The 57,134-nt window shown below is 56.5% G+C and overlaps 2 protein-coding genes across 2 annotated transcripts; one reads left to right on the top strand and one right to left on the bottom strand.

The window, feature by feature from the left end:
- Positions 1–9,264: 9,264 nt before the first annotated feature.
- On the top strand, positions 9,265–26,807 carry ADGRD2 (adhesion G protein-coupled receptor D2; the record flags this gene model as incomplete). Its single annotated transcript, XM_084219756.1, has 25 exons — positions 9,265–9,312; positions 9,400–9,460; positions 10,048–10,278; positions 10,415–11,068; positions 11,214–11,312; positions 11,799–11,884; positions 12,249–12,530; positions 12,738–12,849; positions 13,235–13,369; positions 13,644–13,755; positions 14,302–14,407; positions 14,615–14,670; positions 15,719–15,845; positions 15,945–16,048; positions 16,689–16,791; positions 17,013–17,166; positions 17,937–18,070; positions 18,645–18,760; positions 19,673–19,793; positions 22,540–22,581; positions 22,780–22,833; positions 23,154–23,295; positions 23,620–23,678; positions 25,645–25,675; positions 26,692–26,807. 25 exons carry the CDS (start codon positions 9,265–9,267, stop codon positions 26,805–26,807), a joined length of 3,285 nt encoding a protein of 1,094 aa, XP_084075882.1.
- Positions 26,808–30,007: 3,200 nt separating this feature from the next.
- Positions 30,008–47,213, bottom strand: NR5A1 (nuclear receptor subfamily 5 group A member 1; the record flags this gene model as incomplete). Its single annotated transcript, XM_084219754.1, has 6 exons — positions 30,008–31,855; positions 34,949–35,096; positions 35,603–35,722; positions 42,445–43,085; positions 46,584–46,725; positions 47,112–47,213. 6 exons carry the CDS (start codon positions 47,211–47,213, stop codon positions 31,608–31,610), a joined length of 1,401 nt encoding a protein of 466 aa, XP_084075880.1. The 3' UTR covers positions 30,008–31,607.
- Positions 47,214–57,134: the final 9,921 nt, after the last annotated feature.

Below are 57,134 nucleotides of genomic sequence, written 5' to 3' on the forward strand. Positions count from 1 at the left end.
TAATTATTGAAATTAGCTGTTCTCCATCAGGGTGTTCTTCAGATGAACAACAAAAACAGGATGGGTGGACAAAGCTACTGAGCAATGTCTACTTTTTCCTCCGATGCTCAAAAATACTTGCCAGTGGGAGAGAACAAACATGGGGAAGATCCAAACACCAGCCTCTCTCTTGGTTGTGCCAGACTTTCAGAAAAAAGCCACCAGACCAGGCAAGACCATCCTTGAAGTAAACACCCAGAGAACCTGCACTCTGCACGTTCTTCTCCCCTTCTTTCAGCCCTTGGGAAACTGAAATCCCACGTTCTTGTGCATCAGTAAAGCTGGGAAAGTGTCTGAGACAGAATATCCTGCTGCCAGATGCTCTTTTTTCATTCTAACACAGTTGTTTTTCTCTTCACTTGATAAAGTTAAAATAAACAGTCTCTGGGGTGAATTACAGGCATCAAAATTGGATTGGCATGTAAACCGTGGAGCAGTTGGTGGTGGGGAGTCTGGGGAAAAGGAAACAGCCAGTTTTAGCTAGAGGGGACAACAGCTTTATTTCCCTTTTGGTCCTTGACAACTAAGCAGATGTCCTACAATTATTGTTTTACCTTCCAGAAACAGAGTGCCTTCTCCCCCCTCCCAGGTGCGCAGGACTGGCCCTCTGCAGACGTGCAGGTGCCTCTCCTCCCTGTGCAGAGCCACCTTGGTGCACCACCAGCTCCAGCTCCATCCATCGCTGGGAAACGCCTGGCTGCGGGTCAGACACAGCCCTGTCTGCCCTCAGCTCCCTGGGGTGCCCATTTCCAGTGCCATTAGTGGAGATACAGCTGATGGGCTAAGGGATGAACTCTTCCCTGGTCATCTGCCGTGGGTTTTGCCACACCTGCTGTGTTTATGTGTTTATACACAGCAATGCTGGGGTGCACTGCAGACACAGTGGCCTCGAGAGCCCTCAGGTGTCCCTGAGCCCAGTGCTGCGTGACAGGAGGCGTCCCTGGGCACCCACTGTGCAGGGCTGGAGGATGGTGCTGTTCTGACGAGCTGGGGAAGTCAAAAAGTCCAAAAGAAGAATAAACACTGGGGAGGAGAGTGCCGGGTTCAGTTAATTGTCAAAGCTCTGGTCCCAGCTCTAAAGGAGTGCTTGCTGTACATCTGGGAGCACCTCAGAGGGCTGCACACCTCAGAGCTCACCTCACCTTGCTACAATGAACCGCACTCAAGCCTGAAAAACACAAACTTTCCTCTTTATTTTTTTTTTAAGCAGTCCTGAAATCTGCTTCGAGCCTTAACCAAGCTGCAATCCAGGTCTGTCATCCTACAAGACATCTGACAGGGAAGTTAAATAGCACTCCAGACACGTTTTTTAAAACTTGCTTGGGATGGGAGGAATGTTTGGTGCCATCTCAGCAGGTGGGCACAGGAGCTGAGCTCTGTCTTCACTGCGTGTGCCATGTGCAAACTCCCAGGTATTTTGGTGTCTGCACTGACACCTGCCTGCTTTCCCAGTTTTGTGTTTAGTGCTTTCTCAAAGTGTGAATGACAAATGACACCTTGAATTCTTGGGCCTTCTGAAGACACATTGGGTAACTTGGAATGTTTAACAGAGTTCTCAGTACGCACCTGCTCTTGCAGTGTGAGAGGCAAACATGCTGTTGCAGGGTAACTAGAGGAAATCACCAGGCAATTTTTTGCTCTCTGGAATGAAGGAGTTAGAAAAAGGCAAGTCTCACAGGGTGAGGCTGGCCTCTGCACCACCACCCAGCCCTGCCCAGGACGGGTTTTCATTCGAGCTGGTCAGAGGCGATGCAAACTGGCCGGGAGGGAAAGCACTGATGGTGCTCCTGACCCCTCCCCACGGCTGTGTCTGGGGCACATTCCAGCACACTCCTGCTTGGTGTGAATTCCCAGCTCCCAGACAGCATCTCCTGTGATGTCCCAAGGTGAACCTGTGTCAGGAGTGGAGCCAGGCAGGGAGATAATGGCTGAACTGGAGAATAAACGCACCATGTGTCTCTCCTGTTCCAAACCACTCTAATCTCAAATATCTCGCCTCAACAACGATCTGTTAACGAGCTGCAAGCCAAGAATCTGTCAGAAGAATTTCAATACAATTCTGACAGGATCAGAACTAGATAGACTCAAACTTTACCAACCTGTGGCTCAACCAAAGCTAATGGAGTAAGTGTTTGCCAGGCAGGACAGAAGGTGAGCTTACTGGGATCTTCTGCATTGCAACTGAAACTCCCAAAAGCAGACTGATCTGACATATCTAAATTCACTAGAGGCAATGGAGTGTTGATTTGAGTCCAAGAGGATCCCTCATTACTCTGAAACTGAAAGCAGAGGTTGAAGCTGGAGCAGCCAGGCAGGGCAGGCAGGGGGATGAGGTGAGACGTGAGGAAGTTCCACAGAGCTCCTGAAAGAGCCATTTTCTGAATGGGAACAGCTCTGGCAGAGGTGCAGCTGTGAGAACAGACTGTCTCCCTCCATGGGACAGGGTGTCAGCAAAAGGGATGTGAGGGGGGATTCCTGGTCCAGGCTGGGAATTGCTCACTTGAGTTACCTGAACTGCAGAACTGTGGAGAGCCCCGGGCTCGGCTGGACACGACGCGTTTCCTCCTCCTCAGCGTCTGTGCTCCTGTAAGCTGATGTGGAACTGCTTTTGCCAGTTGTTTGTAGACCCTCCTGTCTTGTGGCTGGCGTGATTGAAGCCAGCAAAGAGCTGGTTTCTCTCTGCCAGGCTCCTGCAGAGGAGGCTTGGGCCATCTGCTGAATGGTCTGTCGTGTTCCTGGCCGCCGGTGGCTGCAGCTCTGCTGCCGTGCAACAGCCACGTATGGAAAGCTTTAGCCTTTCATGTGAAAAACGGGAAAGACAGATGCAATCTGGGGCTAATATTGCTCTTGTATGTTTTCTCTCATCTCTCAGGAGCTCTCTGGCTGCTGCCATTCCTCACTCTGAGCACCAGGGCTCCTGTTTTTACTCGATAAAGCAGGCACAGTCACTGTCCCCCAAGTCCAGGTCCCTGCTGAGGGTGTTCCTCAGGGCCTCCAGAGGATTGGAACCATCTCCCCACGATGGCTCTGACCTCAGCCTGTGCATGTTGACGCCTCACAGAAATGTCTGTTTGCAGAGGTTTTCCTAGCTGTGGTTCCAGGTTCAAGCAGATGCACAGTGGGTGTGTGGTTAAACCAGCAAAACCCCTTCATTAGGAAGGTATGGAAAAAAGGTATCAGAAAGATTTAGTGTTTCACAGAGGATCAGACCCAAATGCCCTGTCTTGCTGGTAGGAGGATGGGAGATTTAGGAGTAGTTAGCTTGAGAAAAAAAAAAAAAAACCACCAAAAAGACGAGTAATACAGGCAGCTCCTGTTTTTTCTATTAAGTTTCTGGGCTACACAGATTTGTAAATGATGGCACTAAATAAGCAGCCGTGCCCAAGCTCCCTGAAAGGCTCTGGAATATCAGCAGCTGATGTCCCACAGAGCAGGGACACAATTGGGTCTGTTCCTCCAGACAATACACCTGTCACTGCAAACAGAAAGCTGGCAATTAACGGGAGGCTCTGAGCTGGGCTTTCATCCCACACAATGAGAAGGGCCTGGAAGAGTGAGATTAAGGCTGGCATGTCCACATGAGATTGCTGAAACAAACCTCACTGAGACTTGGGGGCATTTAAAAGCAAAAACAAGAAAATAAAACCCTGGTTAAATCTAACTCTACAAACAAGTTGGAAAGCAAAATAGCACTGGAACAGGATCCTTTGCATTAGACATGTGAGTCTGGGGTTGCAGAGGAAACTTTCTTCTCAGCTGAGCTGTCTCGTAGCTGTCAGTGTACACAGGAAATTAAATCAAAGGAGCTTCTGCACTCAAGGGCTGCAGAGTTCTGGGAGCTCTTCACTGCTCAGCCAGGACCAGGACTAAGCAGCAACCTCCACAGTCAAGATTTCTTTACCTAACTAATGTAAGTTCCACACCTGGGGGCTCCATACCTTGCACTCTCCCAAATGACTGGCCCTACAAAGGCCCTGAAAGCCAAGCAGCAGCAGAGCACTGACACAAGCAGTGTGTGACACCAGCAGTGTGTGACACCAGCAGTGTGTGACACCAGCAGTGTGTGACACAAGCAGTGTGTGACACCAGCAGTGTGTGACACCAGCAGTGGCAGTGCCTGCTCCTGACCAGCCCTGAGCCTGGAAGGGAGCAGCTGTTAGAAAGGAACTCATTTGGTCAGCAAGTCTCAAACATTTTTTTCTCCTGGTGCAGGTGTTCTTCCAACACTCAGGAATCAGGAAAGCCAGAGGAAAATTAGGAAAATCTTTTCCTTGGCATCAGCTCCACGTCCCCAGGATGTAAGTTAGGACTGCTGAGAGCTGTACATTTTCTGTGTGAGGAGGGGGTTGGTACAGGCAGGCTCTTGAGACCTCCATGGGTCACTCTGTCCCCTTGGGGAGGTGTTGCTCTGCCTGTGACCTTGTGCCCTCTCCCCTCAGCTTCCTGAGGATCTATCCATCACCTACCAGGCTCTTGATGGGAAGCCTGTAGCATCAGGAAGTTTGGGCAACCCTGATGTGACAGACTTGAAAGGAGAAGGGGAGGGGAAATGAAGAGAAATAGACAAATAATGGCATTGCAAAAGATGTGCGTGCCTGGCCATAAAATCACATCAGTGCAGACCTTCAGTGTGCAGGGTGAGGAACTTGTTTGGATACCTGAAGAAATAGCTTGAGCACGTGTCCTGTCTGTCCCTGCCCTGCTGGGCTGAGGATGGAGATGGCAGCTGCCACCCCAGGTCCCAGCTGTGCCCCTGATGCTGCTCCCTGGCCAGGCAGAGGTGGCTGTGCAGGTACAGAGCTGTTTTCTAGGCTAGGGGAGTGTGGGGGCCAGGTGCTGACCCTGTGCCTGTGTCCAGGGGGGCTGGGAGAGCTGTCTGGGTTTTCCCAGGCACTGCTGCTTCTGCCAGCTCGATCCATGTGAGAGTGGCAGCGTGTGTAAGAGCCTGCTTGGGGTGTCAGAGATGGGATGCCCGCCCTGAGGGCTCCCTGCAGCAGGAGCAGGAGCTGTGCCATGGCCTGAGCACGGCAGTGCAGGGTTAATTGCTTCCTGAGTGCTGGTGGCTCCTTTGGGGAGAGCTGGCGTGGAGAACCTGCAGCAGCACGAGCCAGCAGCAGCTTGTGGAACATTCAGATGTGTGAAAGGGTAAAATAACTGTGATATGCAGCAGTGTGGCACACTTTCACAGCCCCAGTGCTGGGGAGGGAGGTAAGTCTGCACCTCTTCTAGTGGCGCCTCCTGAGTCAGACCTTGGGAAACCCTGCCTCGGGTCAAAACTGATTCTGATGAAAGTTTGGGTGGCACTAAACCAGGTGAGGAGGAGTTGGGTTAGAGAGAGTGTCAGTTCTGAGCAGTAAACAGCAGGACAAAAAAACCTGGAGGAGAATAATATGTACAACTGGGTGAGGGGAATGCTGTTTTGAAGGATAACTCTGCAAGGGACAGACTGAGTGATCTCTGACACTCTCTGTGCTTCCTTCCATTTCTCAGTGCATCTTGCTCAGTCACATGGCTTCTACTCCATTTGGCAAATATTTGATTTATAAAGATTAACATGTTGCTCACCCATGTGCTGGGAAGGGTTGTGTGAAAGATGTGACTTGAGGGTGGCAGCTCAGGGTTTAGTCACTGCTAAGGGAACGTTCCTTAAAATGCACCTGAGCTGATTTTTTAAATTGGCTGAGTGTAAACAGAACTGCAACCTATCCCAAACCAAGCTAACCCAGAGTGACAGCATCACCCAAATGGCACAAAACAACTTGCCCTTTGCTCAGCTGCTTGTTAGAGAGATTTACCAGCATTAAAAGTGCTTTGGAATTTTGCCATCCAACCATCCCAAGGTCGTATGTCTGCTTGCCAAGGCCTTCATGAGCTGGACAGACACCTCTTAACTCCAGGAACTCTGTCACTTCTGATTTATGTTAAGATGTATGAATGAAGGTGATTCCAGAAGCTGCAGTTGCCCTAAGGAGACAGCTGACTGGCTTTGTGGGAATTAGTGCTGATACACTGAGGAACTGCCAGCACTGATGGCAACGAATCTGCTCCATGGCAGGGGGCAAACAGCTGGCAGTGCCCATGTGTGCACAGAAATCATCTGGAGAGCCAGGAGGTCCAAAGGAACCACACTTCCTGGGCCATGCTCTTTGGGGCCTTTTCAGTGGGATTTTAGGTGAAGCCAATGAGATGCCAGCTGTTGGATTCCACTTGCTGGCTGTGACCTTTCCTTTGAAATGCCTGTGATGCTTTCTTGCCAGGGTCTCTAGAGCCATCCTTGATGCCAGCCAAAGCATCAAGTCTTATTTGAAAGTCCAGGGTATATTTATGGAAATTAGTTCATGTTTAAATCCAGAAAACTCATGTAGGTGAGGTTGGAAACCTGGGTGGCACTCAGTGATCACAGGAAACTTCCCTTTACCTCCCTGCATGTGCACCAAAGAAGGTTTATTTGAATATACAGAGAAGAGTGATGCTGAGGGCTAGATCCCTTTTTTAATGCTACCAAAAAACTGTACTTTGTGCTCTTACAAAAGGTGATTCATTCTCTCTAGGACACAGACACAAAGACCACAGTTTTGCTGTCTGCTGGGAAACTCTAACTCTCATTAAACCTAATCCAGCCCTAAATTTGAAACAATTTTGCAGTTTCCCTCTGAATTTCTTTGGAGTAAATCTGGGCTCTGCCTCATGCCCTTTGCTCCCTCCATTCCCAAGGGAAGCAGGATCCAGTGCTGGCCAAACCTCGGTGGGCAGCAGAGCCTCCTGCAGGGCTGCCATGCTGTTGGCAGGCCCTTGGCGCTCCGTGCCGCGCTGCCAGCAGTGCCAGGCCACTTCCAACTGGCACCTAAGCTCCAGAGCAGCTGCCTCCAAGGTCCATTCTTCTGTGGGAGATTTATTGCCAAGAGCAGAGGCGTTGGGATGGGAAAATTGCCTTCATTCCCAGGCAAAGACCCTGAAGAACAAAAGCCAGTTGCTGGTGAATCCATGGTGTGATTCAAGCATTTCCTGGGACGGGTGGAGTGGGAGCTCTGTGCCTGTTGCTGTAGCAAAAGTGAGTGGGCATCAACCAAAGGAGCAGTTCTGGCTGGTGAGGTGGGGAGTGCCACAGCCATGGGGGTGACCTGAACCCTCCAGCCTTGGCATTCCCCCCGGGGCAGCTGCAGGCCCTGGTGGGAGGAAACGCCGGAACGCTGAAGCTGCTGGGTGAGGACATCGCACCAGGAGCCCTCTGGACATCTCTAGAGCTGTCCCTCTTCAGCTGCACTCCTGGGCTGGTTTGGGCTCTCTCTGCTGTGAGGATCCCTAGTCACTCCCCCACTCCCTGCTTTCTTTGCCGTGATCATGCGCCAGGTTTTCCGGGAAGGTTTATTGGACGCTTCTATGGAGCAGTGACTGCCCGGGAAGAAGATCCCGGTGCTGCTGGCGCAGCGGAGCAGGGAGGGCTGTGAGTGCCTTGCCGTCGGCGATGGGGTGGGCTGGAGGGGCGTCCCGGGGGGCCATGTGGGGTGAGGACGCGGGCAGTGGGGTGCGGGAGCCCAGCAGGGCCCCGGGAACTCGGAGCGGCCGTCCCGCTGCCCGGCGGGCCCGGCGCGGGGAGCGGCGGCACCTTCTGCGTGCGGGGCTGCGAGGGGCGGCGGCGGCGTGCGGGGACATGTGCGGAGCGGGGCGCGGAGCGGGGTGCGGAGCTCGTGGTCCCTCGGAGCGGGATGCGGAGCCGTGGTCCCTCGGAGCGGAGTACGGAGCCCTGGTCCCTCGGAGCGGGGTGCGGAGCCGTGGTCCCTCGGAGCGGGGTGTAGAGCGGAGTACTGAGCCGTGGTCCCTCGGAGTGGGATGCTGAGCCGTGGTCCCTCGGGGCGGGGTGCGGAGCCGTGGTCCCTCGGAGCGGGGTGTAGAGCGGAGTACTGAGCCGTGGTCCCTCGGAGTGGGATGCTGAGCCGTGGTCCCTCGGGGCGGGGTGCGGAGCCGTGGTCCCTCGGAGCGGGGTGTAGAGCGGAGTACGGAGCCGTGGTCCCTCGGAGCGGAGCGGACCGGCCGCCGTTCCCGCTCTCCGCCGCTCCGGACGCCGCCGCCGCGCCCCCCGCGCCCGCCGGGCTGTCGCGCTTGTCCCGCCGTGGCCGTGCCGGAGCTCGGCCCTGCCCGGGCTCCCCAGGGCGGCCCCAGCCCCGGGGTGCCCTGAGCCGCTGGGCTCGCCCCACAGGGACACCGGGCTCTCCCGGCTGGGTCACCGGGGGCTCCCCACTGCCCCGTTTTTCTGCCCAAAGCGGGTTCCAGGTTTTGTCCGCACCATCTCCAGGGCCCTCCTTGGAGAAGCGGACACCTGCGGCTACGGGTGCAGGATGAGGAGCAGGACATGGCTCCCTCTCACCCATTTTTCCCTGGAGGGCCCAGAGCCGTGCGGGGTGTTTCCGGAGTCTCTGCTGAACTTTGGAAGGCCGTGAGCACAGAGCCCGGGCTGCAGAGCGGATCTCCTCTAGGTCCCTTAGCAGCAAAGTGCTTAAACGCGCTTTTACAGCGCGCACCGGAGAGCCCGCGGGGAGCAGAGATCGCTCACAGCCGGCGATGCCAGTGCCCAGAGCTCTGGGGCTTGTTTGCATTGGCGTTGCCAGTTTCCATCTTGTGTCTTTACGTGCCCTCATCTATGATTTTACTAGGCTTTTTACTGTCTGCACTCAGAGTTTCTCCCCCTGGGGCAGAGGTGGGGGATCACTGCCAAGCCCTGAGCTCCCCGGGATGGCTCCGTGGTGCTGGGCTCTGTGTTTGGGCTCACGGGGGCTGGATTTGCTGCTCTCCAGGGTCTGCTCTGGTGGTCTGGTCCTGCAGGTTTTAAAGGCAAAGAGAAAAGCTGCCAGTGATGCAACACAGTTTAATGATGCCATTTATGGAGGCTTTTTTATTTAGTTAACGCGGATGAAGAGGCTCTGTGATCTTGCCTGTTCCTTAGTATTGCACATTTCTACGTTTTATGCTTAATTATTTTGTATCCTGCAAACAAATTCTGAACTGAAACCTTAAGGTCTTCAAGAAGATCTGGGAATTCTTTGGATAAGGTACTATTTGGGACAGGTATTTCAGAGGGAGTCATTTTCTCCTTTTTTTCCGAGTCTTTCTGAGGAAGGCAGCGTTGTCAGGGAATGCCATTTCTGCAGAGTGCTCCGTCTCCATGATGCATCTCCAGTAATACTTCATTTATTCTAGCAAAGGGTGAACTCTTCCCAGCTGGTCAGCATGTTTAGGAGAGACTTGAGACTTGATTCTTGCTTCTTCAGCTTTTTGGTGAGTACTACTGGGTTTTTTTTTATTCTGGATATTTGAGATAATATTAATGTTTCTCTGCATGTTACAACACATCCTCTCCACCAGGTTGGTCTGTCCAGGAGTCTCCTTGCCTTTGCAGCACTTGCCAAGAACCAAACTTCCAAAGGTTAGTGTTTTTATCAGCACTCTCTGTGTGTTTCACAAGCAATATCCAGCTCACAGAAACAAAAGGTGTCTGGTGGTTCAAACAGAGGTAAAGAAACTTTTTCTGTTGCCCTGTTTTGTGCCTAAAATGCTGTTTGCAGAGCTGGTATTTACCAGGCTATTTGCTCAGCTGCTGCTCTGTGCCCCCCTGCAAGTGCAAACCAAACAGATTATTTTGTGCCTGAAAATTGCATCTGCAAGTGTAGAAGCTGGGATGAGCTTTTTGGGGATAAAGCAACTAAAGTTGTTTTTGCAAAGCTGCTTTGAACAAGCTTTTCTGAGGGCCATCCCTAGGCATAGAGCTTTTCCTTTGTGCTGAGCTTAGCACGGTCTGTGTGTCCCACAGGAGTGTTCCCATCTCCAGCCCTGGGCCCCTCAGTTCAGGTGCCATGTGGCCTGAGCTCTGTCACCCTGTGCCCACCGACCAGCCCAAGGGCTGCATGGGGACATGAGCTCCTGCAGCAGGTCCCCAAGGGGCAGGAGGCAGCGCTTTTAACCGTGGGCTGGACAGGCTTTCTGCTTCCCCAGGCTATGTGTGTCTTTCTCCAGATTTTGCTCCTGTCACAATTGAGACCCCAAGACACACGTATGAATATGTGGCCACTGCTCTGGACTGGTGGCAAGCTGACAGGTACTGTGAGCAGCACTTTGCTCAGCTGCTCTTTGAACCCCAGGACAGTGAGCAAGGCTCCTTCAGCAAACTGCTGCAGTCCCACCACATCAGAGGCTCTGTCTGGCTAAAGGAAAGGGACAGCGTCCTGCATAAAACAAAGAGGAGACGTGAGTATAAGTGGACATGAGCTATTTAGAGATGCTTTCGTACTGAAAAATATGACTGGAGAAGTTGTCCCTTGTTTTTTGTCACTTTATTGGCCCATGCTTCTTCCTTTCTGCTGACTGAAATTCTTCCTTCTAGGTGGCCACACTGTACCAGTGCTGGTATTCGGGGACAAAACAGACACGAAGTATGTGAAGGTGCTCTCTGACTTCCCGGCCCTGCCTGCTGTCACAGCCTGTGCCCACCTGCAGTGGGACACCAGGAGCCAGGAGATCGCCACCATCTTCTCCTACGCCGTGCCTGCTTTCATCAACGAGTTCCAGCTGCGTGGCTTTGTGGATGAGGAGGGCTTTGTTCGCTTTGCTCTCATTGTGCACGGGCACCATTCCCCCTACCTGCCCGTGTTCCGTGCTGATGGGCAGTGGCATCACTTCTGTGTGACCTGGCAGCAGGAGAACGGGAGCTGGGCCATGTACGCCGACGGGAAAAGGAGGGCAGCAGCCAGCGGTTTGTGCTCGGGGGGGCCCTCTGCCCCCCAGGCCATCTCTGGCCAGGGCACCTTCATCATTGGGCAGGATCAAGATTCCCTGGGGGGCACCTTCAGGGCAAAGGAGTCCTTCAGTGGGAACATCACTGACCTGCACATCTGGCAGAAAGTCCTCAGCACCGAGCACATTGAGAGAGTTCGCTCCTGCTGGGTGCTAGAGCAAGACCTGGTTTTTGGGTGGAGCTCGAATGCCCTGGAAGTGGAGAGCACGGTCCAGGCAGTGGCCACGCAGCTTCTTTGCCCAGGTAAGTCTCAGTGTCCTCACACCACTACCCTGGCTCTTAAGGCACAAACCACAGAGTTTGGTGTGCCAGGGCTTGCAGGAAAGGCGATAGCTGCTGGGGATGGCGTGTCCCTGGGAGACCCTTCTGTCTGTGTGTGTTTCCACAGGGCCTGTGGAGGAATGCAGAGTTTTGGAAGTTGGCAGCAGTGGGTTCAGTTATGCATCTTGTTTGCAGTCTTTGCCTTTCATCTGTCACTACAGCAAGGGTACAGCATCTGTTAGTTATTCATGCATTGCTTCAAACACATACTCCTGGCGGTCCTGCCTGGGCTGCTGGCCAGGGATGGGGAGGCCCCTGCTCTGAAGGGGTCACATTCAAAACCCTCCGGGGCTGGCACTTTGCTCCAGCTGTCTGCACTCTGGCAGGGGGTTTGGCTCTTCCCCAGCTGAGCTGGGCACTGGTGATACACCCTGCATGACTTCTGGGTGCAGTGATGTGAGTGCCTCCCAACCCAGGCATTCCCAGGCTCGTTGGCCAGGGGAGCATGGGGAGAGGCAGAAAAGGAGTATGGAACTGTCTCTCCAGATGGGACCTTGTGCTAAAAATAAAATACAGCCGTAAAGTCTCCTTGTCCTGCCTGTCCTGCAGACTTAGCCACCATATGAGGACCATTACCCAGGCTTTGAACATGGCATTGTTAACCATGCTGTTGGACCCCTCAGCAGTGGTTCTGGTTCTGCTTTGTCCCCAGATGCATACTGGCAACTGAAAAAAGCTCAGCTGGAGTCCAGCCACTCGCTCGCCAGCCGTGTGAACACCCTTGCAGTGAGGACTGTGGTGAGTCCTGCAGCCCCAGCAGTGGCAGCTGGCACCTGGAGCAGGCAGGAGCTGCTGGGTTGGCCGTGCTGGCACCTAGAGCTGTTTGAGGTCACTTTGCCAGCAGTTCTGCCTGGGACCTTTTCTGAGCTGCTGTCGGAGATTATGACCAACACAGCTGTAGTTTCTGCTGTGATCAAGCAAGCAGCTTTGCTTCAGATTGACTCATTGCACAGAGGACAAGAGATCCCTTCCCCCAGGATATTCCTGGTTGGCCAGACAGGTCCTGATGCCAGCAGAGGCATGCAGGGCATTGCCAAGGCACAGCTGAGGATCAGGGGGAGTCAGGGCTCTGCACTGAACTAAACCCTCTTTTCCATGACAGATTCCTGACAGTGTCTTCACAAGTGGTGTGCAAGACATGAACCTCTCTGTGGCTCTTGATGCTCTGGATGTCTTGGCAACTGTTCTGAGAGAAGGAGAAGCGCCCGTGCTTGAGCCATCTGACCTCCTTGCAGTCCTTCAATTACTAAAGCAAGTTTCAGATTTGGAAATCCAGGAGGGAGATGAGCTGGAGATGTTGGAGCAGCTGGGCCAGTATTACATGGAAGTAACTGAGTTAATTCTGGAAGAGCAGAATACTGGGACATGGTCATTGATCAGCCAGGTAAAGGTGTCAGCAGTGTGATGCTGTGTGCCTCACCTGTTCCTCCTTGGCCTGCTGCACCACCACAGGCTGTCGTGTTGTCCTCGAGTCTCAACTTCTCTTTTATTTCTGCCAAGGACCAAACATTTAAGGAAACTCTTGTGAGCTGTGGGAAGGGAGGGCTGACGCTGCACGTGCTGATTGCCATCACTCTCTCTGTCTTTGCAGGTTATCAGGGGGCCCATGGCTGTGGTTGAGCTCTGTGACAGAATGGTGTCACTCTTGGTCCCACTGCTGACCACAGAGAGGACAAAGATCACAATCCAGCATGGGAATATTGGTGAGTGGCACTGGAGGGCATCTCACCAAGACCCAGATCAGTCACTCTGTCTGGTTCCCAGTCCAAATCCACTCCTGGTCCTCTGCTCCTCTGGCTCACCTCTTGCCAGCCCTGCAGCCTGCTCCCCATTTCCTCTGGGCAGAGTGTCACAGTGTGAGGGCACCTCTCAGGCTGTGGATTGCAAGAGCATTGCAAGAACCCTTTGGGCATGGGAGAAGCTGAGCCCAGATGCTCTTGGTTTGCTCAGAAAGGGACCTGTCTGCTGCTGCTGTGGGTCCTGGCAGGCCTTGGCTGGGATTGCAGTGTCCCTGTGGTACTTTGCTGTAGCAGCAGCTCTGGAGGAAGGCTGAACCCCGGTTCAGTGCCTGATGTTACCTGTGCACAGGGATGGAGGTGAGGGAGCTGGAGCTGAGCGAGCAGCAGCTGAGTGGTGAGGCATACATGGTCCAGACCCTTGAGAAAGGCAGGCACGACCTCATCGAAGTTCCCGTGGAAGAAATGCAAAGGCTGAAATCCAGAGGTTTGTTACCACGCCTGAGCTGCCCCTGGCACCTCTGCATGGCCTTCCTCAGTGCCACAAACTCCTTGCCTTGGCCACGTGAGGTCTGGAGGAGCGTGGGGAGGGGACACCCTTGGTGAAAGGGAGATGGGCCATGGGGGAGAGGATCTGTACTGCCCCTCTGGAGACACAGCTCGGAGCTGAGGGGGTTCTGGACCCCCAGCATCACCCCCCAGGGGAGGGCAGGGGTGTCCAGCGCTGCCCTGTGCTCTGTCCCTGTGCCCTGTCCCTGCAGGTCTGCACAGAGTCACAGTGAAGAACATGTGGTTTGGCTACGGCTCCCTGCAGCGCTGCCTGTCCGGCAGTGCTGTGTCCCGGGACACGGCTGCCCCTGATGGGGGACAGAAGTGAGTGAAACAGAGCCCCCCTCGCCCCAAGGCTGCCCCCAGCGCCACGGAAGAGCTCGTTTTCAAATCTGCATTCAGCTGGTGCCTCTGTTTTGGGGTCACCTTCATCCCGATCCATCTCAGCCCTCGCACCGGGGCTGCCCCGTGGGGTCTCCCGTGCGCCTCTGAGTGCCGCGGGTCACCAGCTCTGCCGGGGTGCAGGGCACAGAGCCCCCAGGGGCTGCTGCAGGGGGCACGGTGGCTCTGGATGGTGGCTCCGGGGGCCGGGCTGGCTGCGCTCCCGGAGCTCCCAACGCTAGGTGGGGATGGCCGCCCGCGCATCCCGCGCACGGCTCAGCCGCTCCGCCGGAACCCTCGGGATGCTCCGGCGCCCGCCGCGGTGACGGGCAGCGCTGGGGCTGTGCCCGGTACCCCAAGGTCCGCTCTGCCCCGTGCCCGGCCCTCGGCGGGACCCGCATCCCCGCAGCTGCCCCGTACCCCGGGGGATCCCGATGGTGGGCACGTCCTGCGCTTCCCGCGCCGGTGAGCAGCGTCCTTCCCCGGCAGGTACCGGAGCACCACGGTGGGCACGGCGGTGATCTCAGCCACCCTGCTCAGCGACCACCAGGAGATCAGCGCGTCCGTGCGCTACCGCCTGCAGCACCGCGTCCAGGTACCCCGTGCCAGCGGCCGCACACGGCCCGAGCCGGCTGTCCCCAGGCACGGCTCAGCCCCCGCAGCTTTGGGATGGCGCTGTCCCTGCCCTGACTCCTTGTTTGTCCGGCCCTGACAGACCCTGGCGCAGCCAGGGCAGGGACCTGCAGCCCGTGTCCAGCCGCGTGTGCCTGCGCGACCCCTTCTGTCCCCTCTCTGCCTGCAGGACCTGCCCGATGCTCTGCTGGGGCCCGTCTGCGCCTTCTGGAACTTCAGCCTCAGGTGCCTTGTTTCAGTTCAGGTCCTCAGATTTATGAGCTTTTTATTTCCACTGGAAAACCAAACATCTCAATATAAATGTAATGGTAAGAGTAGAGATCTGGGATTTTTTGCCTCCTTTGCATGCTGACATCCCCTGTCTGCTGGAGCAGAATGCTTTCCTGGGAAGATTTCCTTTGGAGAAGTCACTCACAAGCAAGTGACCTTTAATGAGGTATATACAACTCAAATGGAAAGCCCTAGTTAATTATGGTTGTTGCCTGTGACAAAGAAGAGTTAGCCCAAGATATACACCCCAAAGACATGCAGGATTCCCAGCCTCATAAATCCTGCCTGGCACTGGGGTGTGTTTTTGCTAAGTGTCCCTGTGGTGAGAACACTGAGGCTGTGATATATTATAAATTGGTAATTAAGTCATTCAAGTGAAAAAAAAAACTTCTTAGAGTCCCAGACTTGTAGCAGGCATGAATCAGGTAGGGGAAGGTGGAAGGGTGATTCTGGAAAGAGCTGGTTACTGTCCAGAGGGTGCCAGCAGCCCTGCTCTGACCCTGACCTTCCTGTGGTACTGGGAGGCTCAGGGGGCAGCCGTGGTCCCTGCCCAGGGAATTCAGAGGGGAGCGTTGCTGGATGGCTGGGACAGGCCTGTCCTGGGGACCCAGTGGCACCCTGCTGGGTGTGTGGCAGGCTGAGCTGGTGGGCAGAGTTGGGCACAGCCAGCCCAGGGCTGCTCTCAGTGAAGGGCTGTGCAGGGGGCTCTGCCCAGAGCCATGCAATAGCTGGGCTCTGCTTGAAGCTGTCATGGCTGAACTCCACTCTTTAATGCACACATTGACACCAGATCTGTTTTCACTGTGTGCCTGCTGGATGAGGCAAAGCTGCTGAGACAAAGGGTGAACCAAAGGGAAGTCCCTGTGAAGACCTGTTTCTGATACCCTCATCTTCCTCCTTTAAACTCTGCTTTTTCTGGGACAAGGAAACTCCCATCGTGCCCTGGTTGCTGTGGAAGTGAAAGATAATTCCCTGTGTTTTCTTTGGTTCTGCTGCACGTTAGCCCAGAGGCTGGTGGGATGTGGTCCACAGCTGGCTGCTCTGTGGCCAAGTCTCTCCCAGACTCCACTGCCTGTTTTTGCAACCACACCACCAATTTTGCCATCCTGCTGCAGGTGTACGAGCTGGAGGTACGTGAGGAGCCTGGCTCTGGGGGGTGCTGGCACTGCCAGCTGCTGGGGTTAATTCATGGGGGATTTGAGTCTTCTGTTGTTTCATGTCTGGAGCAGAGGACCACCAAGGAGGAGTTCACCCTGCAGACTTTGACTTTTATTGGATGTGGAGTTTCATTCTGTGCCCTGATGGTCACCTTCATTTTGTTCCTGGTAGTTGGGTAAGAAAAGTCTGGGCACTTGCAGCCTTCTCTTTATTTTCTACTTGATATTTTCCTTCAGAGCCTTTCTCAGAGTGTCCTTTGTCAGTGTGGGGTGGTGCAGGTGCGTGGGCAGAGGTGGGAGCTGCCCTGTGCTCCGTGGCAGAGGGGAGTGCTTGGTGTTGGCTGGAGAGGGGCTCAGCCCTGGTTGTTTCTGTGGAGATGCTCACTGATCTGTGCACACACCTGCGTGTCTGTGGCAAGGTTTCTATCAGTTGCTAATGATATTTACTATAAAAGCTGCTCTGCTAGAATTAATTTTTATAAAATAAATGGAGCAAGGACTATCTCTTTGATTGCCAACCCTTCTGTGTCACTTGGCAAGTGCAGAGATCTGCCTTGTGGGCATGGCAGGGGCTCCTTCCACCTCCCCCCCTGCCTGTGCCCCGGAATCTTGGCCAAAGGCTGAGCAGCTGTACCCAAGAGTGTCCCCAGCACCAAGTGCTTGCCCAGCAGGGCTGTCCTCTGCCCCTCTGACTGTCATCTTTGCAGTGGGTGGCAGAGAGACCACAAGTTGCCCAGGCAGGTCTGCACTGCCTGAGGGGACAGGGAGGACCCTTTTGTGTGGCTGCAGCTTAGCGCTCCCTGTCTCCCTCCCCAGTGTCCCCAAGAGTGAAAGAACCACTGTGCACAAGAACCTGATCCTTGCCTTGGCTGCAGGAGAAGCTCTGCTCATGTTCAGTGAGTTGGCCAAGCCCAACCAGGTGAGCTCAGCAGGAATGGCCCATTCAGCCCACGTGGCCAGGCTCCACCACCTCTGTCAGAGCAACAGAACAGAAGCATTTATTAATTCCCTTAAATTAATTAAAGGGTGATTACCTTACACTTTTATTAATTGCCTGTAACTGGCATTGAGGGTAGAATTGTCTCTCTGTTTGGAGATGCACATATATAGGTTGTGCAGTGTGGTTTCTGTCCCCTCCAGGTGCTGTGTTTCATGGTCACTGCCTTCCTGCACCTCTTCTTCATGGCAGCCTTCTCATGGATGCTGGTGGAGGGGCTTCTCCTCTGGAGCAAAGTGGTGGCAGTCAACATGAGTGAAGGCAGGAGAATGAAGTTCTACTACGTGACAGGCTGGGGTATCTGCACACTCCTCTGCCTTGGCTCCTCAGGAAAATACTCTTTTTCTTTTCCAGTGGAAGTTTTGATAGGAGAGATGCACAATTGTTTGATTCAATTTAATATGAGAACTGAGTGCCAGTGCCGTGCAGAGGCTCTCTTGAATTATTTGTCAAATTGCTAGTCTTAGAATATAAGTTGAGAAGCATTTCTGTTATATTTCTAAATCCAGGAGTTCAGTAAAAAAGATGGGGGAGGAGATTTATGGTAAGTTCTTGTTCTTGGAGAGCATCAGCGTTGTCTGATAGTAATTAAATATAAATGTGTTCCTCACTAAGCACCTTTTATTCTGAGGGAGCCTCTTTAGGGACATAGAATTATTTGGATAAGCTGAGTTTTGTGTCAAAGAGGAGCCTCTTTAGGGATGTGCTTCTCAAAGAGCACACACCTCGTTGGACACTGGGCAACCTCTTCAAGTATTTGGGGTTGGTTTATGTCTTCGATTGTCTATTTTGTTAAAAAAGCAATCTGAGGAATAAATTGCTTTGGTCAGGACTCAGGACTTGGAGTGCTTTATACCTCAGAGAAAGATGCTGACAGCTTGTAAATCTGGCTGTGTTGAGGCAGGACAGATTTCAGCTGCAGAGGATTGATGTTGCTCGTGGGGTTTTGGAGGCTCACGCTGAAGTCTGTCTGGTCAGGGGGGTTTTGAAGCAATTGTCTGGTGCACAGTGCCCTGCATGGGGCATCTCTGCTTTTCCCAGGGTTTAACCTGTGGGTTTTTCTGCAGGCCTTCCAGTCCTTATCGTGGGGGTGACCCTTGCAACTTCCTTTAACAAGTATGTGGCAGCCAACCACTGCTGGCTGAACGTGCAGACCAACGTCATCTGGGCCTTCGTGGGGCCTGTGCTGCTCATCCTGGCTGTAAGTGCCAAACCCTGCTGGGGAGGTGGGAGTCCCTTGGGTCTGCTCCCAGAAAAGCAATGCAGGGTCAGGGGTGCAGCTCATTCTGCCTGCTGCTTTTAGAGGAAAAATGTTGTTTTACTTTATATAGACTACTGCAACACAAGGAAATCTCTTTAATCAAAAAAAGCTTTTTGATAGGAAAAGTGCTTTAAGAAAATTTTGCTGACCAGTTCTTGGTTGGCTGTTCAGCTAGGAATGTGGTGTGTGACATTGCCTTAGCTAAGGGTCTGATTTTAACACAGGAGTATCTACATCCTTGAGATATCATAATACAAAACGCAGCAGCAGAAAAAGGTCCAATGTTTATGGGGTCCAGAATAGACCCTTAACAGGGAAGAAGTTCTGTAGGAGCAGTTTTGGGATAAGTTTCCTAGATTTCATAGCTGTGCAGATAGCTCTGTGAAGTCTTTTGATTGCTTTCCTGGTAGTGCTATTTGTCCCCAAGTTCTGACCCTAGTTTCCAGCAGAGGAGTCTCACCCTGTGGAGCTGAGGCTGCAGGATGTCAGTGAGCCCAGCCCTGTGCCCTGGCAGGTGAACAGCTTGGTGCTGCTCCGGGTGGTGACGGTGACCGTGGCCAGCGCCCGCAGGAGAGCCAAGATGCTGACGCCCAACGGCAGCCTGGAGAGCCAGATCGGGACACAGCTCTGGTGAGGGGCAAGGGCCTGGCCCTCCCAGCTGGGGCTGCCCTGGGTGTGAAACCTGTGAGGCAGGGTTAGATACCTGGAAGAAATCCTTCCCAGTGAAGCTGCTGAGGCACCGGCACAGGCTGGCTGGAGAAGCTCGGCCGAGTGAAAGACAGTGAGTGTGAGAGTCAGAGCAGCAGGGGCAGAAGGGATTCCCTCCCCCAGGGTAGCTGTGTCTCACCCAAAGACAGTCTCTAATCCCAGCTGAGAAGCCCAGCCAGCACCTTCAGCTTAGGGAACAAGTGCTGGTCTCCATCTGCACTCACACTCCTAAATCTCACCCCTTTGGACGGGAGACCCTTGGCAGTGCTGCAGAAATCCAAGCTTGGGACTTGGTGGGTTGAAAGCGAGGCTGGTGGGGGTTACACACACAAGGGGAGAGGCAGTGGGGACTTCTGTAATCAGTCAATACTGAGAGAACTCTAAAAAACTGCTGCCTGAGTCATTACTTTATCATGCTCTGTGAATTTTTATTGTTGTTAGCTGGCGCCGGATACCCCTGCTAGACACGCATTGTTCCCCTGTAGCATAAATAAATTTCCCCAAATTTACAGAAGCACAAAGATAGGGCGTTGCTGGAGGGCAGGGTGACATCCATGTGCAAATAAAACAAATAGAGAAACCCTCCTTGTAGCAGGAATTGGGGGGAAATTGCTGTTTTCTCATGGCTGATGACGTCAAAGAGCTCCCTTCTTGCTAACTTGCAGTGATAAATTAAGAGCAGGGCCGGCACACTGGGGTCTGGGTGGTGAAATATTTGGTTTTTCCTGTCTTAACTTATTTTGTTTTCAGAGGAATTTGTTCCACAGCTCCTGTCTTGGTGGTGTTTCGTGCCTGAAATATGCCCGGGTAACCCTGAGCTCTTCCTCCCACCAGGGCCACGGCCAAGCCCGTGCTGGTGCTGCTGCCCGTGCTGGGGCTCACCTGGCTCTGTGGGCTCCTGGTGCACCTCAGCATCGCCTGGGCCTACGTCTTCATCGTGCTGAACTCCCTCCAGGTGAGTCCTGCCCCCCGTGGGTGCCCAGGGCACGGCCAGGCTGGCACCTGCAGGGCACTCTGCCTGTCCTTGTGGCCAGGGACACTTTAGCTCTGAAGCCAGCCCAGCTCTCCCAAGCCACTGGGCCACTTTGTCTGAGGAAACTCATTTCATCCTTCCAAGATACAAAACATCACTCTGGAGACCCTGCACATCTAACAGCCCTCAGCACCAGTCTCTGGCAGGGTCCTGCTGGTGCCACAGGTTTCCAGTTCAGATCTTGTTTCTTGTGCTAGTTTTTCTCACATCAGTGTGGTTCCAAAATGGCAGTTACAAACTCATTAGGGTTTTTATTTGCTCGTATAATGGGTAATTAAAACGGTACCTGTGCAGTCAAGTGGGGCAGACATCCCTCCTGCTGATTGCCCCTGGGAAATGAGCCTCTGCTGCAGGACAGGGCTGGGGATATCTGGAACTCAGGGACACATGGTGACAAAAGCCCTGGAACATGGGCTTGCCACCTGCCATCCAAAGCATCAACAGAGGCCTGCAGCCCTGGAGAGAAGGCAGCTGTAGATGGAGCTAGAGAAACACTGAACACCCCTGCACATCCCTGCACATCCCTGCACACCCCTGCCCACCCCGGCACACCCCTGCACATCCCTGCACACCCCTGCCCACCCCTGCACACCCCTGCACACCCTTTCACACCCCTGCACACCCCGGCACATCCCTGCACACCCCTGCACATCCCTGCACACCCCTGCACACCCCTGCACACCCCTGCACACCCCTGCACACCACGGCTCCCAGCACAGCCCCGAGGGGAAGGGGGAGTTCTCAGCAGGCAGGTGGGAGCAGGCAGGGGTGAGCATGGGGCAGCCCAGCCCTGGGGCTGTGCCTCACCAGGGGTGCCCACGGGCACTCCCTGGACTGTCCCAGCCCTTGGCACTGCATATTCAGGGTCCCTTGCCCAGTGCTTGAGGACAAATCCCTGAGGGGATCCAAGCCAAGGGAGCAACTGGGCACTGCCCTCCAAAACACTGGGATCAGGGAGTTTTGCAGCCCATCTCCCATTTTGCTTCTGTTTCAATAGAAATTGGCTCCTGCTGTACTCAGGCCTGCAGTGCTTCCCTCGGGCACCCTTGGCTGTTTCCAGCCTGCTCTGACCCCGCTCTCCCGGGTGAACCCTGGCCCTGGCACACGATGGGTGCTGAGGGCTGCTCAGGGATGGGGGGCTGCTCAGGGATGGGGGGCTGCTCAGGGATGGGGGGCTGCTCAGGGATGCTCAGGGATGTGTGCCTGCCCAGGGATGCTCAGGGATGTGTGCCTGCCCAGGGATGTGTGCCTGCCCAGGGATGCTCAGGGATTTGTGCCTGCTCAGGGATGTTCTGTTCTGGCTCTGCTCCAGAGCCGGGTGCTGCTCACACACATCCGTCAGGCCCCGATGGGAGGCTCCAAGGGCTGCCTCTCCACATCTCTGCTCCTGAGGATATCAGGAGGATGGCAGGAGGCCTGTCTTGATCACAATTAAACAACATCAGTTCTCTGTGTCTCCTCATGCCATGCTTGGGTTATTGAGCAGGAGAGAACTGCAGGCTCTGAGCTGTGTGGACAGACAGGGCTGTGCTGCACTCATTTGCCTCTGTCCCTTCATAACCAAGTTCAGGACAGTCTGCAGATTGCCCCAGAGGAGTAAAAAATGCTGGTGAGAAGCTGCAGAGTTGAGAGAAAGCCATCCTGTTTCAGGCCCTTTGCTTACTTCCTATGGATCACTTGGAATTTCCTTTGAGGCCAGAGTGTTCCTTCATGTGTGGGTCCTGCGCAGTTGTTCTCTTGCTGGGGTTGTTTTTTGTTTGACTCTTTTCTGTTTGTCTGCAGCAGCCCAAGCCTGTCTTCAGGGCTGCTCTGCGTGCTGGCAACAAACATGACAGCTCCTTCTGCAGCCAGGCAGTGCAGGAACCTGGATGGTGCCTGAACAGCAGGAGGGAGCCTGTGGTGCTGTGGGGCAGGAGCAGGAGCAGGGCAGGGGCAGGGTGGAAGGGGAGGGGGCAGGAGGGGCTCCCCCAGAGCTGCATCTCTGCTCCCACCCACTGCTGCAGCTGGGCCTCCTCTCCTTCCTCGCCCTCCTCCCAGCCGCCCTCCCCGCTCCCCCTCTCCATGCTCATCCAGAATGATTCTTTCAAGGAAGACCTGCCTTGGAAGCCTGGCCAGAAATCTGGTCTGGGGGAGTGACCAGCATTGCTGGCTGAAGGACAGGTCAGGGCACGGTGCCAGGGCTGCTGCCATTGCCTGCCAAGAGCTCGCAGATGAGAGCAGGGCTCGTTGGAGACAAGATGGATTGCATCTCTCGCTGCAGCTGATTTATCTAGCTGCGATAACAAAACACCCACAGATATAACATAAATCTGGTGGGCCAGATAGGGCTGCCTTAAGGCCAAAACCGTGGGTCTGGAGCTGTAATTAGCCCCAGGCTGTGGCCCCCAGGCCGTGCTGGCTCTGGGCACGTCCCTCACACAGCTGTGCCCAGCGGTGCCCGAGCTGCCGCTGCTCTCTGCTCCTCTCCCGGCGAGTGAGAGCAGCAGCCTCTGGGAACAGCCTGCTCTCAAGGGTGGGAGGTTTTTCCTGCCTGGCTGTCCCTGCTGGGCTGTGCCCACCCTCTGTGCCAGTCTCACCCATCCCAGGGCTCCTCAGCCCCTTTGCTCCGTGCAAAGGAGCACAAACCAGCCGTGCATCTCTGACCCTTCCTCTGCTCTCTCCCCTCCAGGGCCTGTACATATTCCTGGTCTATGCTGTCTACAACAGCGAGGTGAGAGATGGGCTCAGGCCCTGGCCACAGCAGCTCTGTGCTGGCACCAGGGGGAGCTGGGTCCTGGCAGCTGCAGCAGGCAGCACGGCCCCCCTGTGCTGCTGGAGCCCTGGCTGCTTTTCCTGCATGACTTGCTGGAGCATCTCCAGCTGTGCTGGAGCTGCTGTGGCCCTGCCTCATGTCCTTGCTCTGCTCCAGGTGAGGAACGCCATCCAGAGGATGAAGGACAAGAAGAAAGCCCTCTCATTCACAGTAAGTTGGGAGGAACCCCTTCTGCTCCTTCATCCATCAGCCACCCACCAGAGGAGGGTCCCAGCTGTACTGTGGGTCTGCTTTGGGGAGATGATGATGGAAAGAAATCTTATATTTTTATTTTTGTCTGCCTTCTTTGTGGTCTTGGTGGACACCCCAGACCCAAAGATAGCCTACCCCTATTAGGCAGCAGCCTGCTCTGCCAGGGTGGGATGGGAGCCAAAGCAGTGATGATGAAATCCATCTTTGAAGTTGGATCTGGGTGTAGCAAAGACTCATTGCAATTTTCACTGTCCTGCATCTCCTGCCTGTCGTTCCAGAACTGCTCTCATCCCATCAACTATTTATCCAGCCCAAGGAACACGACCTCCTGGGACACAGGGAGGCTGAGTCCTGCAGCTGAGACTGCCCTGCCAAGCCCTGTGCAGAAAGACCCTCCTGTGAAGAACATCACCAACAAAGGTAAGAGGATTGTTGTTGCTGTTAGCCCAGGCTGGGGGCTCTCATCAGCATGTTAGGCAGCATTGCATTCTCCTGAGGCAAAAACCCATCTTTGTGTCTTAAAAATAATTTTCTGGAGAGGCAAAGGTGACAGTAGTAAATAGGGATTTGGGCTTTGGGGCAAAAAGGTTTTGCATTCTCCAACCAGTGTGTGGGTGCAGTGATTCAGAAAACCCATTTGGTCCCTTTGCTTCAAGGGAGGGACACAAAGCACCAAGTTCTTGAGGAAGCATGAATATTTCTGTTCTCTGGTCTATGAACTCATTGTGCTGCTTCACCCTTTAGGAAATTTTGGAGCCAAAATTCCCATGGGCATTTCATCCATTATGTCACCTGAGAGACCGGTATGTAACATCTCCTGTAATTCACCTTCACTCAGGGCACAGCACCTCTGAGCCGGGGCAGGGGGCACAGCAGGGCAGGGCACCTGTCCAAGGGCAGGAGAGGAGTGCTCCCAGAACAGCTGAATTCCAAGGCTCACCCTGAGCCCATGGGGAGCCAGGAGGGTGCTTAGAGCAGGGCCCTACAGGAACACGAGGTGCTGCTGAATTTGGGCCGCAAAGCCCTAGGCTGAGGTTGGTATGGATCAAGCAGGAGACTTTCCCAAGGACAGCAAATCGAATCAGGTGGTGGGGCAGGTGCCATGGGCAAGTCTCACCTCTCCCACGAGGGCTGTGCTGCCTGCATTGGGATGGAGAGCTCAGCAAGGCAGAGCCTAAAACAGGGAACAATTTAAATTTGACTACTCTGCTCCCACTTCCATCTCCTGCTTTTGAAATGATCATCAGTCCTTGTGTACTTGACATACAAGTGCTGTAATTCCCTCAGAATAAAATCCAGCACTACTTTCATGAGTCTCTCACTGAAGGATCTCTCTTTCCCTCTCTAATATTTATCCTTTGAAAACCTATGTCACATAGACAGCTCTTATTTATCCAATAGATAATACTTCTACAGCTGGCATATCGTTCTGAAGGCACTCAGTAAAATCCATATTTCCATCTCTCATGATCACACTGTGGTTAATGCTGCAGCACCAGGCCCCTTGTGCTGTGCAGCACCAGGACTCCCTCGCAGGCAGCCAGGTGCTGGCTGTGTGAGCCAGGGTCAGGGCTGAGCTCCTGGCACCAGACACGGGACGTGGGCCACAGGGATGAGCCCAAGGACCCAAAATCCCTGAGGCAGGGGCATCAGGAGGCAGCAGATCCCCTGAATGCCAAGGCCGTGGCATTCTCTGCAGGCAAAGACAGAAAGTGCTTCCCTCCTGTAAGGGTCACTGAGAGCTCTGCTGTGCATAAACACTGCATTTTAATGGGCTGGCTCCCTTCTTGGGTGCAGCAGGGCTGAGCCTGCTCCCAGTGCCTGCAGCTCCAGGGGCATGGCAGGGCTGGGCATGGCAGGGCTGGGCATGGGACAGGGCTGGGCATGGGACAGGGCTGGGCATGGCAGGGCTGGGCATGGCAGGGCTGGGCATGGGACAGGGCTGGGCATGGGACAGAGCTGGGCATGGGACAGGGCAGGGCTGGGCACAGCACGGTTCTTGGCAGGGCACAGTGCTGAGCACGCAGAGTGCTGGGCACGGCACAGAGCTGGGCACGCCGGTGCCCTCTCGGTGTGCCTGTGCTGTGCTGTGCAGGGGCTGCTGTCAGTGCCCTCAGTTATGTAAGCCAGGCTGTTTTCCTGCTCCCTGGCTGAGTCACGGCGAGCGGCACATTCAGAATGTCACTGGCAGCTGCACAATAGTTTGGATGAAGAGAAGATGCTACTTAAAGGCGTTTGAAAACACTTAAAATGACAAAACACTGAGCGAATGGAGATACGAACACAGACAAGATGTTCTTCGTGTTTCAGCTTTTTAAAATGTTGTTTGGTGATCTTTGTTGTTGTTGGACTGGGAGTAGGAATTTCACATCTCCCCGAGCATTAACATCCTTTGAGGACAGAGTGCAGACCGTGTGGGCTCTGCCCACCGCAGCACAGGGGTGCTCTCATCCTTTCCTGGCTTTTCCTGTGGTCTCCAGCATGGCATCCAGCCTGGTGGGTGCCCACGGGGCTGGAAGGGTCCCCAGAGTGGGCATGAGGAGCAGGGTGTCATCTCCCACTCTGAGAGGTGCAGCTGTGTCCGGGGACCCTCTGCCAGGTGCCCGTCCCTGGGGCTGGATGAAGGCTCTGGCTCCCAGCCCGTGCAGGGACAGTGGGTGGGTGGGCTCTGGGAAGCCCTGCCTGGCCCCAGGGAGTGTGCTGGGGGCAACAAGCAGCAAAGCCATCAGAGCCATGCCCTCTGCTAACACACCTTCTCCCCTCTTTCAGGCCGTGGAGCTGACAGCCTTCAAATGCTCAGGTAACGTTTGCCTGCGTCATGCTCTGTGGTTTTTGTTGCTGTTGGTGCTGGTTCCTGTGGTTGTGTGTTGGAGGGCTGCCCAGAGGGCAGCTGCTTTCTGCTCAGGCTTCAGGATAGTATTATTTCCAAACTGCCCTGATGGGTGCTGCCCTGGCCAGGCTGTGGGAAATGTGTCCTGAACAGGTGAGGGACAGGTGGGGGCTGTGCAGCCCCAGCAGCCCTGCCAGTGGCGCTGCCTCTCCTGGCAGCACTGATGGATCAGCCAAAGGTCCCATCCCAGGGCACCTGCCTGGTTTCTCCCCATGTCTCTGCACCTTTCTTGCTGCCCATCCTTGTCTGCTCCAGCTCCTGGGGCCCTGCTGTGCCAGCAGAGCTGGGGGTCACAGGCAGGGCCAGGTGGCAGAGGAGCCCTGCAGGTTCCTGGTGCTGAGCTCTCTGCCTGCCCCCAGCCCCACTGCTCTGTGCCAGGGCCTGGGCTGCTTGCTCCCAGGGGAGCAGCAGCTCTTTCTGCCCTGGGCTATTTTAAACCAGCAGTTGTGGCAGAAAGCACTGGTGGGTGCAGGGAGTGCCATGATCCCAAAGAAGGGAAGCTGGGGAAGGTGGGAATTCAGACAGGGCTGGATTTATGAGCTTAAAAGCAGCCATTTAGCTTCTTCTGTTTCAGGTTGTAGAAAGGCCAATGTCACCATGGAGGTGGGTAGAATTAAAACCAGAAATCCCTCCTAAGCCCCAGGCCTCTGCTGGATGGCAGCTCCCTGCTACCTCCTCAGCTTCCCAGCCTGGCTTTGGGCAAGTCCCCAGCTCCTCAGAATACAAATGCAGCATATTTAATGTTATTTTCTTTAAAAACCACTGCTGGGTACTCCCACTGCAGCTTCTGGATGGGGACCCTCAGGTGGACAGTGCAGTGAGGACACACCAGGGGTGCAGTGACCATATTTTTTCTGCATTGTGACATTTTCTTTTGTCAAGGCAAGCAGTGCATTAGCAGGTGTCTGATTTTGCTCCACATGAAGTGTCTAAGCAGGGCATCCTCAGACTATTTTCGAGACGATGCCGCCCTGAAGCAGTGCAGGTTTCCTCCCCACACTGGACACATGGGAAAGGCAGAAACGGTGGCATCCAGGAGTAGCTGTGCAGCTGTTGGAATATTACCATGTTGCAGCAGCATTTCGGGCAGAAGGGGGGTCTCAGAGGCAGCAAGACCTGCACCCACCACGGGCATTTGTGCTCTGCCCACCCACCCTCACCTCTTCTGTGTATCTTACAGCCCACGTGTGCTATTAAACTCCAGCTGTGCAAAGAAGTGGGTCGTTTAGTTTGGTTTTGTTTCCTCAGGTGAGCCCTCAGTGTGTTTTTAGAAGCCCAGGTCTGCACAGAGGGTGATGGAACACCAGGCTGGGCTTGGTGCCATGGGGGTGGCCAGGGGTGGAAGGAGTGCTGTGCCCCCCCGAGCCCCCCAGGCTGCCCCCGTGGCTGGGCAATCCTTGAGCCCGGGGGGAATGAGAAGGTCTCGAAGCAGAAGAGCTCTCCTCTCGCTCTTGTGTTCGTGCAGCGCACAGCCCTGGTGCTGCCCCCGCTGCTCCAGGCTCTGCCAGAGAGCCTCCAGCCATGGGAGCAGATAATAAAAGGCTGCAGTGCCCAGCTGCAGGGGTGCTGGGGGACCCAGGGCAGCTCAGCCTCACACAGGGCTGTGCCTTCACATCCTGCTCACAGAGCAAAGCGCTGCGGAGCCCTCGGGTGCCAGGATGGGGACAGATCATTCCAGCACAGACGCTGTCCCCCTTCCGTTTGTTCTGTCCCAAATAGTTTAAAGAGATGTGAAATGAAATGAAAGAGATGTGTTCAGCCCCAGATACCTTTATTTGAAAGCTGCCAGCCAGCCGATGAAAATGGTGCTGCTGCCAGCAGGAGCTGTGGCAGGGACAGGAAAGATGCTCTCTGTTCCACCTGCATCTCCCAGGAAAGCTGTGCTGGATCTGGGGTGGGGTCCAGCACCTCTCTGCTGCAGGGCCTCAGCCACACTCCTGTGAGAACTCTGGGTGCTGCCGTGGCTCCAAATGCAGGAGACAGACAGTGGGTCCATAGGGAGGTGGGAGGTGGGATGGGTGAGGATAAGGGTGGATAAAATCCAGGTGAGTTCCAGGCCAGAACCAGAGAAATGGGGAGTTTTGCAGCGTGGCTGTGGCAAGGGCCAGGCAGGGCCTCCCCCCACAAGAGCTCAGTCCGTGGAGCAGCTCTGCAGTAATGAGCTCCAGCCCAGCTGTAGGAGCTGCTCTGTGCAGCAAGCCCTGCCTGCCTTCATTACACACATTTTGTGAGCAGGGCATGGCTGGGGCGGTTCACATATTTGCACAAACAATAAGTCCCATCTTCCTTGTCTTGACAAACAAGGGCTCCAAGAGGCCTCCACATCCTCCATCTCCTCAAGTGATGGCTGCTTTGTTTCCCCACGATAATTTCATTATTCTGTTTGAATACATTTATATGTTGCTAAGCCACACATAGCAACATGGATCTTGTCTGCACAGCCCAGCCTTCCACTGATCAATACTGAGTAATTCTGCAACTCTCACCATATTGTGTTCCATAAGCTTGGTTTGAAATAATAAGGAATCTGTGAGTCTTTGGGATTCAAAGCCAGAAAAGCACCTGAGCGTCATGGGGAGGAATGCAGACCCGTCCGTGCCAGCCCTGCTGGGCTGACGGTGCTGGGATCAGCACTGGTGCCACGGCCCTTCCTGGGGAGTCCCCTGGGTACCCTGTGCAGGAGATGCAGCCCATGGGGCACTGCTGCTTCCTGCCATGGCAGAGCTGCTGTTTTCCTTCAGTGCCATTTAAAGCTCACTGTTCCATGGGAGAAGAGGTTTGCCTACAGCCGTGGCCCTGTGCATGGAGACTGCTTTGGCTCCCTGTGACAAGGACCATGTTTCAGAGACCCCCAAAGGGACAGGGGGTCTCTGGGGTGGCAGTGCTGTACCACTGGCAGGCAGGGCAGGCTGTGCCAGCCCGTGCCAGCTGCACCCACAGCTCTGTCCTGTGGCAGGTTTGTGCTGTGGGGTCCCTCCTCTTCTCCCCCTGGCCCTGGCAGGGACCCCTGCCTCCCCTGCTGCCAGCAGAGCTGAGACCTTCTCTCTTTTGCTTTAGGTTTCTGAGAAGTTTCTGGGTGATGAGCCTGCAATGCAGAAGGTCCTCCAGCAGTAAGGATGGCAGGTTGGAGGAGCTGGCTTCCCTTGGAGAGCTTCCAGCCTGGGCAGAGCTGCCACCCTGCACTCCTTCCCAGCACCACGTGCCAAACCAAGGCAGGGGCAGTGTGGGGTCTCACGAGGCTTTGTCTGCTGCTGACGACTGCCCTGCTCCTCCCCCGGGTGGGTACTTGTGTTCTGGGGTGCCCACGGCTCCTGCAGCCTCCGGCAGGGCAGCCAGGGCTGGCCTGGGCAGCGCCGCCACTGCTGTCCCCGTCCCTGCTGGCAGCACTGGCGCTGCAGGGTTGTGGCTCTCGTTGCTGCTGCCTGGGGGAGCTGGAACAGTGGGATGGGGACAAGCCCAGCTTTGCCCAGGGCAGCCGTGCCCAGGCAGTGCCCACGCTCCTGTGGCAGTGGGGATGGGAGCACCCTGAGCTGGGGCAGGGCTGGGACGGGCTGGGTATGAAGCACGTGCACCAGGGAAGCCAGCAGCTGGCTTTGAGCTTTTTCTGAACCAGCTGACATCAATAGCATCTTCTGCTGCTTAGGACAAAAATCCTCTCCCTGCTCCTGCTTGGGTTCCTGCCCGGCTGGCCTGGCCCCTCTCCAGCTGGGTGCTGCTTTCCTTCCCTCTTCTCCTATTACCTCTGTAGTGTTTAGAACACAGAAAACGCGGTGGGTTTTGCTGATTATGACAACAGTAAATGCTGATTTTAAAGACAACCTCCTCTCCTTGTTGCAGTGTGTCCAAGGGAAGGGGCTCGTGTCCAGCTCTGTGTGGCTGAGCCCAGAGATGGGGGTTTGGCCATGGTGCAAGGACCAGGGCACTGCCCACTAATTGCCCAGAAATGTTGCTGTTCCTGCACTCGCTTGCAAAACACTTTAGGAGTCACTGTGGCAATTCCAAGCAGTACTTTGAACCAATCTGGGGTTCCCAATGCCCAGAAGCAAAGGCAGCAGCAGCCCCCTGCCACAGCCACGCTGTCCCGGTCCCACAAAGGCAGGTGACACCCCAGGAGTGCACCCAGAAACACCCAGCCCTCCCCATGCCAAGCACCAACCACAAGGGTTAGAAAGACAGCCAAAAAATACAAAGTTTGCCATTTTAAATGAACTGCAAAATTTATTACAGTGGTTTGCTCCTGACAAGAAATTTGGTAACCTTCTGCCTGGGAAGGAAGGGGGAGGAGTGGGGAAGGGCAGGGATGAGAGGGAGGAAAGGATGTAAGAGACAGAGAGAGACACTTAAGGACACTTTTCATTTTCTGAAAATAAAATGTCTTTTACCTCCCAAAACATTTTCTCCAGTTAAGTTCACAAAAAGAAGAAGGTGAAACCAAACCACAGACTTCAGGAGGAAAATGCACAAATGTGTTAAAGCAGAGACAAACATGCTCTTTCTTGTGTGTCTAACAAGCTTCACAAACGGCTCCGGGCGCAGCCCCTGTGGCTCCTCAAGGCACCGGCTCTGCAGAGCCGCAGTGGCCCCTGGGCACCAGGACAGGCCTGCCCTGGGAACAGCCCTGAACAGCCCCAGCCATGCTGCAGGACCCCCAGGGCTGGGGGTCTGTGGGGCAGGGGCTGTGCCAGCCCCAGTGGTGGGGCAGAGGAGAGAGAGCACAGCTGAGACCGAGAGAAAGCAACAGTGAGAGTCCAGCACAGCCCAGTTTGGGGGGGTTGAGACCCCCAGTGCCCCCAGTCCTGTCTGTGAGCCCCAATCCCATGATGGGGGAGGAACAGAGAGCTCTTTGCCTGTGGCTTTGGCACAGCATTTGCTGTCCCCTGGGGACATGGCAGAGCAAAGGAGGGGCCCAGGAGGCCCAGCATGAAGTGCAGGTCAGTCCTTATTCCTCCTTACCCACTCACTCAGCAGATAAGTGCAGGGGGGCACTGCAGAGCTCCCCAAGTTTCCCCAAGATCCTGAGCACATGCTGGAGCTTGCACCTCCCTCCAGCCTGGCTGCTCTGCCACCATAGCTGTGGGCAGGACTGAGCTGTGCTGCCCGTGGGCAGCTCTGGGCACTGTGGCTGGCACAGAGCTCCTGCCTCCAGCACCAGCAGGCGCTAGGAAAGCACACCTCAGCTGAGGATTCAGCACCGCCCAGCCCTGCCTGCCCTGTCTTGGCCAGGGCAGCTTCAGGACAGAGCTGGCAGTGATTGGGACCTGGCATCTGCACCTTGGGGTCCTGGCACTGCTGCATGGGGCCGACATCTCCAGCGCAGCCCCTGCACTCTGTGTGGATTTCCTGCAGAAATCCAGCACCTCTGTGTGTTCCCTGGCGCCTGGAGACACCTCAGCCGCTGTAAAATCACAGCCTGGAGGGGTTTCACCTCCCCTCTCTCCTGCCCTGTGTGCACGAGGGGCCCTGAGACATGGGCAGGGTCGGGGAGGGATGGCATCAGTCAAGAAACAGCTGCTGGGGGCAGCAGGAGGAGCAGAAATAGGAGAAAAACCAGGACAGGCTTTCCCCTTCCTTGGTGCTGCTGAGCCGGGTTGGCAAGCGACGGGTTTGGGCACCAGGTGTGCAGTGGAGCTGGAGGTCAGCACTGCCAACGGGGCAGTGCCAAGCCACGGCCCTGCAGCCTCAACTGTCCTTGCTGCGTACGAAACCTTCTGGGGCATTTGCAATAGCAGAGGTTAAATAGCATCGCTGAGGAAGGCAGGGTGGGAGGCGCCTGCCAGCCCCGGGCACCGGTCCTGCCCCTGCTGGAGGCACTGGGGTGCTGCCGGGTCCTCCCGGTGGCCGCTCAAGTCCGCTTGGCGTGCAGCATCTCGATGAGGAGGTTGTTGCAGGGCACCTCCCCGCTGAGGTGCTTGTGGTACAGGTACTCCTCGGCCTGCAGGCTCAGCGCCCGCACCTCGGCCAGCCAGAGCAGCAGCTGGCGGAACTTGTCCGTGGAGTGGGGGTAGTGGCACACCGTGTACTCCAGCAGCGCCGCGTTGGCCTTCTCCTGAGCATCCTTGGCCAGCGTGTGGTTCTCCAGGTACTTCACGTCTGCAGGGGGGAGGATGGGCATGAAATGGGGCCAAACTCACGGGTCTGCCCCCTCTGTGCCACACTGTGCTGGGTGAGCCAGGAGGGACCCACACTCCTGCATGAAAACACGGTGCAGGAGGGGTCCCACACGCCATCCCTGCCCAGCCATGGGCTCGCCATCCCCTACCCTACTGCCCAGGTCTTCCCTCATGCTGAAGACGGATTCCAAACCCCTTGGCAGTAGGACTGGTGTCTTCCTGCCCCCACTGCTCAGGAAGCTGCACAGAAGGTGCTGCCAGCTGTGCCAACACATTGGGAGTCACTGCTGCCAGCCCTCTTTAATTCCTGAAGGTCGAGGAAGCGACTGAATTAATTCCCTGATAAACCTGGTCTTTCCAATGTGGCAACCAGGCTCACCAGCCTGGAAACCCTAATCCTCCACGCTTCTCCAGGGCCACAGCAGCTTCCCATAATCCTGCTGCCAGCTCTGGTGCCAGCAGGACAGTGACAGCTCAGCAGGCAGCAGCACCGAGGTGCAGGCAGGATCAGTCATCCCTGCACACAGATTTTGGTGGCTTTAGGAAGCAGTGCTGGGCACTGCCCCATCACCACCTGCAGCTGCACACAGCCATAGTCCCACACACCTGCCCAGCAGAGACCTCATGAACCCTGGCACAGTCCATCCAGAACAAGTGGACTTAGTGGATTCACTGTGCAGGACGGGGTACTTGGGAGCACTGCCTCGGTCACAGCCCCTCTGGGTGTGCTGCACACAGACCCTGATGTGCCAAACTCCCACTCGCTGGCTCAGGGGCTGGCCAAGCAGCTGGGAGTTTGGGGTCCCTTGAAGGGGTCGTGGCACCCAAGGCTGCTGCAGCGCAGCCGAGGGTCAGAGCAGGGAGCAGAGGTGTGGCCGGGGGACTGCGGAGCCGCAGGGAGGGGAGGCACAGCGCAGCCGGGGGACCGTGAGCCCCCGGGGAGCCCCAGCCCCCGGCCATGCCCACGGCCACGGGCACTGCGGGGGCAGGCACAAAGGGCACAGGTTGTGCCAATATGCAGTGGATCAGATCGCCCTTCCCTTTTCACTCTGACAGCACATTTGCTCCTATTGTCTCCTGCTACCCGGATTGTTGTTATGAAATCTCTTTATCTGCATAAGGTTATTGTGCATGTCATTAAAAAAAAGAAGTTATATTGATAAATGTCAAATCTATCCCCTGAGTTGGCTCAACAATAGCTAGTTCTACTCGATGAACTCACCTGGTTCTCTGAAAGACCCTATTCACTGTTTAATTGAATATTTGAATAATCTTTTCATTCCTGCAAGGAATAAAGAATGTTGTCCAAATAACATTGACTCACTTCATTTAGAGACACTGCAGCAGTTGCAAAGACTGTCCTGTGACAAAGCCTCCCATCACACATACAGATATGCCTGGGATTATTTCTATGCCCTCAAGTGTTCTTCCTATTCACAGCTCCTTTTGTTTGGGAGAAGCTGCTGATAAATTGCAAACGCTTAAGGGAATGTGGGCTATAAAAGCCTCTCTTCCTCCCCTCCCCAAGAGTAGCTGCTTCATGAATGTAAGTCATGAAATCGAATGATAGGTCAATCCATTAAGGCTCTATTAAGCCCTTCTGTAGAACAAAGCTAACCTGTGCCGTCCTCATAAATATTGCTATTTTGAGAAGCCCTAATTTTAATTAAATCTCTTTACCTGCTCAGGAGAGAAATCTATTTAGAACTCAAATGGCAGCTCTTGTGAACAGGGCTTGGCTTTGACTGTGCTGTGGCAGAGTGGTAAATGTGGAAATTCTCTTGTTAAAGGCAATTACATCCTGCACATAATACACAATCCCGTCCTCTACAGCTGAGCCTACGAAGGGCAAATTACTCCAAGTGAGCTCTGCAATATGGAGAGAAAAAGTTGCATTTGGGGCAAAATGATGTATGGGAAAACACGGCTATTGCATTCCGCGCCCTCCCTGAAAGCCGCTGCTCTGGGGAAGCCATCGCGGGGGACACTGCTCCTGCTCGCTGTGCTGTGCCGTGCCAGGGGCGCAGGGGGACCGGGGCAGCACGGAGGGACCCGGCCCTGCTGGTGCTGAGCCCGCGGGGCGGCAGCCGGGGAAGGTCCTGGCTCGGGGTACGAGCTCCCCCCGGCTCGTTCATTTCCCAGCCTGGGCACTGTTTGTGCCACACCTTATCACTGCTTGAGCAGCGAATTATCGTCTTTCGCCTCTCTGGGTTTCTAAACAGCTCCAGAGGAAAGAAAAGCCGAGGGAGGAGAAGCCGCAGGGAGGAGGCGCAGGACGGGATAGCGGCGCAGCTCCCACCTCCGGTCCCAGGACGGGACCCCGCGGGTGCAGGAGTGCAAGCACAGAGCCAAGGCACTGGAACAGGGACAGGGCGGGCACGGGGACAGGGATGGGGACAGGGATGGGGACAGGTCTGCCACGGACGGCGCTGGGGTCCCCACGCGCACCATGCCCACCAAGCTCACCATGCCAGCACCAGCGCTCGGCTAACACGGGGATCCCAGGGGCAGGAGCGGGCTCTGCCACCCCCGGCTCGTTCCGGGCTCTGCCAGCAGCGCGCACCGCTCCGGAGTTATTTAGTCTGGGTGAGGTGGGAGGTGTGAACGCGCCGGCTGTGCCCGACCGCAGGCTCCAAGCTGAGCCTAATCAGAGCGCGGAGCCGAGCCCAGCGGCTCTGCACGGGCTCTCTGACGCAAATCCCGGCTGATAGGGCCGGCCCGGCCCGGGCGTCTCTGTCAACACGCCTGTTTTCCGCAGCCGTATCAGCGCTTGTTTCCCTGCCCGCTGCGATGGGCGAGCGACCAAAACAGGATCCGCTCGGCCAGCGGGGTGACAACGTCCCCTGCAGCTGGAGCAGAGCCCGGGTCCGCAACGGGAGATGTTTTGGGTCCCGGGAAAGAGAGGGGCACAGGCAGGTGCCAGCTCTCGCTCCCGGCTCCTCTTTAAAAGATCCTTTGTGGCACGGCCGGACCCCGGGCCGTGCGTGCCCCCGCCCCAAGCTCCGCACGCAGCAGCACGGCCGTGACCCCGGAGCGCTGCCCCCCGCCCCAGTGCCCCCCCAGCTGCACTCACCGAGGCTGAAGAGGATGAGGAACTTGAGGCAGACGAATTCGTGCCGGTCCACCTGGAGCGAGTGCAAATGCAGGACGAGCTCCTGTGCCCGCAGCACCAGCGTGTTCAGGATGGAGCCGGCCTGGGCCGCGATGGCCGACATGTCCACCTGCGAGGAGGGGTTGGCATCAGCTTTGGCAGCCCCAGTCCCCCCACAACCTACTGCAGGGCACCTCACCTGGGCCAGAAGCTGGGTCCAGCCCTGAGCACTGACTGAGAATTAGGAGTGTCAAGAAAAAGACTGATGGGTGAAATGGGAACACCATTTAAAACGGGGGCCCTCACAGGATGCTGGAATTGTAGGAACCACATCTCCAAAAGCCACCTCCAGGAAGGGAAGGGGCCCCTCCTCCCATCCCACAGCTGACAATACAGGTGGGGCTGTTGGTCTCTCCTTAAGAAACATTATTCTCGAGAACCAGGAGCTGTGTGGCAGGATGGGACAGGATGGGACCTTCTGCACAAGGTGACCCAAGTGTAACACCACCTGCCTGCCCTATGCTGAGTTGGCCACACTGGGACAAAAGAAAGAAGTCACTCTGTTCCCCCAGCCGCCCCTGCCTGTCCCCACTGCCCCTCCACTGCACCACCACAGTCCCAGAGGCCATTTCTCACCTCCTGGCCAGTGACCAGCAGCACACTGTGCTCCTTGCCGTGCTGCAGCTGCCGGTAGATGTGGTCAAACACCAGCAGCTCACTCCAGCAGTTCTGCAGCAGCTTCATCTGGTCACCCACCTGAAAGAGAGCGGGAGCAGCACGGCTGACACCCACCGTGCTGCAGCGCACAGCACCCACCCTGTGCCTGGCAGGCATCCCATGGGAGGGGGCATCCCCTGGGAGGAGCATAGAGAGCTGGAGCTGCACCCAGAAAGGGGGACCCCAGGCAGGTGGCTTTACAGAGCTGGCTTCAAAGCAGCTCAACATGTTTCAGTGGCGCTTGCTGGCTCTTATCAGCACGGGTCTTCCCCCAGCAGGCACAACCTCCTCAAACTGCACACAAATTTTAACAAAATGACTGCGGGAGGGACACGCGGTGGCTGCACAAAGGGCCTGTGTGTCCAGACAGCCCCTCTGGATACTTTAAAACGAAAGAAGGCAGTGCCCATCCTGAGTCCTGGCCAGGATGGCAGGCTGGGGGGGCAGCAGGGCCGTGGGGGAGCCGCCGGGCGCGGGACATCGCTGTGCCCTGCAGCTGCCAGCCTGGCCCTGCCCACGCACCAACACACGCACTTGTGACCACGTGCGCTGGTGCACATGTGCCACTCCGTGTGCCCAGAGAAACACACGGGACATGAGAGGGGCTGGAGCCGGGACACTGCCTGGAAGGGTCCCCAAAGGTCTCTCAGGGCACCGGGACTGCAGGCAGCAGCACTGACTGGTGGGATGAGCTGCCAGAGCCAGCAGCTGCATTTGGAAGAACGAAAAGCCCCTGGAGCTGTGGCAGGATGCAGGGCACGCTGCCTTCCTCACTGTCCTGCCAAAAACCACCACAGGTCACCAGCTTCATCCCCTCAGCACTGGTCTCCACTGAACCCCAACTCCTTCCCACAAATAGCTGAGCTCCTGCCCTGCCTGAGCTCCCCTCTGCTGAGGGCCAGTGTAGGGAAAGGGTTGGGATTACAGTGCTGCCTCCACCACCGCCCTGAGGAGCAAATCCAGTGCCAGCAGCTGAGCTCTGCAGGGCCATTGTGCTCCCCTGTTAATAGAGGGAAGACAGATGCAGCATCACAGGGCTGGATAATGCTCTCGTTCTGCTGAAGAGGCTGCAATAAACCCGCACTGGGAGATTGCAAAAGGAATAGAAGCCAGATGAGAAAGAGCTTTATGGTCTCAGAGCCGGCGCTCCCCGCAAGCCGACGGGATTTGTCTCTCGAGGGTGGTGGGTGGTCAGCTGGGAGTGGGAAGGCAGTGATGGTGGCTGGGCTGTGGCACCCCTCCTGCCCACCTGTGGGGCCGTGGGCACTGTGACAGGGCTGTGGCACTAGCTCATTGTGCGCTAAACCAAAATGGAGACTTTCTGCAACCCCTGGTGCCCCCTGCCAGAAGGTGAGTGGCTGGCTGTGGCAGTGGCCAGCCCAAGCAGGGAGCTGGGGCCAGCCCGAGCAGGGAGCTGTGGCCAGCCCGAGCAGGGAGCTGTGGCCAGCCCGAGCAGGGAGCTGGGGCCAGCCCGAGCAGGGAGCTGGGGCCAGCCCGAGCAGGGAGCTGGGGCCAGCCCAGCTGCTCAGTCCCGGCCGGTGCTGAGCGCCTCCGCTCTGGCTCAGTCAGGGCGTTGTTTTGGAAGTTCTTTCCTGTGCCTCATTCCTGAGTGGGATGAGCTCCAGAGGAGACAGACAGAAGGTTTTGCCTTGAAAACCATTTTCAAAAGTTAGCTTTCCCAAAGAAAACACTTCAACAATTTTGAAATCTTATTTTCTTCCTTTAAAAATCACTAATCAGATTCTCCCAAACACTGAGGGGTGTTTGGCTGAAGCCTGAAGACCCTCAGCAGCACATTTCACACTTCATGGCTGCTGCAAGGCTGCTCCTTTGCCAGCACGCTCTGACGTGCCACGGTGCTGTTGCAGTGCACCAGAGCCACATGGCCATGGCATGGGGGAATGTGCCTGGGGACATGATGGGGTGGGCTGGGGGCTCCACGGCCAGTCAGAGCTGGCTGGGGTCCGTGGAGTTGTCCCCAGCACCAAGCAGGGTGTGCCCATGCCCAGGCTGGGTGGCAGCAGGCTGCCCCCGTGGCCCCGCTCTGGCACTGAGGCTCTGCTGCATGGGGCTCGGGCTGGGGGTCACCAGGTGCACCCCACCCTGGCCTGGCCTGAAGGAGCAGGGGCTGCTAATGGAGGGCACTCAGAGGCAATCAATCCTCCCAGTGAGGCGGCAGCACACACGCTCCCGTTAAAAGTTAAGCAAAGGATTTTCCTCTTTTAATGTCAAGGCTTTTCCTCAGAGTGCTTTATCAAAGGCCTGATGCAAGCTGTCTTTGAGACATCTTTTTTTGAAGCGAGCATTTAACCCATTCACAAAACACGTGGTGAAACTCTCCCCACCCTGGAAGAGCAATCCCTGATGGGCTGCAACCCACAGAAAATGCAGTTCTCTGTGGGAAAGGTGCTGGGATGGTGCTGGAGGGGAGGCAGGGCATGCAGAGGCAGGGATGGTGCTGCCCAGGAACGGGAATGCAGGACCTGCATGTGGGTGAAGTTTTAAATCCTTTACAGCCTTCCCTGTGGGTTCATAGGTACAAGGTGAGGGAGACCCTGCAAGTGTTGGGGCTCCCAGAATGTGCCCAGGCCATGCAGGGACAGGGAAGCCCTGCAGTGCTCATAGCTCCCTGCCGGCTGTTTCAGGGCAGCCCCACCCCAGGTACCATGGCTTTGGGAAGGAGAGTGACCCACCAGCAGCCCTTCTTTGGCAGGAAGCCCTGAGCTGGTGCCAGGACATCCATCCCCAGCCACAGCCCCAAGCAGCACTCGGATACCCCCGACCTGTCCCCACCACACAGATGCCCTCCAGGCTTCCTCCCAGATCTCAGGTGCAGTATTTGCCCCACAGCCCTCTGGCAGGTGCATGGCATATATCAGCACCCTGAACAGCCCCAGCAATTGCTGAGTGCCAGCAGGACCCATCACCTCGGCTACTGAGAAGTGTGAAAGTGGATTGGTGTCCACCAGCCACCCACAATGGAAAACCCACCCACGTCCAAGATGTTAATGGTCAGTGCAGGTCCCCATTGCCCTGCCCAGATACCACCACGATGTGATCTTAAAACAAATACCCATCAACACTAGTGTGGCTAGGCCAGGATCCCATCTCCCTCCTGGCTCTCAGGCTGCTGCAGCCCTGGCTCTATGGGCACCACGGCTCTGTAGGCAGGGCAGTGTCACATTTCCCCCAGTGCATGGGATGCTAAACATTGCTGCAGCATCCACCACAGAAGGAGATTTTAAATCTGCCAAAAACGCTCTGGCCATTGGCCAGGAGATGGGGTCAAGATGACCCACATGTTAAAGGCAGAAGAGCAATTGACTGCAAATAGGCTTTGTCGTGGCTCTGGGATCTCTGAGCACAGCTGAGGGACGGCAGCCCAGCAGAGAGACCCAGTGACCTCAGAGACCCCTGGGTCTGTGGGAACAGGACTGCCTTCAGCATGCCCCCCATCCTTGGAGCTTGCCTGTGGATGGAGGGTGGTTTGCCCCACAAAAGGGCTGAGGAAGGGGTCGGCACCATCCCACCATCCTGCAGCTGTTCTGTGCCCCTCCAGCACTGCAGGGACCCACTGCACACCCAGCCCAGCCCAGCCTGGCCTTCGGGCTGAAACCGTGGCAATTTGTTTAACATTCCTGGCTGCTCATCCCAATCTAAAGGTCACTGCAACCCTGTGTTCACGATATTGATATGTAGGTATGGCAGTGACACCTATATAAACCAGGCTGTGCAAGACACGTGTGTATAAACCTCACCAAAACCAGACACAATGTGAGTGTGCAAAAGCGCCTGCGTGCGTGCACATCCCTCAGTCTGTCTCTCCATATACATATAAAAAAATTACATCTGAAAGGACAAAGTTGCCTGAGACTCACAACCCAACAAAATATATTTCACCCCCGGCCTATATTTTTCTTCCTGAAAAGATGCTGCAAATCTTCCCTCAGTCCTGACACATCTCATCTAGACTCAGTTAAAGTTCGTATTTATGGGCGTCAGCGCTGACCTCTTCCCCCTCCACCCGCGCGGCCTCGCGCCGCGGCTGCCTGGCTGGCCCTCGATAAACAAGCGGGCCCCCAAATCCCCCTCTGCCCAGCAGCGTTATTAGTCTTGCCTCCGAAGGCCAGCGCAGTCCGTAATTCTCCTCCTGGTGACACGGGATGAGCGCCGCGACATCAGTCTCCCGGCGGATTGGCATGGGGACCCTCGTTTGTCAGTGGCAGACTGACAGAATTACTGGCCCTTAAATGAAACGATATATCTGGGAAGTTAAATCTGTTTTCAATCTGACTGCCCCGCGCCTGCGGGCGGACGTGGCGTGTGAGCCGATGTCAAGAGGCCATTAGCCCGTGGCCCCCCTCCTTCCCCGGGCTCAGCGGTGGAGCCAGGGGGGCTCTCCCCGATGTTGCCCAGCCCAGCCACCATGCCAGGAGTGTGGAGGCAGCAAAGCACCCATTCTGGCCCTCAGCAGATTGCTAGGGTGGGAATGGGAATGGGAACTAGACTGACCAGCTCCAGGGGAAACTGCTCCCACTCTCCCTGGGCAGGCACCAAAGGCTTGTCCTAACCAGGCGTGACCTAGCAGCTCTCCGTGCCCCTGAAGATTTGCTCCTTCCTCTCCAGGCTCCCTGTGAGGCCCCGGGGAGGAGACAGGTCTCTGCTAACAGCCCTGTGGGAAGGAGAACGGCAGTGCTGGGCAAGCTCAGGCAGGGCAATCCATGATGGGGCAATCTGCCCACACCCCCCTTCTCACCTGCCTGCACCTCCTCCCATTTAGTGCCAGCCTGGCACGATGCCCTGGAGTGGCGTCCCAGCACAGTGCCTTTCCAGCCTGGATCCCTGCTCTGGCCTCAGCCAACAGCCCTTCCCTGCTGGGGCTGGGGACCGTCACCTTCACACAGACCTTCCCTGGGGATGGAGAGGGCTGCTGCAGCCCTGCCCTGAGGAGCCCTGAGCCCCCAGCAGGGACTGCCCGTGCCATCGATCCCGGAGATTTTGATGTTCCTCCATGCTGGCTTTAGGGCAGAGCTATAAACCCTGCGCTAGCAGGAGTTCATTTACCGCCCCAGCGGCTGCTGGCTTTTATGTGCCAGGCAGGAGCAGGAATGGGGATTCAAGTTCTCAGACCTGTTCCTTCTTCCCACTGGCTGCTCTCCCATGCCTGAGGAAAAGCCTCCGCCCTGGCCAGGGAGGATGAGCCACGTGGTGTGGGCAGGGGCAGCCCCAGGTGGGGGCACCGAGGATACCGGGCACCCTCGCTCTGTGCTGGGCTCAGAGCTGCCCGGGGCTCTGTGCGCAGGAGGGAGCCACGGATGGCCATGCCTCATTCTCCCTCTGCCACTGGAGCCAGGGTGGGAAATGCTGGGAATGTGCCCCACAATCACCATGTGGATAAGGCAAAAACTTGAGCCCCCAGGATGGCAGTGATGGATGTGAGCACCCACTGAGCACCAAACCCCCTGTCCTGAGCATGGCATGGAACCTGCTCTGCTCCCAGCAGGACGCTGGTAGCTCTGCCCAGGTGAGGCCTGTGGCACTGCCATCCCCCCCAGAGTCCCACAGCAGGAGGAGCGCTCGCCAACAAAGATTCACACAGGAACAGCCTATTTTGGTGGCACAATCACGCTGACAATGGAGTTACAAGGCTACACAGCTATACAGCTGGGAACTGAACTTACACTGTTTACAATATCTCCTGCAAAACAACAACCACCCTGTTGCCAAAATCCAGGCTGGACACTGATATGATTGAAACAAGCCCAACCCACCCCCACAATGCCATTTCCTGACACTGTTCTGAACGATGGGGGCTATTTTGAGCCACGAGGCTTGGCCACACTCAGCCCCATGGCACCCCTGGCACAGGGAAGAACCTGGTCCTGTCCTATGCCATAGTCCCACTGGAAGAAGACGATTTTGGCCAGAGCCAGGCAGCACAATCTCATGCTGGAAACACAAGAAAGCACCTGAGTCCCATCACAGCTGCCCCAGGATGTTGCTCTCTGGGTTTTGGCCATGTTGCAAAATGTTCTCTCCTATTTTTGCACCAGTTTGGGATCTTAGGTCAGTTAAGAACATGAATGGAAAATTTCTGAAAGGTGTGCAGGATGGCAGAAGCTGCTCCAGCCCTACTAACCAACATTCCCCCCCCCCGCCCCCCAGCCACAGTAAATATTCAGGGACATTTGCTAAAGGGGGTGTCTTGGCAGGATGAAAGTCAGCTCCATGTCCCCCAGCGGGCACACTCGTGGGCTGCTGGCAGCAGACGCAGCTCTGGAGCAGGCTTGGGCTGCCCCTGCTGCCTGGTGCTAATAGCACCCACCTGACCACATTGATTTTCCTCCTAAACGCAGGGGAGAGAATTGTCTCAACTATAATTCCTCAACATTACATTTTTCAATTATGTCTTGAGCTTGACACCACAGTCACTCTGCCTGTGATTGCCTCAACAGCTGCCCCCGCCGTGATGAATCTGAAATCATTAGCCCCACACACAGTGGGAATCGCTCCGGCACCGCAGCCCGAGCAGCCCTGCAGGGCATCTCCAGCCTTGCAGGGAGCTGGGAGCAGGACTGGCACGTGTCAACAGATCTGCAGTGATGGCCCCAGGCCTGTGCCCACGGGTGTTTCCCTGTCCCCACAACATTTTACCCTCAATCCCGCCCACAGCCACATCCCATCCCATCACAACAGCCCCATTCCTGCCTGTCCCCCATCATCCCCCCCGGGGCAGCGCCCATCCCACTGACAGGTCCTACCTCCAGCTCCTTGAAGAAGATGCAGCTCCGTGCCCACTCCACGATGGAGAAGAGGGTCTGGTCAGCCATCTTGCACATGAGGCCAAAGGTGCTGAGCTTCTCGTGCCGGCCTTTGCCCTGCTCCTGCTGCAGGCAGGACAGTATCCGTGCCTTCACCTGGGCCTCGTCGGGCTCCAGCTGCAGCAGCTTCAGGATGACCTCGGGGATGTCGGGGGGGGAGCTGCTGGGGTAGGTCTCTGGGTACATGTAGGCAGGCACAGCCTCGTGGGCGTTTGTGTAGTGGTCGGGGTACTCGGACTTGATGGTGCGGTTGGGGAAGGAGGGGTAGTGGTAGCCGGGCAGCGGCGCGTGGCCGGGCACGGCCATGCCCAGGGACGGCGTCCCGTAGGGGCTGCGCTCGTAGTCCACGGGCGTCAGGGCAGCCGGGTTGGGCGGCAGGGTCTTGGACACGGCGTGGATGCTGTGGATGGTGGAGGACAGGCTGTAGTCGCTCTGCGCCGGGGACATGATCTGAGGCACGGTCTCCAGCTTGAAGCCGTTGGCTCGGATCAGAGCTTTCTTCTGCTGCTTTAAGGCACGGTCCCGCTTGTACATGGGTCCAAACTTGTTCCTCCCTCCACGCATCCGGTCTGCACGGACAGCTGGAGACAGAGAGAGGGCAGAGGCTGCAGTGAACCCACATGGAGAGAGAGACCAGGGCTTCCATGGGGGGCACGACTTAGTGGCAAAAAGAGTTTGGGGAGCACTGGGGAAACCTTCCCAGAAAGATTGTGTCACTCCCAGCCCAGCCAATGTCACCCTCAGAGCCTCTGGGGATTGCAGGAAAGGAAGAGACATTGGGCTTTCACTACAAAATGAGCTGGGGGAAAAAACAGCTTTCATTCCCGATGGGTTGAGGGGACAGCCCTTAAAGCCTGAGCAGAGGAGGGGATTTCACACTCTACTTTTAATAACCTGTGTCACTGGACCAGCCCTGGGATTTCTTTGTCTCTGCAGAGCCTGGGACCCCACGGCCCCTCAGGACCCTGGTTCCCTCCATCCAGGCTGCATGTGCTACTTCTCAGCAGATCTCTGCCCCTTTTTCGGGCAGCACGGCTGGCAGGTCCAGTGGATGCACTTCACCCCACCGGCCTCAGGCAGGAGGCTGCCAGCCCTGGGGGTGCCAGCCCTGGCGAGGGCTCTGCTGGAGCATCCCACTGGCAGAGTCCCTCTGTCGGCTGCAGCAAAGCAGGCATTCCCACCAAACCACAAAACCCCAAGGATCTGCCAGCATGCAAGGGAGCAGGTGCTTCTCCGCAGAAGGAGCCTGTCCTGCTGCACTGCTCTGCCGTGCTCCGGGGGCTGCTGCCCGGGCGTTCCTCGGAAGAGCCCCAGACCGTTGGAAGGCAGGAGCGGGGGGCTGGACGGCAGCGGAGGAGTGCGCCGGCGAGAACAGCCCGCAGTGAGCATCAAAGGCAAAACCCCTCCGCTATCTTGTGTTCCTGCTGACAGCCAGCGGGTCTTGCTTTGCCTCTCAGCTGTTACCTCTGCCTTTCTTTCGCCTACTTATCCTGGGGCTCACAGCCAGCCCCCCCCCGGAGAGCTGGAGCACCTCCCCAACGCTCCCAAGGCAGGCTGGAAAGGCGGAGGGTGGCCGGGAGCAGCAGCATTTCCAGGACGAGCAGGAATGCGCTCCCAGGAGAGCCGCCCTGGCTTCCTCCCTCATTCTTTATTCATGAAAACAGCATCTCACTGGGAGCGGGCTGCCAGCGGCAGCCTCTGAAGAGAGGGGTGCTGCGTCCCCGCTCCCGAGAGCCGGCCCACGCCCCTCTGGGCTGCAGAGAGCTGTCCCGGGGCAGCTCCCGGCTCGGATCTGAGGGAGGTGGCCACGCTCAGACGTGCGCACACCCCAGCTGGGGTCCCACAAAGGCAGACAGGCTGGCAGCCCGAGCTGGCACAGGCAGGTCTGGTAGCCCTGGCCACAAACCTCAGAGCACACCAAAAACCAGATCTCACACCCACTTGAAGTTATCCCACCACTGTTCGAGGTCGGCCACAGTGACGCCCAGGGATCATGTCCCAACCCTGGGCAAGGGTGCACAGGCAGAGACCCTCCTAGGGCTGCTGGCACTCCCACACACAGCGAGAGGTGCTCACAGCCTGGTCTCACAAGCCCTCCAGAGGCAACTGCATACACCTCCTCCCCTCTCCCAGCAAGAACACAAAGGGAGAAAAGGCCTTCTAATTCCCTCCTGCTCTGCTTTTCCTGCCATTTGTGCTACACTTGGGATTGGGAACAACTTGCCATTTGCTGTGTCCCAGCTGACAGCCGAGAGGAAGATGATGCATCCTGACCTCCAGGCAAGGGGGCTCAAGTGGAGCCACCCACGAAGCGCCTGCACCCCCAGAAACAACCCCAAAACCATCTGCAGATGACCCCCAAGCCACACACGCAGGCGGTGGCAGGAGGGGTCTCCAGCACCCTGCAGCCCCCCTTCCCACTCGCACTGCCTTGCCGGCTCTCATCCCAGTGCAGAGCCCTGGCTGGGGCAGGCTGCTGGCCAGGCTCTGTCTCCCCTTGGCCACCTTTCTTTGCCTGGGCAGAGACATGGAAGGTGCCATGGGTAGCGTCCCCAGGGCTGTGGGCAGCCTTCGGCCAGGGCTATGCTCCTCCTCCTGGCAAGACCCACTGCCACCTCCCTTCAGGCACTTTGAGGGGTGCCTGTGTCAACACTGTGTTCCCAAAATCGGTGATCGGTGTTGCTCTTGTTGTGTGGACCTGTAGACTCGCCTCCAAAGCATCACCTCAGATGCCTTGTCCAAAAATACTTGGAGCTGAAAAAGGTGGTCTCTTTTTTACTACAAAAGAGACGGTTCCATGGAATATTTCCTCGGCTGGGTGATTGCCTCGTCTGCTCAGCTCTGCTAAGGAGCCAGCAGCAAGAAAACACACACAAAAAGGCTGTTGGGACAGCTCTGGGACTAAAGCATCTCCACACGTACACGACAGAAACTGCTGGAAAGGGACAAATTGAGACCATGCCTTTTTTCCCCAGGCACCCCAAGCACTGTCCCTGCCTGTCTGTCGTAGGGTCTCCAGCCCCTGCCCAGCGCTCAAATCCCCTTGCGACATCGATCAAAACAGCCAGAGCATGCACCGAGGGATTTAGGGCACCAGTAACCCCAGCCCAGGGAGGAGAGTGGAACTGGGATCTGTTTTGGAAGCCAGCCCACGCCGGGAGTTTGCAGGGGCTGAATCTGCAGCTCGATGTTGTGTCTTACTCCTGCGCTTCTGCTCGCAGGCTCCCGGAGAGAGCGGCCGCCCTGCCAGAACACGAAGGACTTTCCGATTAACCGCGCTGCATCCCGAGCAGCGAGCCCGGCGGGCGAGGGGCTCAGCCCCGCCAGGGTCAGGCGGGAGGGCTCAGCCCACTCCCACCCGCCGCAAAACGCAAACGATTTCAAGGGAGATGTGGGGAGGGGACGGCTGACTCGGGGTTGGGGGGCTCCTCTGCCTCTGCTTTTGCTCTGCCATCCCGTGCCAATGACCTGTCCCCTCAAATACATTTCGTTGCCGGATGCTGAACATTGCAGAACCCGCAGCACGGGCTGTCGGGGCCCGACTCTGATGTCGGGATCCTCTGCGCCGACATCAGAGAGAGGAGGCGGCGGTGGGGCTGGAATCGCCCCCCGGGGGTCAGAAATCCGTTATACTAAATGTCACCGAGAGGAAAAATATAATTCGTGGTGGGTCTGCGGCAGTTTTATTGCGATCCCCATAATTTGTAACGTTTTTCCTTAAGTCTCGGCTTCTGGAATTATGCGCTTAAGGAAAACAGTAATTTATTTGCTATTTCCCAACCTTCCTGCCAGCAAAAAAAAAAATCCTGGAAAGTTGAAGCCGTAGCAGCAGGAACCCCGGGAAAACAAACAAAATGAAACAAGGAAAAGAAGGAGACGACGCGAAAAAACGACTTTTTTCGTAACTTGAGAGGGAAAAACGGAATCGAAGCGGCGGCGGGACTGACCGGCCCGGGGAGGTGGCGGCGGCGGGGACAGCGCGACCGGTCCCGGCAACCGCACAGTCCCTGCACAGTCCCGACCCAGTCCCCGGCCCCCGCCGCCCCCCGCCCCGCCGTGCCGTGCCGTGCCGTCCCTACCTTCCAGACGCATCCCCACGGTGAGGCACTTCTGGAAGCGGCAGTAGGGGCAGCGCTTGCGCTGGGTCTTGTCGATCTTGCAGCTCTGGCTCTCGGTGCAGGTGTAGTGCTTGTTGTTCTGCACCGTGCGCTTGAAGAAGCCCTGCGGCGGCGGGCGGCGGCGATGCGGTGGTCACCGACACCGGCATCCCGGCACCGGCACCCCGTCCCCGCCACCCGCCTTCGGTAGAGGTTCCCGCCGTGCTCGGGGCTCCCGTCGCGGCCGCGCTCCCCTCCCGCCACCGGGCGCAAATCCGCCGCTAACGAAAACGGGCGAGAGAAGCCCCGCGGCCGGTCCCGCTGCGCCGGCCCCTGCAGAGCCCCCTCCCCGCTCCCTACATAGCCCCGGACCCCTCTTCCCCGTGCAGCGCTCCCCTCACAGCCCCGGCCCCACAAGGCGCCGGTCACGGGGAGCCCCGGCCCCGCTTCCCCGGCCCCGCACGGCTCCGGCTCCGCAGCCCCGACCCCGCGCGCCCCGGCCGGTCCTACCTTGCAGCTCTCGCAGGTGAGCAGCCCGTAGTGGTACCCGGAGACCTTGTCCCCGCAGACCGGACACAGCTCGTCCAGGTCCTCATCATAGGAATAGTCCATCCCCTCCAGCGGCCCTGCTGCGGGACGAGCCGCGGTCAGCGGGACGGGATGGGACGGGGAAGGGGACGGACGGCGGCCCCAGCCCCGGCGCTGGGTGCGGACCGGGAGTGGGCGCGGTGGAGACCGAGCGGCAGGTGCGGGAGCCGGAGCTCTTTATAGCGCCTGGAAGAGCATCTCCATGTTGGTGCGGGCTCACGGCCAGCCCCCCGGGGCTGGGGAACCTCCTCTGGGAGAGCGGGCGGCTCGCGGCGGCAGGGACGGGGCGGGGGCGGAGGGACCCGCCGGCCCGGAGAGTGGGGACACCGCGGCCGGGCTGGGGAGCGGCTCGGCCTGGCCTCGGAAGCATCAGGGATCCCCCCAGGGACTCCCCCAGGGATAGGCAAGGGGCACCGCTCTGCGGGAAGGGGTGCAAGACCCTCCTTGCTCCCCCACACCATCTCTGGGGAACAACAAGTCCCCCAGCCTTTCTGGAGGGGCCGGCCTGAGAGCAGCAGGACCTGCTGAGAACCAGGAGTCTCTGGGCTGGAGCAAAATTCACCATGTCTGGGCAAGACCCTGCTCTGCTCGGTGCACAGCCCTGGACCACCAGCTTTGTGAGAAAAAAATCATCCCTCACCAGCTGTCCCTGCCAGCCCAGGGAGAGCTGCATGGGGAACACTGGGGCATGCAGCGGCTCCTGAAATCTCCTCTGGGGCCACCACTGAGGAGATGAGTTTGGACCTAGCACTGGCCACCCCATCAGGAGCACCCAATGGTGTCCTGGTCTGCCTGTCAGACAGCAGGCATTGAATGCATGCTTCACAATTAGAGTTTCTTGATGCAATGTTCCATGACGGCAGCAGATCTGCACAGGAGCACCCCGGCTCCCGGCATGTCCTGTCTATCAGGATGCCCCCGGGCCACACACCTCACATGGGACTTGGCTATGGGGAGCTCGAGGCTCCAGCTCTGAGCCAAGCACTGGAGCTGAGCCCGTCCTGCAGGGCTGACCCACTGAGTCAGGGACCCTTCGTGGCTGGTGCAGAGCCTCTCCCAGCATGGTGGGAGCCTGCTGCCAGCACAGCCGCACTGGGGCCCAAGACTCTGGGTGCCTGGAGCCCGGCACAGCTGAGGACTGAGCTGCTGGCGGTGCCCCACAAAGGAAGGGCATGACTGATGGCCCCACATGGCTGATCCTGCCAGGCTGACCCTGCATGGTTTGTCTTGGAGGGCTCATCCCACAGATCTCATCCCACCCAGCTCACCCCACACACCAGCTCCCCACGGGTGCAGCGGATAGGAAGCGGCGCTGGCAGGGAGAGCGGCAAGCAGGAAACGGGCTCAGTGGAGCATCACTCCAGAGCCACCAGGAATGGAGCCGGGCTAAGAATAGCAGCAGAGCGCTCTGCAGTGCGGGTCAGCCGCTGCTCGCCGGGAAGGAGCACTCCACCACAGGCACAGCCCCTCGGCCAGGGCCCCCACAGTCACCATGAGCTCCTGGGGGAGCTGCCAGGCAGCCACGGAGCAGGACCTGCCATCCTGGAAAAGAAGCCCGGGAGGGGCTCTGAGCTGGGAGAACTGAGCAAACACTGCAAGGAACAAAAGCAACTCGGGGCTGGAGGCTGTGATCCCTGCCAGTGTGGGATGGGGACAGGACACAGACTCAGCCAAGCCCAGGAGTCAAGGGGTCCCAGATGCCTCCCATGCCCACTCCAGGGTGTGGAGGCTGCCTGTGCTCCAATGGGCAACTCCCAACCCTTGGGTGACCAGGGACCCCCAGGCACCACCAGCTGGGCTCCCAGAGCCCCTCAGCAGCCCGATCTGTCACTTCTGAGCAGCAGCTCGGCCACGGGGCCAAGGCTGTGGTGAGGCCTCGCTCTGCCGCCCGTGATCTGCAGAGCCGCCATCCCCACGCCTGCCGAGGGGACGGGACGGGAAGCGGAGGCCCACACACGACTCCTGCTTCCTCGTCAAGCCCTGCCGCGTCCCCAGCTCCGGCCTTGGCTGCCACCATGGCGGGGAATGGCGGCCGTGGCTGGGAGATGGCTGGGATGGGGACCGGGTTCCCCCCACGGACACGTACTCACCGCGAGGCGGCTGCACGGCTGCTGCGCGTGGGGCCGGCGGGTGGGAGAGCCTCGCTCGGCCACCGGCCAGGAGCTGCGACCCGAGGAGCCTCCGTGGGCTGTGGGTACCGTGCCCTGTCCACGGCAGGGTGGGGGATTTATGGGGACCTGCGTCTCTTGGGAAGGTGATGGGGCTCTGGCTGCGCACACGCCGCCCCGGGCAGGACACCGGCCAATCTCCTCCCCATGGGGGCCAGGCTCAGCCAGGATGGACCCACTTCGGTGCCTTATTGGCTTCTGGAGCCACGTGACCATGCTGAAAAACATCATAATTAAGCTACAAAACGCTGCCCATAAACTAGCATTAGAAAGTGACAGCGAAGATAAGTGGAACCCCTGCAGCAGATAAGGTGCCCCGGGAGGGAGACCCTGCAGGGAGGTGGGGGGCACCAGAGTGCCCCAGCACCCACGGCCGCCCTGATTTATGGCCAAGGGCAGGAGGGAGGCGGCGAGGGCGCGGGGCAGGACACCTCTGGGAGGAACGTGAGCTCACCTCACCCGCCCAGCACGGGGATGCAGCCACGGCCTCCTCGGCCCTGAGAGGTCTCCTCTGCAGGGGAGGCTGGGAGGAGGCTCCTCACACTCAGGGCCCCGCTCCCAGGTCCCTGGGGCTCACAGCGCCCGTGGCCAGCAGCTCTTCATTTGCCAGAACAGCACTCACCGAAAGTCAGTGCCCCTCCTGGACCTAGGCAGCCACGCCTTGGCTGTGTTTTTGCCATGTGTGATTCCCCACGTTTCACGGCCATGCTCCATTCGACCCACAGCCACTGTGCTGGCAGATCTCTGCTTCCAATTGCCCTGTGCAACACAGGAACTGCAGTGCCGAGGCAAGAGGCTGCATGAGAAACCCATCCTGCCAGAGCAGGGATCTGCTCTCACTGCAAGCCCCATGCTCCATCCATCCATCACCACGGTGTCTCCCCACATGTTTGCACAGTGTCCTGCTCTCTGCTTCATCCCACAGTGACAACAGCCTTGAGAAGGGGCGGCTGCCTCAAGCCCCACACCAGCCCAGCAGAGGCTGTGCCACGGCTCTGCTCTGGCCAAGTGGCTGCTGGCAACCAGGGTGGAACAGCAGGACCCACAGTCCTGGGCTCAGGGAAAACTTCGTCCTCTGTATCAGCACAGCCCCGACACAGTGTGACAGAGGTGCCCCGCAGTATTCCCATGCAGAGTGAGGGAAGCAGTGAGCCCCGGGTGCCGAGGGGAGAGGAGTGGGAGTGCAGGCTGCACAACCCTGCTTGTTTTTTCCTTGCTTTGCAGCTGAAGAGAGGAGAAAAACTAATGAAAACAGAGCTCTGGAAGAAGCGCCAGGCCTGGAGTGGCTTCCGCCCTGATCCCCAGCAATTATCAGCCACATGCCAGATGTTCCGATGCGATGCCAATGTCAGGGAAAATAAATCTGTGTCAGGTTCAAGGTCCCTGCTGGGCCGGCACACAGCGGCTCGCGGCTCAGCGCCGCGCGAGGCGGGACAGAGCCGCGGGCCGGCCGCGGCCGCTTCCTCCTGCCAGGCATTGTTCCCCTGGGAAGCCCCGGCCTCACACCGGCCACTTGCTATTTTTGCAGCAAGGTGCTTTCGGGGGTAAATACGTCCCTGCCGGCCTTGGGCACTTTCCTCTGCGCGGGCTCTGGCCAAGGCTGTGGCCTGGCTCCTGCAGCGGGCGCGCGGCCATGGTCAGGGCCAGCGTGTGGGCCCGGCGCGGCCTGGCCGTGGCGTCAGGGTGGATTTCTCAGGGTGGATTTGGGAAGGCCACGCTGAAGTGGCTGCACAGGCACCAGGTAGAGCCGGCTCCCAACAGCCTTAGGGGTTCCTGGGGACAGGAGGAAGGACAGACAGGCGACATTTTGGAAGCCACAGCACCTGGGAGGGAAGGATGAGGTGGGTCTGACTCCCACAGCACGGGACGTGCTGGGGAGGGGATGTTCAGGGCTGGGGACGGGCCCCGAAGCTGCTGCCCTGAGCAATGCTGTCCTGGCCATGGGAGCAGCACAGCTCTGTGCCCTCGACGGGCCCAAGCGCTGGCACATCTGTCACCGAAGCTCCGCTGTTGGTTTGGAGTCTGCCCGGTCCCGTCTCCTTCCCTCACGGCCGCGGCGCAGCCGGAGCCCGTGGATCCACACCACCCGCGGCGGGCCGCAGCGTGCTTTGGCTCCTTGCTGGTGCTTAGCCTTGATGCTCAGCAAAGCATATCTCCTGCTCGGATTTTATCTCCATCCACTCAGCTTATCGGCGCGGGGCAGCCCTCCTGCCTGCGCCACGTTCCCGGAGCGTGCCTGCAGCAGGTGTGGCCAGCACTACTGTTTGCCAAACGCCGCTGCCTGCCCGCAGTCCCTGACTCCAGGGCCCGCGCTGATAATGCGCGTGCGGCGAGGACGTTGGCGATAGCGTTCCCCATGACATTACCTTGTCCCCCGCATTCTTCCGATGCCACACACGCCTGCGCTCGGGGCGCGGGCGGCCCGGCCGCGGCGGCGGGTGCAGATGCTGTGCAGGCAGCACTGGGAAGTGCTGGTGGTCTCCTCCCAGGGGGACTCATTGACATATCAGTCACATAGTTCTGCATAATTGGGACTTGGATGCAGCCTCTCTTTATGTTTCCTCTTGGAAGTTGCCAACAACATGAAGCACTCCTGGGTCAAAATGACAGCCTTTTGTTTACTATTCCTGCTTATGTGCCTCATTTTCTTCAAGGATAAGAGCTCTTTATAGGAATCTTTATTGTGATGAGGTTAGCAGAGAGAAGGATTTCTCTCCAGCTTTCTCTCTCTCTTTCACAGCTGATTAGCAGGGTCGGCCCATGAGGACAGTGATGTGGAGCACAGACCCAGCATTCGTCTCAGGGTCCCCCCAGCCATGAGGCATCTTCTCCAGCACAGCCCCAACCTGCTGGCCCCCAGCACCCAGCCCATGGCACTGCTCCCCTCCTACTCACAGCAGGCTGCAGGGAGGGTACCCCCCACCCAATAAAGGTACTGAAAATCCCAACTGACCCCAGAAGCTTGGACAGAAGCTTACCCAGAGCACACAGCTCCCCTCCATGGTCTTACCAGCCCACCCATGGTGACCTGTCCTTCATCTGACCTCTGGAGTGGTGACCAACCCCATTGGAAGTGTCCACACTTGGCAAACTGAGATGTGAGAGACTTGTGATGGACCAGACAATGGAGACCCACCAGTCTGCTGCACTCAGAACTCTGGTTTTCAGATGTGAACTCCAAACAGACTGTGACTGGGGAAATAGATGAGGAGAGATGTGGGAGCAGTTGGTGACAAGATGGGGAGAGCTCATAATAGACATGAGCAGGGTGGGCATCAATGAAGAACCTTCCCCAACTCTGGAAGAGGCCCCCCAGGACTATCCCAGCAGATCTTTCACCCACTGCTGGACTGACTGTACCACTGCAGGGAGGTGACCCAGCCGACCCCACAGCCCTGTCCCAGCCAGTGCCCATGGGGTGACACACTCCTGGGAACAGCCACTCCTGTCAAGAGGAAAGCAGCTTACCCTTGAAAGTTACTTTGCGAAGGTCAAGAGTGGGACTGTGACAGAGCAGCCTGACAAACACATCTCCCTAAGTCCTTGGGCCCGATAATGTATGTCCCATGCAATGTTGACACTAGTGATCCACCAAAGATCAGGTTAACAAGTTTGACGTTAGTGACAGCGTGATTTGTTCCGCGCTGGCTCTGAATTCATAGAGCCGCTGGCCTTCGGTGATAAACTATTGCGCCGCGCACGCGGGGCTGCGGCAGTTGTCACCCGCCGGAGCACCGAGATGAAAAGGAAGCAGAGCTCTAATCAAAATACAGTGGTCAGTAGGGGTTGAGCTGAAAATTAAAAGGTGCCGGTACTTTTCCCACTCCAGCCTGGCTTTCCAGGCAGCGCCTCGTGCAAGCGCAGGGTGAGGGGAGAGGCTGCCTTGTCACCTCTGCGTGGCTCCAGCTTCCCTTGAAGGTAAGGACAAACCTGGCAGCCCATGTGCACATAGCATCCTCTGCCACCTCCCAGGGAGCCCCACCACTGCTGATCTTCAGGGCCCCCTCACTGGGAATAAATCCTGTGTGGCACAGTGCCTTTATCCCAGTTCCCAGCCCCAAGGCCTTCTCCATACCCACAGCCCATTCCAGAAGCACAGCAGCAGGCAGGGCAGGGCCACAGCCACCACCCAGGGCAGCACCACCCTGAGAGAGAGCCACCACCGAGAGGGGAAGGCACAAACAGCCTGGAGACACCAGCGGTGCAGAACATTTCACATTTATTAGTTCATACAGCTAAACACTCACTAAACATGCATTCAACACTTATTGGTCACATTTCCACAGGTAGTCAAGTCCCAGAGCAGAGCAGCAGAGCAGGGGCGGCCGGGCTGAGCGGAGCCGCCGGCAGGAACATTCATTTGGTCACAGCGCAGGGAGGGGCAGCTCCCGGTGCCCGTGCCCCGGTGACACCGGGCCGGGCACGCCCTCCTGCCCCAGCCCGGCTCTGAGTGTGCCAATGCTCACCGTGTGTCATGCCGAGGCAACATCCTGCTTCCCTGATTTACACAAGGGATTGTGGGAAAAATGAACGGGAGAAACCATCACTGGGAACGCCACCAAGGAGCCAACAACTGGGACTGACCCTCTTGGAAACATCCCTCACACCAGCAAGGGGCCGACACAAGCAGCAAACCTGCCCAGGACGGACACACTGCGAGGTCCCGGGTTACACAGGCAGCCCCTGACCAGCACCGAGCTGGAGCCAGGCCTGTGGCTGCACAGGCACCGACAAAACCCAAACTGTCCCCAGGGAGGGACAGCAGAGCTCAGGCACAGGACACAGAGCAGTGACAGGAGCCAGCCCCAGCCCACAGGAAGGGAAACACAACTCCAGCAATCACAGCCCCTGCTCCTCGCTGGCAACAGACACTGGCAGTGTTTAGTTTTTCACACAATCCCTTTGAGATGATAAACAGGATGTCACACGAGGTAGTTTAGTTATGGAAATTGAGTCAATAATGTTATCAACTATTACAAGACATTTTATAAATTGAAAGAAACAATGAATCACAAAAGGCTTTGTTAAGGTTGATCGTCATCTGGTCTCAATTTCTGTTTCTTTTTGCCCTTGGGGGCATTTCTTCCACTGATCCATGTTGCTTCTTTCACAGACTTGTCAGAGGGCTGCTCACAGGAGCTATTTTTAATTTTTTTTTTTTTCCAAGGGAAAGACTCTGCCTGGATTGGCCTCCCCAGCTTTTTGCAAGGCTGGTTTAAACTCAGATTTGCAGACTCTGGCTGAGGGTGCTAAGGAGGGGGTTTTACCCTTCAAACTTTTGCTGACTCTCAGTGTTGGCCCTGTCTGTGGCTGGATGTGGCTGTTTGGACACTCATAGCAGCTGTAACCCATTCAGAGTCACACACCAGTGCCCTTCTCAAGCTGACTGTTCCTACAACCACAGTACAACCAAAGTTGTACTGATGAAAATTAAGAATTCATAAGCAACAAACAGAGTACAGACCCTTGCGACTGGCTGCCAGGGACACAATGAGAAACTCCTGTTCCCCCTTTTCTGTGAACAGTCAAACATTTAACATTTAGCTATGAGGGAATGCAGAAACAGAGCCCCACAGACAGAGCTGGTCCCCAGCTGCTGGGTGGTGCAAGGGCACAGCCTCGTACAGCCCCGTACACCTTTGGGATGCTCTGCCCACGTCTGAGCCTTCAGAAGGCAAGCTTCCCACAGCCAAACCCAGAGCTTTTCCCCAAAATCCCCATATGGGGCTTTGTCAGCTTTCCAGGGTCCTCCAGACAAGTCGGGAAAGAAGCAACTGTTGCAACATCAAAACTAGGGTTTCTCTGGGTCACATTTTAAATACTTATCCCTGAGCTTCTGTGCATTGAAACAACACACTGTGAACCCAGAGAAACACCACAGCTTGATACTGATAGCTATGCACTCCCCTTCATTTACACATCATCTACAACTTAAAAATTAGTTTCATACTTTAACTAGTTCCCCAAGTTTCCCCCTTTCTCCTGCCTTTCATGTGGCAGGGATGATTGCCGCTTATTATCCTGAGAAATAACAACATTTTTCACAGACACTGAGCTTCATAGCTTCAAATCAAAACCAAGAAAGAAGAAAGAATGAATGGGAAATAGCACATTCACAGGAGAATCTTTTTTTTTTTTTTTTTCCTTTTAAAAAATGTAGTAAAGATAAAAGAAATTCGTGGTTTTTTTTTTTTTTTAAAGTTGGTTTGAAGGACAAGACTTACACTCCTTTACCTGAAGTGGCTGTGGGTCTGTGCAGAAGCCTGAGGAGCAAGGGCAGGTCCTGCTGGCACAGGGGAGGGACAGCAGCAGAGCCACTTGAGTCTTTGCATGGCTGGGGACAGGGCCACCAAGCGCCCCGCAGCAAGTGAGAGCAGCCACACTGAGGGGTCAAGGCTCAGCCCCTGGCAGGAGCCTGAGCTGAAGGAGAAGAAAACTCACTCACTTTCCAGAAGGTTCTGTCGAGGCCCTGGGGTCTGGCATTTGCCTGGGAAGAAGCCCCAAGAGTGGGACCCTTCCAGCTGCTCCTCAGCAGCCTCCCCTGAGCACTTCAAATTTATGTCCCAAATCTCTGCTCGGATTAAAAGTAACTCTTCAGCTTTCTATCTGCACAGACGCTTTGAAGGAGAAGAGGGGGTCAGCCAGCCAATCTATCTTTCAAATCGGGGATAAAAATTGACTTGTCATGGCAGAAAATTCTACCAAAGACTATTATTGTTGATAGATTTCTCTATGACAGAAGGTCAAATAAGCAAGAGCAGATAGATACCAAAGATAATGAACTTCCCCCTAGTAGCATTAAGCACAAATAAAATATGAGTCCCTGTAAACTGAATGTTACATGAAGAATGGAACAAAAATTCCAACCTTTCCAGGGTGTCCTTCAAACCAAATTCACAAATACATCTACCTAACGTCTCTACGTCTCTAGCTACATTCCTACCTTCTCATAATACCTGAGTTTGCAATGCAACACATTCACATTACCCTGTTTAAAAAATACAAGTCATTAGAGGACTTGGTGCAGAAGATATCAGGAATGACTGTCCCGTGATTCCATCTGGTCTGTTTGCTGCTTCCTTACCTGTCAGTTCAGGAAGGATTTTCTACTCCCTATGGCAAATGTGTATTTGGGAACGGATACTGCTGCCAATCAAACATTGTAAAATTTGCTTTCTACAACAGAAAGTGGAACATTCACGTCTGTTTGTCATCACAACTGAATTTAGGTTTTTGGTTGTTGTTGGTACAGCATTAGTTTTGGGAGGCTATTTTGGAAAACCCCAGATTACCCAACAGATTATTTTTGTTGGGTAGCTGGCAACAAGATGACTGCTTTTATGTACACTAGTTAAAACACTTATTCATCAACATATTATAATAATTCAGTAACTGTAGAATAAAATCACTCCTATGCAATTTTAACAATTCCTTGAGTGTATAGAACAGCAAGCCAGAAATAACCCGTAATTAAAAGATCATATCAAACTATTTGGAAATTAAACTCAAAAGCTGAGAAATACATTCTAACTCACAAACAGATACACTAAACTCTTCCCCTGAACACGTGAGGTATTGGCTGTATGCAGAAGGCTTTCCTGAGAATACACACGTGTCTCATTGTACTGTCAGAAAGTAAATGAGATTTATGGAACCACCTTTGGGTGCGAAGCTCCACCGAGCTGAGCCGCTGCTGTGCCCAGCAGCTGGTACCCGTAACCTCCTGTTTAAATAATGGAAAATGAACAGCTATGGACTTTGAGAAGAGGGAAATGCT

The sequence above is a fragment of the Fringilla coelebs genome (assembly GCF_963513975.1).
Source record: "Fringilla coelebs genome assembly, chromosome: 21".
NCBI classification, from domain to species: domain Eukaryota; kingdom Metazoa; phylum Chordata; class Aves; order Passeriformes; family Fringillidae; genus Fringilla; species Fringilla coelebs.